Here is a 56503-nt window from a genome sequence, read left to right on the forward strand (position 1 = left end):
TTTGTATTTTATTTTTAATGTTAAATCAACTAAAAAGCGGACAGATGAGTCTAAAATTTTGGGATGGAAAGAGACTCATTTGTATATTTCAAAATCGCCATTCACATTAGTAAAACGGAAAAGCATGCTGAAACTATCCTGTTTAGTTAAAGATTAGGATTTGTAGGCCCAATGTTTATGAAACAAATTTAACTTTTCTATGCGTATCGTAAGCGGGCGGCAGCGGTCGTTATGGGTCCTCGGAACTACTGTGTGTAAATGCTAAACATGCATTTATAATTAATGCATTTATAATTAATGCATTTATAATTAACGAGCCGACCCGCGGCATATCATACGCCGCTATTTAGTTGTTGTTTTATTCTACTTTTCAGTAATTCATAATTTGTGAATTCGACACTACCAACGCTGCCACTGAAAATATTTCTTTAAAACACTATAAGTAGCTCGTTAAGGACGATAACCACCCCCCTCCTCCCCCCTCCGTTAAAGTAAACTCCGCTTAGTTCCCCCCCCCCCCACGTTTAAAATCGTTTCTAACTAAATTATCTGCCCCTAATAGTCGTCACTAAACCCGGCTCTGTTTGTAAACATTTAGAGTGAACCACAGCTCACCAGACCATGTAGGGGTGGGGGGTGGTAGGGAGCGCGTTTACAGCTTGTTTTCTAGCGTCTCCCAGAAGAGAATTATATATACGAGCCGACCCGCTGCGTATCATACGCCGCTATTTAGTTGTTTTTTTTCTACTTTTCAGTAATTTATAATTTGTGAATTCGACAGTACCATTGCTGCCATTGAAAATATTTGCTTAAAAACACTAACCCCCCCCCCCTCCCACGTGAAAGCAGCCTCCTCTTAGTTACCACCTCTAAGTTTAAAATCGTTTCAAACTAAATTATCTGCCCCTAATAGCCGTCACCAAACCCGTCTCTATGATTGTAAAATGTAAACAGAGTGAACACCGCTCACCAGATCATGTGGGGGTGGGGTGGGGGTGGTAGTGATAGAGAGGAAGAGAGGGGACTGCAAAGGCGCGCTTGCAGCTTGTTTTCTAACTGATCCCAGAAGAGAATTATATATATATATAGATGCATTTATAATTGACTAACACACTTCGCTTTATAACAATATTGAAAGAGATTCATTAAGTTATTGGTTTAAAATAAAAAGACTACTGATGACGATTTAATTAAAGTATAGGCGTTTGAAGGCTGATATATTCGTAATGCATGTGCAATTAATTAAATATCTTTTAGAGATGGCTTAACTAGTAATGTACATTGACAATGCCAACGACAACAGCAGTGAAAATAGTATTGCATATAATCTTAACTTATTTGAAATATTTTTAAAATAAGAAACTTTTAAGTATAATAACTATTGCCCTAATATATTTTGCATGAAATGTAAAGAATCTAAACAAGTTGGCTGAATCTATTTAATGATTTTTAGAGAGAAGTATTGAAATACACCAACAGTGAAAACAGACCTTCCTAACCTATTCAACATTCACCGCCCGAAATAGACTATGCGGCTTACATTGTACATATAATGTTTGTATGTGTTAATATGTCATGTCTCCGTATGAATTGACTCAGAAAAACTTAAGCAATAACTACAACAAATGAAACAATTAATTTCTTCTTTAGGTAGTTGCAAATAGACACGCGTTCTCGGATGAGTGCAGATTGTGATCGTTATAGTCTTATATTTTAAACATTATGTTTTGTGTTACTGGCTAATTTAATTTAGTTTATGTACAAGCAAAAGGGTAAAGTTTAAGTCGTGTTGTTTTATTACATGCAATATTTTATTAATTTTATGTGTTAACAATTTGAAATAGATTGTCCAATATATCAAAAGCTCGTTGTTTTCTGTTATTTTTTCGGAATTGAAGTAGCAAAAAAGGGAAAAAAATTGCTCTGTCTAATTTTAAAAAAAAAATTATATACGATACACTTTACTGTAGTTTACAGTAGTTTACAGTAGTTTACAGTAGTTTATAGTAGTTTACAGTAGTTTATAGTAGTTTAGATTACAGTAGTTTACAGTAGTTTACAATAGTTTACAATATTTTACAATAGTTTACAATAGTTTACAATAGTTTACAGTAGTTTACAATAGTTTACAATAGTTTACAATAGTTTACATTAGTTTACAATAGTTTACAATAGTTTGCAATAGTTTGCAATAGTTTACAATAGCTTACAATAGTTTACATTAGTTTACAATAGTTTACATTGAACTAACTTTTTCAAGCATTTTACAACAATTTACAATCTTTTTACAATATTTTTAAGCATTTGTGTCAATTTTTCTATTTTCTCCATGATGGGTGATAGACTTTAAGCATTAAGATTGTGTTCAAATGCCTTGCCAATATCATTGTAAAAACACCTGAATAACATTACAATTGAACAATAATTTTTTTTTTCAAAATTAAGTGTCCATTAATCAATCTTAAAGGTAATAGCTTTGAATTTTTTAACTTATTAATATTGGCTATTTAAGATGAATCATAATACAAATGAAATCAACGTGATCTTAGTGGAGCCAAAATTGACAGATTACAACGGCAAACTTAGCATGTTAAAAAAAATCAGTTTCAAATCGTGAATGGTGTTAACAAAACGTTTTGAATTGTGTTCAAAAGTCACGTTTTAGTAAGTAAAATAGCAATTTAAGCTAATGGTTAAGCAACTTTTAGGTGAATTTAATTTCTATTTTCAAATAAATTCATATTTACAATTTTTAAAATCGGATATTCCCAGAGTGATTTTAAGAATCAGGAAGTATCAGAGTATTAAGAAAGAGACGCCATTTTATACAAAAATAATCAATAAAGCCAATGACTGTGAAGGTATGTTTCGAAACAGATAAAAATAAATCAATATCTGCACTCAAATTATTGTTCTTGAAATTAAGGTTTACTGAATATATAACAAGCAATGATTCAACAAAATAATTATCACATTAATACCTTTTAAATATACTCCATTAAGATGCAAAATGAACTGGATGCATTTAAAACTGATTTAAACATTTTAACACTGTCGAAGAATATGTTTAAACAAACATCATAACACTTTACTTGAGTCAAAAAAATTGAAATTTTTTTAAGTAGTTGAATTTTAAATTCAGTTCCTTTTTACCTAAATTATGTTTCTACTTTGTTATTAATTAAAAATGGAAATATCTACTATAGATCGAAGTTATAAAATAGACCTGAATTACCGTTTTTAGTTTATTTTGTCAGTGAATGCGGGAATTTAAAAAAAAATGTCGGAGATGTTTGTGTCATTGTCTGTTTAAAAACATCGCTATTTATACTGCCACTTGATGGTGTATTCCATCTCATTGTATCACGAACAAAATGTACATAACCTGTTATATGTGTATTGACATATAAAAATATTCAAGATAAATATGCCAATCTAACCCTGCCCTATCACATGTTGATTATAATGTGAGCAGACGGGAGTTGGAATACAAGCTAACAAAACTATACATATAACACAATTTTAAGAGAGATATATATAGATAGTTGTATGGGTTGTGTGTTCATTTACTGATACAACGATACTAAATACAAAAATAGGGATTTTTAATGTAGGAAAATTGTAGTCTTTTTTTAATTGAACGAATGTATTGATTACAATAACAGTTACTTCCAGTAGGCCTATAGCAAAAACATTTTTTTTCTTGACAAATTCATAATTTGGATTTGCTTTTTTAATAAGATAAATATTGAATTTGTCTAGTAAATGTATTCAAGCCTTCATGTTTTAAATCGTTAATTTTATTTGTGTCAAAGTTCTAGATTTTAATTACATACTCAACAAGAACAATACGTTCATCTTTTCACAGAAAATGTAGGTATGCAAATCAAACAATACATTTTAATCATACATCTAGCGCTCACATACAGAAAAGATGATGATGGCATTGAATTAGATGTGTAATGATGACTAAACAAATAACATATAAACCATTATAGTTTATGTAAACATGTAATCTAAACATATAGTAAGTTGTTAGCGTGTGTTTAACATGGTGGTTACATATTTTATTGTTTTGAGAATTTACCATCTACCATGTTTTGTGTTGAACTTCTATAAACTAACGATTGTAAAACTACTCAAGTCGGATAACTTTGCGTCTAGATCTGCGTGAATCACTTCAAAGTAAAGTTCTTGACCTTTCTTCATGTCAACAACCACTGACCCAGCAGTGCTTGTAGAAGCAGAATTCACTACTATAGCCTCCCAACACGTACCTCCAGCCATCACACCAACTATATTCAGTTTATCTTCATATTCAATTAGAGTTACACAGACAAGGTATAAACCATCATGTGGTGATACAAATGTTCCTGTTGTTTGATCAAAATGTTGACCGTTATATTCACGTACTTCTTTAAACTTTGAAATAATTGATCCAGTACTGACAGGTGTGGGATCAGCAAACTGTACATGACAAGCATATCTGTTACATACACGTGAATCTGTTGATTAGAAAACATATGTATGATGTACATGTTGAATTTCATACATGCTCTGACTATTTGATTCATACAATGTATATTTACATTTTTCTTTGAAATTGTTTACATAATTTTCTCTAAGACAATTTCAACTGTTTAGTATAGCCTCAGTTTTAGTTTTTTAGTTAAACACCGAAGACAATTAGCAAACGATTCTACAGTGTAACAAGTCACGTAATAAGTCACCAAAGTAAAACAAACTCTATACTTGCATTCATATCCGGATGCGTTCACATTATAGTTTAGTTATAGAAGGTTAACATATCACAATAAAAATCACCTGAACTATAGTTATTCTGTTTTACATATCAAGGTCTGACAAAACCGATGACAAGATATGGTCTGGCTAACGAACATCACGTTATGGTCTGTCTTGCTAACGAACATCACGTTATGGTCTGTCTGGCTAACGAACATCACGTTATGGTCTGTCTGGCTAATGAACATCACGTTATGGTCTGTCTGGCTAACGAACATCACGTTATGGTCTGTCTGGCTAACGAACATCACGTTATGGTCTGTCTGGCTAACGAACATCACGTTATGGTCTGTCTGGCTAACGAACATCACGTTATGGTCTGTCTGTCTAACGAACATCACGTTATGGTCTGTCTGTCTAACGAACATCACGTTATGGTCTGTCTGGCTAACGAACATCAGGTTATGGTCTGTCTGGCTAACGAACATCACGTTATGGTCTGTCTGGCTAACGAACATCACGTTATGATCTGTCTAGCTAACGAACATCACGATATGGTCTGTCTGGCTAACGAACATCACATTATGGTCTGTCTGGCTAACGAACATCACGTTATATTCTGTCTGTCTAACGAACATCACGTTATGGTCTGTCTGGCTAACGAACATCACGTTATGGTCTGGCTAACGAACATCACGTTATGGTCTGGCTAACGAACATCACGTTATGGTCTGTCTGGCTAACGAACATCACGTTATGGTCTGGCTAACGAACATCACATTATGGTATGTCTGGCGTCTGGCTAACGAACATCACGTTATGGACTGTCTGGCTAACGAACATCACGTTATGGTCTGTCTGGCTAACAAACATCACGTTATGGTCTGTCTGGCTAACGAACATCACGTTATGGTCTGTCTGGCTAACGAACATCACTATATGGTCTGTCTGGCTAACGAACATCACGTTATGGTCTGGCTAACGAACATCACTTTATGGTCTGTCTGGCTAAAGAACATCATGTTATGGTCTGGCTGGCTAACGAACATCACATTATGGTCTGTCTGGCTAACGAACATCACGTTATGGTCTGTCGGGCTAACGAACATCACGTTATGGTCTGTCTGGCTAACGAACATCACGTTATGGTCTGTCTGGCTAACGAACATCACGTTATGGTCTGTCTGGTTAACGAACATCACGTTGTGGTCTGTCTGACTAACGAACATCACGTTATGGTCTGTCTGGCTAACGAGCATCACGTCATGGTCTGTCTGGATAACGAACATCACGTTATCGTCTGTGTGGCTAACAAACATCACGTTATGGTCTGTCTGGCTAACGAACATCACGTTATGGTCTGTCTGGCTAACGAACATCACGTTATGGTCTGTCTGGCTAACGAACATCACGTTATGGTCTTTCTTGTTAACGAACATCACGTTATGGTCTGTTTGGCTAACGGACATCACGTTATGGTCTGTCTGGCTAAAGAACATCACGTTATGGTATGTCTGGCTAACGAACATCACGTTATGGTCTGGCTAACGAACATCACGTTATGTTCTGTCTGGCTAAAGAACATCACGTTATGGTCTGTCTGGCTAAAGAACATCACGTTATGGTATGTCTGGCTAACGAACATCACGTTATCGTCTGGCTAACGAACATCATGTTATGGTCTGTCTGGCTAACGAACATCACGTTATGATCTAGCTAACGAACATCACGTTATGGTCTAGCTAAAGAACATCACGATATGGTCTGTCTGGCTAACGAACATCAGGTTATGATCTGGCTAACGTACATCGCGTTATGATCTGTCTGGCTAACCAACATCACGTTATGGTCTGTCTGGCTAACGAACATCACGTTATGGTCTGTCTGGTTAACGAACATCACGTTATGGTCTGTCTGGCTAACGAACATCAGGTTATGGTCTGTCTGGCTAACGAACATCACGTTATGGTCTGTCTGGCTAACGAACATCACGTTATGGTCTGTCTAGCTAACGAACATCACGTTATGGTCTGTCTGGCTAACGAATATCACGTTATGGTCTGTCTGGCTAACGAACATCACGTTATGGTCTGTCTGGCTTACGAACATCACTTTATGGTTTGTATGCTCGTACGTCCGTGTAATAGAAATGAAGAGAGTAAGATATTTAGAGAGCGTGAGAGTGGGCGGTAAACAAAGGTATAAAACATTTTACTGATTGGTTAGCATTGAGAATTATTTGATAGCTTTTACTATTGTTACATTTAAACAAAAAAATCAATAGATAGAATTGTCATTAAATCACTATTGTTATATAAATAAGTTTTAAAAACTTTTTTTACAAAGCAAACTTACCTATGAGATGAAAATCGTTAGACAACTTTGAAATAGTATGTTCAAGTTCACCCATCTAAATTAAAATAAAGGAAATAAATGAAACAATCGCATATCTACTGACCCACTAGCTTCAATAGATAATGGTTACTTTTAAGAAAAGGAAATGATTTATTGTATATTCTTATTTAATTATTAAAACTATTTATCAGTGCATTCCCAATAATTGTGTACATTACTAGAATAATTTAGAATTTATCAATGTTGCAAATGATTTTTTAAACAGTATTTCAAACATACCTTATTTAATTTTTCTTCTCTAGTTTCCAAGTTCTGGTTAAAGATTTGAATCAGTTTGTCAATGGGCATCAATCTTTGTTGTAGGAGTTTGTACATCACATTGTTCTAAATGACATACGATAATAATTAAAGATTTCTACAAATAACTATTTTTGTTGCATATTAAAACTAACATACAATTAGCATTTATATAAAAGTTATGATTATAGGTTAAATTAGTCAACTGCCCCTTTTAACAATTTGAAGTAAATTAAATTGCAAGTAATAATAGAACTGTGGACAAAAAGCACAGCAATTTTAAAATATACCTTTGATTGCAGCTTTTCAAATTGGGTTGATGTTTTGACAATGTTTTTTTTATTTTCATGTTGTAAGGAAACAATCAAATCAGAATGGCTTTTAATTTCTTTTTTCATACTGTCTCTTATATCTTGCATCTCTTTGTTTATTTTGCGCACTTTGTTTTCATATTCTTTCATATCTAGAGTCAGTTTCTCTAGTGTTTTGTTTGACATGGTTTCTTTTTCTTTTAAAATTTCAATTTCTTTGTTCAGCTCCTTTACTTTGTTATCTTGTTCACTCATTTGTTTTCTAAGATTTTTAAAATTCTGCTTTTGTTTTTTAGTCAGTTGTTCAATGTTTACCCCCAAGTCACTCTGTTCTGTTACAAAGTTGTCTCTCCATTGTTTTATTTCTGATATGTCATCTATAGACTTGTGTTGAGTGACCCGTAGTGAAGATAGTGTTGTTTCAATATAGGCGAGTCTACGCTCTAGGTCAGGATGTTCTTCAACTGAGAATAGTCACACATATTCAGTTTATGATTTTAAAGGAATGAAATGTTGGAAATTAGGTTCTTTAAAAAACAATACACAAAAAAATTAAAGTAGTTTTCTTTTTTTAAATTAAAAAGTATCAAACCGTACAAGCTTTAACATTGTATATGGCTTATGATGCAGCTACTTAACTCGTTATATTAAACAAAACTATGACATACCAGCTGTGTGTTGAACTTGTGTGATGAGTTGTCTTGGTGATTCTACTGTGAGAAATGTTGCTGTTGTCTGTGTGTCAGGCTGTGGTAAAGATGGCGTTGGTTTGTTGACATCCTTGTTGTCTTTATCTGGTGGATGGGGATTTAAATTTTATTTTTTATTGCAGTTGAAGTTAACAAAGATTTTGTTGTTGTATACAATATGTTTTACTAGTTAAGCTAGTTAAAACTATAATGTAATCTATTATCTAATGTAATACTCTGATGAAAATAAAAGTTGAACATGAGCCAAATGTATTGAAAAAAAGTCTTTTTAAATGTCTAAGATATATATATATATATATATATATATATATATATATATATATATATATATATATATATATATATATATATATATATATATATATATATATATATATATATATATATATATTACATATGCTGTTTTTTTTACACGGATGTTTAACTAATTTATGAGTAACATGTGTTCAATTATTACTTAACCAAAAGTGTTTTTAAAAACATACAACATTGTATATTCCCTTAAGGCTCTTCAGCACGGGCGGAACTACCATGCCGCCAGACCCAGCAATTCGGGGTTGGGGGTCAGTGCGTTTAGGGGACCCAACTCCGACCAAAAAAACAATACATTTTCTTTTCATTAATGTTTTTGTGCACCTTGATGTTGGATTTGTAAAAAAAAACAGGTCTACTATAGCAGTGATTGTTCTACAGTTACCAACACACACTGTTGCGTAGAAAAATATTTTATAATCTTCAAGAGCTGGTTTGAAAGATGGGCAAACGTTCACACCACTTCCATGACTTACTGTCGTTCTTTAAAATACGGGGTGCAAACAAAGCTCATTTAAATAGTTCTTTACTATGTAAATTAAAAAGCAATGGATTCTGTTGATTATAATTTAAATAAGACATGCTTAAGAATCGTATATCTATAAAAATGAATGCATTAAAAATTAATAAAATAAATACAAAAAGTTATAAAAATAAACATAACGCGAGAAACCATTGCACAAATCCATCTTACATGTTTTTATACTTTTCACAAGCTATTTTGCCTTTGCTATACTAAAAATGATAAAACATGTTTATTTCATGCCCGAAATTAATTTGGGCTTAGGCTTAATTGTGTCTGGTTTGTTGTCTCAGAATGGTTATGCATTGCAATGAAATAGATTAAATTACACTGGAAATAGATTACTTCAAATTTAGTGAAGCAGGCTACAAATATTTATAAATAAATAAATAAATAAATAAATAAATAAATAAATAAATATATATATATATATATATATATATATATATATATATATATATATATATATATATATATATATATATTAATTAGGGGGCCCCAAAATCTTTTTAGCGGCGGAGCCTTGTTTTTGCCTAGTTCCACTACTACTCTTCACCTTTTCTTAGGTTGAATAATGTTACGCAATTTGATAGAATAATTCTTCACTTTTTTAAATGGATTTACAAGATAGAATAGTGGGATATGATTTTTACATAAAGCAAAACTTATATGCTTATGAGTGGACAGTGAAATTATATCCTTTTTACATAGTTTTTGCTAGATCTGTAAACTAAACTAAAAATCAATTTTGTCGCATTTATTCAGCTGAAACGTGTGAATACGTAATATACAGGCTACATGATCATAGACTTTTAACGTTCTATAAAATCGTAATGATCTTGAAACTTGATATATGGCCAATAAGGCTACAAAGTGTTATTGTAAATTCTTCATTTTTTTAATATAAGGATTTACAAAATTCACTAATGTAATATAGAGTTTATATGAATTAAAAAGCGGAAACTGGTTTTGTAGTTCGTTCACAATGAAGTGCAGTTATATCCCTTTAACACAGTATTTGTAATATCTGTAAACTGTAAAATAATTTCGTTGCATTTTCTCAATAGAAACGAGTCAATACTAAAAACATAGGCGGCTACAAGACCATAGGCTTTTAAATTTTTAATTAGAAATTATAAAAACTATCAGAGTATTGACCTAAAATATGTGACGTCACATCCAACAAGGCCGTGGCTGCTGTGTCCAGTTCTTGTGATAGCTCGATGTAGCTGACAGATGATTGGTCAGTTTTTTCTTCTAGCCACGCCTTACTTTTTGCAACAACCTGTGAAAGCAAACAACAACAATATTTGAAAGTGGCCACGTGTTGTCGTGCAGTATTTATAAACAGTCTGTCTTGGGTTGCATTTCTTAGCAAATGCACTTCGTAAAACGCTTATCGTCACATGTCTACATTATCCTGTTCAAAATGCATTTACACTTTAAGTGTTACGATAATTTCTTAGTTGATATAAACTTACATTTTTCATATTTCCTATAACAGGTTCCAGAACTTGTATCTGTTGCTCCAAATATTTCATGTGCTCTGTTACAAGCCTGACCTGAATTCCTGAAGGCATCTGAGTAGTAAATGTTTAATATTTTATACATTTTAAACTATGTAACAGTCATACAATTTAAATAAAGATTTTTCATTTAAATCCAGCCTCAACATTGTTATTAATCAGTTGTTTGTTTCTATATTACCAATGGCTAAGAATAATTTCAACTGATTAATTTTCTTGAATTCCAGTTATTAGTTGCTAATTTATTCAGAAAAAAAAGGCCTCTGTTCAGGGCATATGTTACCGTTGTCCGCAACTATGTCTACGCTCATCAAGTTAAGTATATAAATACGTAAAGAGTTTGTTTTGAATTCGTTTTGCTTGTGAAATTTGCATTAGCTAAAAATACTGATCTATAACAGCGATATATGAGCTCTACTACATTATAATTTCCCGTTTCGCTAAAAATATACAGCTTGGTTTTCTCGATTTTCGGTTTCGATTGCCAAACAACAATTTGGTGACAAATTTTAACTGTGAATAGCGTAAACACTCTATGGCAAAGTACGTTTTTACGAAAACGACTTGCGTATTTGTCAAATAAACGATTATAAAACTAAGGTTAATAAAAAAAAATTAAATTTAGAGTACATTTTACACAATAGGGTTACTATAGGCATACTTAAATATTCATAGTAGATTTTATATTATTTAAATATAGTAGATTTATCCATCCGTTTTAAAACAAAATAGTTTGTTTGAAATGTACTTTTTATTCCATTTAAAACTTTGTATATTAGCTTTACCTTAAAATGATGTTTTTGACGAATCGAAGTAGGACTAAGTATCATGAGCAAGAACTCTTCCTGCTTTAAATAATATCGGGTGTTCCCGAAAAGCGCTGTCAGTTTGAGAGTTATCTCCCATTTATTAATGAATTAGCTACTGTAGATCAAGCACAACACAAAATCTATTTTATTAAAACAACATTCTATCGAAAAGTAAGTGAACAGTTGTAGATATAATTAACATCAACGTGGATGGGGTAAAATGCGAAAAATAAACGCGGTACGTCGATGCAGTAAAATGCAAGATTGAGTTTAAAGTTAAAGCCGTCGTTTACGTGACATTTTTGTCTCGTAGTTATAATATTTCACTCGGACTCTCGTATCTGCAGTCAGTTGTTGTTAAGTTTCGCATGCATTTATAATCACTTTATCTATTACTTACATGCAGATGTCTGAGTACAACCCCACCCATGAATCTTTGAACATTTTGTTGGAAACGTTAGAGAAGATGCGTGTTCATGTACAAAGTACTTTAAGTGATTTTATCAAACAGGTGAGTCTTATTTATACATAATGTTTATAAAAAGAAAATATATTTACTATATTCTAAATTGAACTCATGTGAATTACAAACCTGTATCTGTTTCTATAAAAGCAAAGAGGGGAATGTTTGTTACTCACACCTATTAGGTCGGGTACTTGCAGGTAAGTTGCAGGGAAATTGATCTTGCCAAAGTTTGCTGTTCGACCTTTTTTGTAGTCAACTCTATAACCGAGTTTAAAGTGATCCTTTCTTCTTCTTCTTCGTTCTTAATTATTAGTGTTGGAAGGGATCGAGCGTAATCTGCCAGAGGGTTTGAACTCGAGACTTTTTCGAATTTATCAACCATGAGCTTTTGCCAACTCGACCACTCCTCCATCACAATTAAGGATTCATGTCAACTGGTTATGCGCCATTGAGGCCATTGATTTCAGCCTGCTTTTCTTTTTGGATTTGTTTCCATAGCCTTTGTCCAACCAAGAACAATCTACAGGGCAGCAGTTGTTTGATTTTGGAGTTGTCTCTCCTAGAAGTGTGGCTGTCCCCAGCTAACGAGCCTCATCTGCCCGAGGGTTCGAACACGTGACTTTTCGGTTTAGGAACCATGAGCTTTACCGATTCGACCACGCCGATCCTTATAAAGTGATTCGAAACTGACCTAGAATGACCGCGGTCTTATATAAACTTAATAGTTTTTAAAGTGCTTGAATTAGATCCACCACTTACAGATACAACAAAATGTTGAAACTTGTTAAGGAGATAGCTCTTTATCGTAGGCACCTGGAAACATTCCAGATTATTATAAATGTCAAATTAAGGGGTTAATGATTAAACGCTTTTACTAATCAATTTTATTTGTTAAAGGGACGTAACAGCGTCAGTAATTTATAATTTAATTTTGCCCCTTTCTTTGACAACACACAAAAAGAAACTAAGAAAACACTCGGGTAAAACAAAAGTTTCTTTAAATATATTCTAAATGATTTTCAAATAAGTCCGACAATCAATAAAAACTATCAAGTTTAACCAATCAATGATACCTACATAAAGGGATATAACTGAGTTAGGAATTTAAACTTTTAATTTTTTTTGCAGTTCTTTGATTACGATAATAACATGTAGGCCTAGATAAAAATAAATCCTTTAAAATTTATTGTACCCAATTCTTAAGTAGGGTGAAACTTAAACCGTCTATAATAACTGATATTTAAAGAAGCCACTTGCAAGACCTACTAGGTTTACTCTTTGAAAAAAAAAGTTATCATATAAACTTATTTATTTAGGGTTAATTTAAGTAAGCTATTAATTTTGTTCAGAAAGTCAAATGTTAAACAGTTACACTTCATATCATGTAGATGTTCCGACATTAGGTTCAAAAATGTATACTTTAGAGAAACAGTCAATACGAGAATTGTATTAAGAGACGAACCAAATCAAGCAAAAGATACAAACTACAAAAACCAGAATTCCAGATCAAACTAAACGCCCCCCACCTAACTTCATCCCCCGTAATCATTTTTTAGACGGCCTTTGATTTCTCCACAATATATGAAGCGATCATGTATTGTTTTGTGATGGTATGTACTTTATTGGGAATTTAAAAACAAGAGATTAATAAGAATAGAACATTGTTGTGTTTTCTGTATGCAATACTATGTATTTCATGTATTTTAATGCATTAACATGCAACCGGTCCCCACTCCTAATATGTACACACACATAGGCGATTCTAAATCTTAAACGTGTACACAAACTACGATTTAGTGGCTATATAAAAGTACACAGAACTAACCCACAATAACCCGATGGAATGACTGGACTATCATACGCTGTTCTAGCCCACATTATATACATGTACACAAACATGTACACAAACAGGTACACAAACATGTACACAAACAGGTACACAAACATGTACACAAACAGGTACACAAACATGTACACAAACAGGTACACAAACATGTACACAAACAGGTACACAAACATGTACACAAACAGGTACACAAACATGTACACAAACAGGTACACAAACATGTACACAAACAGGTACAAACTACCTATGATTTCTCGAGTTAATCAAAGAGTTGCTGATGCCATATTTTTTTATTGGTTACGAAAATAAAAGGTGTTTTACAAACCCTTATAACAAAAATTGTTTTTATATCTCCGTCTAGAATACTACACTTAATCATATCCTTACATTATGACAACATATGTGTGTCACTGCATGAGTAAATACAAGTTTTCATGCGCACATATACACATATGTGCACATATACACATGTGTGCACGTATGTGCAAACAATTATGTGAACTCTAGTGTGGTTGTGTGAGTAAACATCAGACACAAGTTTGGTTTAGCTCACACACAAGATTTGGTTTAACTCACACACAAGATTTGGTTTAGCTCACACACACACACACGATTTGGTTTAGCACACACACAAAAGATTTGGTTTAGCCCACACTCACAAGATTTGGTTTAGCTCACACTCACAAGATTTGGTTTAGCTCACACACACAAGATTTGGTTTAGTTCACACACACACACACGATTTGGTTTAACTCACACACACAAGATTTGGTTTAGTTCACACACACACACAAGATTTGGTTTAGCTCACACACACAAGATTTGGTTTAGCTCACACACACAAGATTTGGTTTAGTTCACACAGACACACACACAATTTGGTTTAGCACACACACAAAAGATTTGGTTTAGCCCACACTCACAAGATTTGGTTTAGCTCACACACACAAGATTTGGTTTAGCTCACACACACAAGATTTGGTTTAGTTCACACACACACACACACACACGATTTGGTTTAGCACACACACACAAGATTTGGTTTAGCTCACACTCACAAGATTTGGTTTAGCTCACACACACATAATTTGGTTTAGTTCACACACACACACACACGATTTGGTTTAGCACACACACAAAAGATTTGGTTTAGCCCACACTCACAAGATTTGGTTTAGCTCATACACACACGATTTGCTGTAGTTTACACACACAAGATTTGGTTTAGCTCACACACACAAGATTTGGTTTAGCTCACACACACGAGATTTGGTTTAGCTCACACACACACAAAATTTGCTATAGCTCACACACACACAATGTGGGCAGACAACGCTAGTTCTAGACGTTGTTAAAGATATAAAACATATAGATATATACATAGAACAAAATAAAAGATGGTTCTTAACACTGGTAACGATATGGAACAAATAGAAATAATGATCACATCTAATTGTTAAAACAAAATACAACACCAACTGAAATATTGACAGAAGAACGTTGTGTTTGTTTGCAGTTAAATTTCTTCATCTCAGCCTATACTCATTGAATTTGTGAGTAGATCTAGGATGTTTATAATTAATTTGCATATTTCCACATAAGTGATACAGCGGCGATCTAAATTGTGATATTGGATGGTTTGTCTCACCGCAGAATTTTGTATTACCTATCAACATGATGTGCTCTCTATGGCACGCTAAAACTGTGTTTAAACTGCTTTTATTTCTGGATGTTCGTTCATAGCCTTTATACTTCCAATAACAAAGTACAGGGCAGTACTTTTTATTTATGTATGGTGTTTTCTCTGCTAAATGTCCCTGGTTAACGAGCATAATGTTTTATATGTGTTGCAAGGCTCAACAAGAACCATGGGTATCGTACACTAAAGAAAACAGGTCAGAGCTAATTGAAATGTTGTAAACATTTGGCTGTAGATTTGGTTTTCACATGGGGATTTGTCTTTATTGAGAGCTGTGGCGAACATATGTTAAATAACGTGAATTATGTTCTTAGCAGTCATGACAGATAATGTTTGTTTTGTAAAAACAAGTCAGTTATCGTCGTTTATTTTCGTATAGCAAATGTCCAAAAAAAAGACGAAATAAAATCATACTGACGACTACTCTATCCACTCTGAACCAACTGACTAAAAACTAAATATCCCTAATCAAAATCAGCCCCCCCCCCCCCCTTCAACATATATTACATCCCTAAGATAAATCTAGGCCTGTATTTTTATATTGTTCTAATATTTTACAAGGCGTATTATTTCTTCAATCCGATGTTAATGTTACACGAGATGTAACTTTCTACCTGCCTAATGTTTCTTACTTTTATTTAGGTTTGTAACACAGGAGATAATGTAGGTAACATTTAGATAAGTCAATGGACAGTGATACATACCAAGTATATTCTCATATATATATATACATATATATATATATATATATATATATATATATATATATATATATATATATATATATATATATATATATATATATATATATATATATATATATATATATATATTCGCAGAGAAGTAAAATGTATGTAAAATAAGAGGTATCCGATATGTTTATTTTAGTCAAGCAAAACATTAATTTGTGATCAGTGTTTCTTCCAGACTTTTCCTCGGGGGACGGGGAACGGAGGGGGACTTGAAATTTTCGTTGCGGTCCATGTGGTAGGTGAAGTAGAGTTCACCTGTTTTATTGACATTGGCATATGGAGAGAGAGAGAGAGCGATGCTGGAATAATGCGATCATATAACGAGTTTAGTTTTGAAATAGCATTGTAAAATATTAGGAGAACATAAAAAATAAACAACAGGAAGTGAGGTGGTGGACCACGTTCCTGGATACCACCAAAGAAAGGTCTTCACAGTGACCTTGACAATAATAACACTGAGCATAGACCTACACCTCGTAATAAATACAGTAAGGTTGAATACTGACAAAATACGCTTTACCGTGCTTTTGAATACCCACATTAATGGCATTATACTGGCATTTAGTACCAACAGCAGTGGTATTGAGTACCCACATCTTCAGCACTGAGTATCAACGTCAATGACACTGAGCACACACAGATTAAGCACTAAGCACTCACATCAGTGATACTGAGCACCCACAGCTGAGTACTTATAAGAATGTTATCGATTACCAACAGAAGCAGCGCTGAGTACCCACAACCGTGACACCAAGAACCGACAGCAGTAACACTGAGAACTCACAGCTTCAGTACTCAGTGCACATGACTTCAGCACTCAGTACCCACTGCTTCAGCATTGTGTACCCACAACATCGAGTATCACAGCAGGAGCACCTACCGAAAAAGCACACACTACCAAAAGAATAAATATTGGGTAACAAGAACAATGGCACTTAGTACCAACAGTACTGGCACTGAGTACCAACAGTAGCTTTATAAAGCACATGCTTTGTGTGTATAGCAAACATAGGTTAAATGAGAAATACTTGTCTATATTAGTTGACCTTCAAATGAGTTCACGAAATTGGAGTAACTAAAGGCAGTAGAATCATGACAATAATGCTTCAAAAAATTCATAAGAGTTATACAGTGAGCAGGTAGAGCAGAATTATGTAACTCTATGCCCGAACAACCAAAACTATAGTTTTCATGAATTTTACAAGTGAGTCTACATCTCCTTGCATGCCCATACGTTTTGTTTGTCCTTTTCGTCATAAAGGAAATCGTTTTTAATATAGATGAGTTTATAGCAGCGGAACATGGTTTCGATGGGAACCTTGTGGTTCTGTTGAGGTCAAGACACACATCAGACTCATATGATTTATCCTCGAGTTTGTCAGTGAAGACAAAAGAACAAGTTAAGAAGGTTTCGGATAATGTGCATATAAAACTGTAAGGGTTCTGTTCTACCGAAAAGGCAAAGAACCACTGGTTTAGAGGTAAGTGCAAGCTTATTCGGTCCACTTTTAGAAGAACTTTGAAACCAGAATATTACAGTTTTAAATTATCATTAAATTATCATTTAGGTTGAAAACAGTAACAAAACAGTAGCTAAGAAAATTATAGTATTAGCTTTACTATGAAACAAGCAAAGTCGCATCCATCCCATACAATACATTAACAAGTTTCTAGTACACTCGTTTATAAAATAATTTTAAATTTAGAAAGTCCTAATATAATTTTTATATACTTAGCTCTTAAAATTTCGGAAAACCGCCTCGACTGTATGTTATTTTACTGATCAGGTAGGCCTATTTCTCTTTAATTCCATGTTTCAATGCAAGATGTAATGCAATCAAGTAAAAGATGAAGTTGAGAGAACTGTAGCTTTTAACTACAATGAACTAGTTGCGTAAATGTTTAGCAAAACCGGCTAGTGAAATCGAAAACAACGCGTTAATACAATTGGTTTTTATACTAAGTGATAAAACTATTTATCTACTCACCTTTCCGGTGTAAATCGTCCCCATTTATCTTGGCAAAAAATCGACCCACCCCTACCACTTTTTTCTAATTTTACTGTTACACAATACATATGGTTTCTTTTTAAAATGTTATATCAATACAATGAACAGTTAACTAGCTCAAACGTCTGTCTGCTTAAAGAAAAAAAATGTGTTAAGTGTTAGAGACTGGTCCAATAGGACAGACATTTCAAATCTTTAAGAGAATGTTGTTAAGACGTTCTTTTGTTTATATTTTCTAAACTCTTAAACACCATTTACACGTTTAAGTGTGATCACTGTGACTATAACATGGGACAACAATTCAATACATTTAAATGTCTAAATATCTTTAAAAGTTTTCTTTACACTGTATTTTTTCTATAAATTCAGAGTACGCAGTTTGAAAGCGAAATATATAAGGCCAATAGTAATTATACTTTATAGTTTCATAGTTTTAAAATGTTGTTAAAATTGTTAAATTTATATGTAATTAATTAATATGTAATTAATATGTAATTACTTTAAATTGTATGCTTGTTTTTAGCTGTGTGTGAGTATATTGCTTCCAAATGTTTACCCGGATGAAAATTTGTATGAAGATGATAAATTAACGAATGTAGATGACATGTACCTCACTTGTTCAGACGCAGTAGGCCATGGAAACCTGAACATAGCGAAAGCGCAATATTATTTTTTTGCGAGATGTTTGTAAAAAAGATTTTAAGCTTTGGTAATTCCTATAGTTTCTCCAATGCGTCTGTAAACCAGCACACTATGATTTAAATATGTAAAAATAGGTAAAGTAAATAAAGGAGAGTTTTTGACCTCGACATATAAATGCTGTGTGTGGTCAACACTTTGCCCAGCCGCCATTACTTTCTCTAACGTGAGTTAGGTAGCCATCAGAGCTGGGTTGGATCATGTATCTTCTCTTTACTTGAACCAGAATTCGAACTCGAGATTTTCGGGTTAGCAGCCTAGCGCTCTACTTCTTTGGCCACGCCGTCCCAAAATGTTTCTTTGTGTCGCTCATACAGTTTGTTTTGCACTAGTGTTAATTTTTCGAAAGTCATCAACTATAAAAAAATAAAATGATTATCATGTCAAAGTTGTGTTGATTAAATTCATTAAACATATAGTTAATTACATTTTATTTGTATCCTTCATAACAAAAGTAGTTTTCAATTAAGCCTTATAACACTAGATCCCAAACAGTGGACCCTTCTTGGAGGCGCCAACGTTCAGAAAAAACTTTTTAAAAAAATCTTTTTTTTTAAAGTTTTTTTTTATAATGTCTTGACGTTTAGATAATTTCATATGTTTAAAAATAATCATTAAAGTTAGTATTATCCAGAAATACTATTTCGTTAAAATGTGTTGATATTTTATTTGAACGTCGAAAGCAAGTGCGCTTCTTTGAAATGATTTTTATTTACTTTTCTTTTTATATATATCTTTTTTCCTATAAAGCCCTTTAGATGGAAAAATCACATATTTCTGAAGAGCTTTCGTCTCCAGGCTGAGTTTTATGAACAACAGATTGAAGTCTTTAGAATATTATTTTTGTTAGTGAACACTTGGTACAGGAAGCACCGTACGTGCTAAAGGACATGTTTTTAATTAAATTAAACTTTTGCTGTTGTTCGCTTTTCTAGTTGATGCAATCAATAGACGTAAGATCATGTTCGCTGTTGCTTGACTCTGTAACATATATTCATTCAAATGGTATAAAAGAAGCTTTCCTATTTTGTAGTTAACATAAAGTACTACAAAAAGTGACGGTATCATGGAGAAAATAAATACGTTTTTGAAACTTTTGTACGTGTGTGAGTAAATATACATTACACAAGACTTGGTTTAGCTCACACTCACGTGTTGATAGACAACGATAGTTCTAAACACTGTTAAAGGTATGCAATCAACAGATATATCGTTAATATTTTATGGTTAAAACACAACTCAAAACAAGCTCAACTAATGTAAGAAATACGTTGTGCAAGTCAGTTTGTAGTTAATACTTTTGAAATTCCATTAACACAGCTGAGTTATTCGTTATTATTTTGAAGGGTGTGTCTTGCAACATCATTTAGTATTACTTGTAAAGATGTAATGCGCTCTATGTCACACTAAAACTTTGTTTATCCTGATATTATTTCTGGATTTGTTGTACACGATTCGAGCCTAATCTGAAAAAGGGACCGAACTCGGGACTTTAAACAAAAGTGAGCTCCCTTACCTGAACACTAGGATAATGACGTGGATTTGTGTCTTCATATACCCTTTAGACATTGTGTCGTATAATGATTGTGTTTGGTGTAGCATTAATTTTAAAATTAAAATTAAATTATACAAGTTAATACTAATAATTTAAATAATAGTTTAAGACCCATGTTTAAATAAAACAGACAAACATGATTTACATTTTCAGCTAGGCTCAGCTAGACACACGGGTAACTTACAATAAACAAGACAGGATTACTTTAATGATTGTAAACATGTGGACTTAGACTTGATTTCACTTCATTTATTTGTCTTTATTGACATTGGTGGCGAACAGATGCAAATGTTAACTTGAAAGATCTTGTTTCCGTAAAGAAAATGTCTCCATAAAAAAAAAGTTGTAAATTATAAAAACATACTCAAGTGTAGCCGTTCTTTTTATTTGGAACACAACTTAATAATCAACTAATCCCTATCCCAACCGCCTGAACAAATCATTACCTGTCTCCAGAGCCGGCGTTAGGAATACGCGGGGCCTAGGGCCAACCATCCGCGCGGGGCCTGCTTTTTTTCCATTATATCTATCTATCTATATATATATATATATATAGGCCTATATATATATATATATATATATATATATATATATATATATATATATATATATATATATATATATATATATATACATATACATATACATATATATATATACATATATATATATATATATATATATATATATATATATATATATATATATATATATATATATATATATATATATATATATATATATATATATATATATATATATATATATATATATATATATGCGTGTGTGTGTATATATAGTACTATATAATATGCATACACACATAATAAAACAAAAATGTTTAGGAGTCTATAAGACTTTAATAACAGATGTTTACCTCTCCCACGTTTTAACCCAATGTTCTTAGTGGTTTTTACTTTCTCGTATATACGAAGTATAGAGAAAGTATTGTAATCGTGCACTAAAAAAATCGAGATTTTTACAAATCTCGACGTTTTACACCTCAATGATACGGAAAAACATAATTTTGCAATCTTTTCCGTATGTCTGTGTGTCTGTCTGTCTGTCTGTGTGTGTGTGTGTGTCTGTGTGTAAACACGATTACTTGAGTACCGTTACAGCTAGGTTGATGAAGTTTCATTTATAAGTATTTTATCAAAATCGTAGATCCGTATCAACTTTTGAGCGATTTCCGATAACCGGAAGTGGTACTTTTCCTACTTTGAATTTTTCAAAAGCCTATAACTTGAGTACTATTTCAGATAGATAAATGAAATTTCACATGTAAGTTAAAGATCTAATTCTCTACCTTTTGTTAAATTTTGAGTAATTTCCGTTGACCGGAAGTAGCAATTTACGCTATTTCCAATTTCTCAAAAAACTAGTGTAAATTTTTAAAGTACTAATAATATTGCGCACTATTATGCACTTTTTTTTATTTGGCGTTCACTTGGTGTGCGATTCTTTTGTCTACGAGATTTTATTCTATTTTAAAAAACTTTAAGTATTTAAAATGGATTAAAAATCATCTCTATAGTCCGAGTTCCCATCCCCTGTTATTTTATATAAGAATATTCGAGAAAGTTTTGGGGAGATCACTCCCGGTTTATATTTCTTGCTAAGATATTTAATAACTTTTGACAGATATGTAATTCATACCAAATCACTTACGAAAATTCAATCACGTGCCAAATAATTAGGAAAATAAAGTTGTTTAAATTGTTTGTTGATGACTAATTGTTAATATAAAAGCATGGGCGTAGCGAGGGGGGTGCGGACCGCACCGGGTGACACCATTTAGGGGGGTGACACCAAGACAAAAAAATAGCAAAACATTTACAAAAAATGATAGCTCCACTTTAAAAAGTGGTTAATTAGAGTGTTAAATAGTATTTTAAGAGCAAATTTGATAAATTCCGACAAGGGGGAGGGGGCTGGTGGTGACACCATGACGTAAACCTGCTAATTATAGAGGAAACATGCTACATCAACATTTTTAACTTACTTCAAAAAAAAAATCACTCTGTCTAATGCCCCTTGATATAGATCCTAAGCCCCCCCCCCCTCATCGCCCTCTTCCCACCCCTCTGCACGCAACTGAATGTTAATTTTGTTATACCAAGACAAGTAGGGCTACATATACAACATCTACAACAAGAAAGTCAGGACTAGCGTTCATCAGGTCACTAACTGTACTACAGGCATCCAGTCTGCTCACTAATAAGACGTCTTCATCGGTATCACTTTACGTGTTTCCCAAATTTACATCCCATGTCTGGTCGGGGGCTAATTCGCATCCAACAATCTCCAGTCAATTCAGGTCAAATGCCAGGCGACCGTACCCAGCACACAGCGAGGTGTGACACTTTTTTGGTATCGAATTACGGCCTTTCCCAGTTTAGGTGGGTGATAACTCACCAACATCAACCGTGGCCTCAGTTATAACAATCAACAACTTCGGCATTCGACCGTTTAGTTTTTCCCCATTGAATTCAGTAACAATTTATCTAAGTTTACAAACTAATTCAGATAATAATGACAGCGCTGAAGCGCGGGGCCCCTTCAGGCGCGGGGCCTAGGGCGGCCGCCCCGTTTGCCACCCCCTAAAGCCGGCTCTGCCTGTCTCTAATCCAACCCAGATCACCCTTCGCCAAACACAAATCATCCCCCAAATTACTTTATGTCTATAGGTTTAAGTTGTTCTAACATTTTAATGGCGCACTTAATTTCTACGATGTTAAGGTTATACGCAATGTAACTTTTTACCTCCCTTTATTTAGGTTTGTGCGACACAGGCGGTGATTTATGTATATATCAGTCAATGGATGTGTTAAGATTTAAGTTGATTAACGGTTATGTTAGGGACAATGCAACGCAGCTTTACGTCTCTGCGTTAAAGGGCAGCACGTCTAACATACATAATATGTGTATACTCATATATATATATATATATATATATATATATATATATATATATATATATATATATATATATATATATATATATATATATATATATATATATATATCAGTTTCATATTTAACACACACAAACATATTTGATTTGTATCACATTAAATGTACAGAAATTATATATTACAAATAAAGCTCTGAAGCAGAGTAGTAAAATATATGTAAAAATACAGTTATGTTATATGTTAATTTAAGTCAAGTAGAATATTAATTGGTGATTACATTAAATTATTTGGAAGTGTATATTGGTAACGAAACAAATAACACACAAACATGTAATATATACACATAGTAGGTTGTTAACTTGTGTTTCACATGGTGGTTACATGTTTTAATGTTTGAGAATTTACCATCCACCATGTTTTGTGTTGTACTTCTATAAACTAACGATAGTAAAACTACTGAGCCAGTATAAAGCTGCGTCTTGATCTGCTTCCAACACTTGAAAGTAAAGTTCTTGACCTTTCTTCATGTCAACAACCACTGACCCAGCAGCGCTAGTGTCGGTACATTTCACTTCTATAGACTTACACCACTCTTCTCCAGCCACCACAGCGACTCTAATCAGTTTATCTTCCCATTCATGTAGAGTTACACAGACAAGATATAAACCATCATGTGGTGATACAAATTTTCCTGTTGTTTGATTAAAATGTTGACCGTTATATTCACGTACTTCACCAAAGGTTGAAATAATTGATTCAACACTGACAGGTGTGTAATAAGCAAGTTCCATATAACAAACATATCTGTTACATACACGTGACTCTGTTGATTAGAAAACATATTATGTATAATGTACATGTTTAATTTAACGAATGGTGTCATCCATTTATGACGTCCACAAAAATTTGGAATTTTAACTTTTTTTTTTTTTTTTTTTTTTTTTTGTGAAGATGCTGTAGACCGAACATTGTAATGTCATTTGTGTCTGTCTAGCTATTAACCAATAAATGGGTAGGGTAAATTCAGCTAATCAACGTGACGTCACTACAGTACTCTAACACAACTTAACGCTACACATGTTTCCATAACAAACCTCCCCCCCCCTTTAGTAGTAGTCGCGCTGACCGTGAGCCCTACACACCTGACCAAGCGAGCATATTATACACGTGCTGTTGTTTAAATATCTTACTGTAACGTGATCATTTGTAGTTTTTTTTTTTACTTGAAGAAAAAAACACTAGATCTACGTCGTCTTAGGTCTTGACACAAAATTGTTCTAATTGATTTTAAAAGTTAAGCTTTAATTGTTTGAAATGTTTAAAAATAAAATTGAAATAGCTTGAAATGTTTTAGATAATTGTTGCGGTCACTGCCCCTACCAAAATTTTTAAAAAATGCAGCTCATTTTCCAAGGCTGGCGGTATACAGTTACATTTTGGCAACATTTATTAACCCGTTGTGCTTGGGAAATTCAACACGAGAACTGCCGATTTAATGTATAACCTACATGTTATGTGTATTTTTAAAAAATATTTTGTTGTTAAATTCAACATGTGGACGTTGATAATGACCTGACCCCCCCACCCATATCAAGTCCACACGCATTTACAAAAGTATATTTTATTCGAACACCGCCACCCCCCCCCCCCCTTCCGTGTGGACGCCATAAATGGATGATCCCCATGCTCTGACTATTTGATCCATAGGACGTGCTTTATCGTATTATTAGTTTATGTTACTAACCCTAAACATAGAACTAATTATATGTGTTTTGAATGTTGCTCAAAATGTAAGTAATAAACCGGGAGTGATCTCCCCTAAACTTTCTCGAATATTCTTATATAAAACAACAGGGGATGGGAACTCGGGCTATAGACATGATTTTTAATCCATTTTAAATACTTAAAGTTTTAAAAATAGAATAAAATTCTGTAGTCAAAAGAATTGCACACCAAGTGAGCGCCAAATAAAAAAGTGCATACTAGTGCGCAATATTAATAGTACTTTAAAAATTTACAATCGTTTTTTGAGAAATCGGAAGTAGCGTAAATTACTACTTCCGGTCAACGGAAATTACTCAAAATTTAACAGAATGTAGAGAATTAGATCTTTTACTTATATGTGAAATTTCATTTATCTATCTGAAATAGTACTCAATGTATAGGCTTTTGATAAATTCAAAGTAGAAAAAGTACCACTTCCTGTTATCGGAAATCGCTTAAAAGTTGATACGGATCTAAGATTTTGATAAAATACCTATATATGAAATGTCATCAACCTAGCTGTAACGGTACTCAAGTTATCGTGTTTACACACGGACAGACACACACACAGACAGACACACAGACATACGGACAGAATTGCAAAGCCCAGATTTTTCAGACTGGATTACGCATAAACCTCTTAATTTTGATAAATCTGGATTGATAATTTTTGCCCGATTAAAATAAGTCCTCTATACTTCGGAAGTGATGAAGGACTGAGGTGTAATACGGTGAAAATTGTTATAATTTCTAGTGATTTTTGTGCACGATTACAATACTTTCTCTATACTTCGTATATACGAGAAAGTAAAAAATGGCAAACCCAAATCAAACATTTTAAAAAAAAATACATTGTGTATAATAATCAATAAAATTTACATAATTTTTGTCCCCCCCCCCCCCCCTCCGAGGAAAAAAATCTGAAAGAAACACTGTCGGGGGCCGACAACACACTCAAGTTATTTTTCACGTATTCTATTTCTATGGTTGAGCCCATGTGACCTTATTACATTCGTCATCTTCACAACATGATTCAATATACTGCTAATGTCAACATATTTAGCACTCAAAGCTTGCTGATGAATAATAGAGTGCAGGAACATTGGTTGCAGAATATTTTTCTTATTCGCTTGTCCAACCAACACCTTTGTTTATGCCACTAATGCACTTTTCCCCATCAACAGTCAGGTAACTGAGGTTAGTCCAGTCCAAGTTATAATCAGCAAATGTTTTCTTTAACTCATTGAATATATCCTCTCCGGTAACAGTGCCACACATATTATGTAGGGAAGCCAACTCTTGCGTTATGTTCATGTCTTCAACCACACCCCTAATGAACACAAGCCGTTGAGAGGTGAAACGGCTGTCCAGCGACTCATCCATTGCAATTAAAAAATAGTGAAACGTGCTTGCATTTTTCGCTATTTGAGTCACGATGTTTTTCACCAATGTCTGCAACACGGTGGGCAAAGGTATTTGAAACCAAAGCTACATTTCAAATTATTTTGAATTTTCTGGGCAAAGTTCCTCAGCCACTTCTAACAGACATTTTTTTCCGTGGACAAAAAGATCTCCGCGGGCCGGATGAGAAGACCTTGCGGGCCGGATGCGGCCCGCGGGCCGTAGTTTAGAGACCCCTGCACTAGACCACTAGTTTAGTACGGTCCTCAGTTTTAGTGGCGTTAGTTTATAGTGTCCTACGTATTGAAACTACAAGGGTAGTAATTCAATTAATACCTCACAAATGGTACAACAAAGGTTATATGCGTCATATTATAATCGTTCAGTCCGTATAGTTTAATTATATAAAGTTAATTTATCGTCGACCCCCGACATACCAGGTGGTGTAATGCACCAGGTGAGGAAACAAACACCTGACGGAAACCCACGGGTCTAGAGACTGGCACTATGGGTGAGTGAAATGTTCCATTCTTTATCACGTTATGGTCTGTCTGGCTAACGAACATCACGTTATGGTCTGTCTGGCTAACGAACATCACGTTATGGTCTGTCTAGCTAACGAACATCACGTTATGGTCTGTCTGGCTAACGAACATCACGTGATGGGCTGTCTGTCTGTACGATTAGGTTTTTAAAATTATTTTTTTAAGACAAACTTACCTATAAGATTCAAATCTTTGGACAATTTTGAAATAGCACCTTTAATATTTTCCAGCTAAAAAAAGTATTTTATAAAACAAATGAAAAATTTCCGTAGTTACGTACAGCATACAATTGATGCACAGATTTTAATTGGTTATGGCATATTGTAAGAATAGAAAATAATTTAACGCTTGTGTTTTTTTATACATGTTATTAACTTGTTTATTTACATAGTTTTGATAATTAATGCGTGATTTATCAACGTCGCAATTTTTTAAAATTACTTCTTATATACCTTCGTTATTCTATCTTCCCTTGTTTCCAAGTTCTGGTTAAAGATTTGAATTAGTTTGTCAATAGGCATCAACCTTTGTTGTAGAAGTTTGTACATTAGACTGTGCTAAAGAGCAGAACATTGAGTAAAAGCATCAACATTTTAAATATTTTTACTGCACATTATAACTAACAAAAAACATAAAATGTTTCTTAAAATACGTAATAATTTTAGAGTATAACTGTTAATAAAGCTACTAAGTGGTGTGTTGATTTAACCAGGTTAAAAAATGTGAAAGAAGTTATCTGGCCAGTAAGTGTAAAACTGGGTTAACCCATGATTAGAAATTTTACCTTTTCTAATTGTGTTGATGTATTATGCATGGTTTTATAATTCTCTTCTTGTAGGGTAGACATCTGATCTGAATGTCTTTTAATTTCATCTGTTATACTGTCTGATTTATCCGTGTGATCTTGCATCTCTTTATTTAATGTGTGTAAGTTGTTTTCATATGTTTTCATATCTAAAGTCATTTTCTCTAGTGATTTATTTGATTTGGATTCTTTTTCTTTTAAAATTTCAATTTCTTTGTTCAGCTCGTTTACTTTGTTATCTTGTTCACTCATTTGTTTTCTAAGATTTTTAAAATTCTGCTTTTGTTTTTTAGTCAGTAGTTCAATGTTTACCCACATGTCACTCTGTTCTGTTACAAAGTTGTCTCTCCATTGTTTTATTTCTGATATGTCATCTGTAGATTTGTCATTGGCATCTTGTAGAGAAGATATGGCTGCCTCTATCTGCTCAAGTCGACTGACGTCTTGTAGAGAAGATATGGCTGTCTCTATCTGCTCAAGTCGACTGACGTCTTGTAGAGAAGATATGGCTGTCTCTATCTGCTCAAGTCGACTGACGTCTTGTAGAGAAGATATGGCTGTCTCTATCTGCTCAAGTCGACTGACGTCTTGTAGAGAAGATATGGCTGTCTCTATCTGCTCAAGTCGACTGACGTCTTGTAGAGAAGATATAGCTGCCTCTATTTGCTCAAGTCGACTGACGTCTTGTAGAGAAGATATAGCTATCTCTATCTGCTCAAGTCGACTGACGTCTTGTAGAGAAGATATAGCTATCTCTATCTGCTCAAGTCGACTGACGTCTTGTAGAGAAGATATGGCTGTCTCTATCTGCTCAAGTCGACTCACTATTTCTAATACGATAAAACAAACAAAAAAGTTATTCGTATTAAGTAGAAGAAAATAAGACATACGTTTTTACATTTTAAGTTTTAGAAAAACGTTGTTTTAGTTTTAAAATGGTTTTACCTGCTGTTGATGAAACATGTTTAGTAACTTGATGTTTTGATTCACTATGGTCACGTTTTTCTGCTGCTGTAGTTTGTGGTGTTGACTGAGATAATGAAGGCGTATATCCCTCAACATCTGTGTAGTTTTTATTTTCATCTTGGTGATGTAAATGAACAAACTGATATTTTATTACATAACAAGATAATGGAATATTTAATTTCTTGTTTTATATTTGAGTCATTGTCTTTCATGTTTCATATCTTATTTTTGTTTGATATATTGTATATTTCTTACGTTTTCTTTGCTTTTCTTTTTCTAGTAGTAGATCGATTTAAGATAGATACACAACTCTTACATTTATTATAATTATAGAAAATTTACTTATGATTGATGATGCCGCATTTAATAAACTCAAAGTAGCCGAGTCTAGCTCTTGATGTATTTTTATGTAGTTGAAGGAGGGATGTTCATTTTTATCTTCTTCTATCCAAGTCTTACTTTTTTGTACAGCCTTGTAAAAAATATGATTTTGTAATGAAACATGTTAAGCGTTTAATATTCTTCTATGTATTTATTAATCAATAACAACATTAATGATCAATTACTTGTTTCATAACATCCAAGACAGGTTCCAAAACCTGTATCTGTTCTTCCAAATATTTTTTGTGCCGTGCAACGAGTTCAACTTGAATCCTGGGTCGCATCTAAGAAAATAATTAAAAGATTTGATCGCGGTATAGACTAATTAGCTTGATTAACCAGAAAAATTGAAAGACAATTTTAAAAATAACGTTAAGAAAACTTTTATAGTTTAAGTCTCAGTAGATTAAATTTGATAGCAGTATTATTCAGAAAACAGCTTTATTTTGTCAAAAGCTTTCTCACTGATTAAATATCTGTCACGACGTTTAAACGTCTTATTCTATCGTAAGTTTTTCTTTGATAATCATTTTTAACTTTCTACGTGAAATTTCACACTTTACTAAATAAATGTAGGCAAGTAGGCCTATTTAGTAAAATTTTAAGGGATCTAACGGGAAAACCCGATGTTATAAAAAAAATGTGTACAAGTGATAAAGATGGCGACAAGAGACGACACGAACTAGAGATAGTAGATTGCCTTCAACTTTAACACATTTAAATGATTTAAAAATCACACCTATTTATCCGTAGCACTTAGAATGTCATATTTATGTCTATCTCAAACGAAGTAAAATTTAATGTATATTTTAAATTAACTTAAACAAATTTTAGTTTTATATTTAATTGAAGAAAATGTCAAATAGTTTAAATAAAATGTGTAGCTTATTCAGCATACGTTTCATGTTTATTGTTGTCGTTACTGTGTAAAGATGAATGTGATTGTATGTAAATGGGATGTTTACACTTACTTTATAACTTTTGGAATATGTTTAGCTTACAGTAGAACCGGTCTTGTCTTTAGAGTGCTGAAGGCCTTCCACATCTGCCAAGTTCATCCGTTAAAGTGAAACTTCAAAAAGGGAAATCCCGATATTACCTTATACGTGACGTCAACTTACAAGGGACAAAACTGTTGTTTTTCTAGTTTCTTAACACATGTATTTAGGCAACTTAACATTTTTTTTCTTTGTGGTGCACAGAACATCTCCTGTTATATAGATCTACAGTCTTCACTTGTACGGATTGGGATTTGTGTTGGGTACAAAAAAAAAGTCCATCAAAATGTCAGACATAAAATCTATTGTAAGGCTGTTGTTTTATGGTAGTGCTGTCTTAAATAATATTATTTTTCCATGAGTGGTTGAGAAATGTGTTAAAATATCCTATAAAAACTCAAGATTCTTGTATATCAGGGCTTGCTTTGAAATATACTTTGACCATAGAAAATAGTTAACCTGCAAACTGACAGTAGGGACCATAGGTGTCATTTAGATCTTAGTAATAGATGTATTGGTGTACTCTGCATTGCTTATATCTATTTGCTAGTCAAATGATATACAATTATAATTACGACAATTAGGGGTTGAGTTCTATAGGTATAACCTATTAGAAGATGTTGATGGTGGTGTCAAGAAATGGCTGTTAAGTTCCAAAATACACTTACCACAGATATAGCTAATTTATTGGGACAATCCATAACTAAACCATTTAAAAATTGTTAATTTTAATCTTCTATGCGTGAGATGTTTTTAAACTTGAACAGCAGTTGTTTCATTTAAGAATTTTCTTTTCTAGATGGGTTGCTGTCTCTGGTTATCGGGCCTCATCTGGTAGAGTGATTAAACTCAGGACTGTAGTGTGAGCAATAATGAGCTCTCTTAACTGAACATGGGGATAATGACGTCGAAGTGTGACGTCATAAACCAGACAGATTTATATTTGCAGCAAAGCTTAACTAGACCCATGTGTAGAGTAAACTCAAGAGGGAAGGTCAGAGCTATTTCAAGGATTGTACACATTTGGCTGAACAATTTATTTTCAATTTAAGCTGGGGTATTTGTTTTTATTGTTTTTATTGAGATCTGTATCGAATAGAAGTAAAGGTTAACGTTAAAGATCTACGTAACCGTCATGAGAGATATTTGATAAGTAAAATGTCAGCGTTCGTGGTTTAGTTTTAGTATAAAAAATGTCTTGAAAAAAAGGTGAACTGTGTGTATGTGTGTGTGTGTGTGTGTGAGTGAGTGTGGCGAAAGTAGGGTTGGGAAAATGACGTAGGATAGGGTTGGGAAAATGACGTAGGTTTTAGTTGGCCGGAGGTTTTGTTTTAGTGAAGCCACAGACCAGAAAATTGCATTGAACACTAAAGGGAAATACACATTTTCATAAATATAGCTTGCTACAACTTTATTAGAAGCCCGGGAAGATCATGATACTGAAATGTGGAGCAGACAATGTTTGACTGTTTGGTCAACTAATTGCTCTAATTGTAAAGCTGTGTAGAATTATCGCACAGACAGTAACATGGGAAATTAATATACTTACACTCGCGTGATATACTAGATCTGTTGCTGTCAAACTCCATGAAATAAACGAAAAACAAACGTCCGCGATCAAATGTGTTATATGTAAAAGATCCCTTACATGTGGATGTACTCTATCTAAAAATCACCATTTGCGGCTAAATTTAAGTAATTCTGTTTTATTTTATTTTTAAATAATGATTTTGCAATAATTCAGTATGTTAAAAATTCATGGACAATTTATATAGTTTAGTCATACATGTTATACAGTTTTGAACAGAATAATACAAAATAGTGTTTGATAATTTGCCGAAGAAATTATTTACCAAGAAAATGTAACATATTGCATTTAATAAAATGACTTAAAGTGAACTGCGCCTTAGTGTGTTGTTGCTTGTAGACTGCTTGATTAGTGCAGAACATTAAAACACAATTGGGCGAAATGTTGAAAGTGTAAGGCCCTACCAATCATAATTGATACGAATCCTAACTAGCTGGTCTATGTTCATCTTATTCTATTTTATTGATTTGAAAAAAAAATATTGAAATACACCGACAGAAAAAACAGCCTTTCCTAACGTATGCTACACTCACTGCCCAAAATAGACTATGTAGTTTACATTGTACAGATAACGTTTGTATGCGCAGGTGTCAATATGTCACGTCTCCGTCACGACTCAGAAATAACTTATGTTAAGCAAGTTACTACAAAAAAATTAAACAATTATTTTCTTCTTTAAGTAGTTGCATATTGGCACGTGTTCTCGGATGAGTGCAGATTGTGACCGCTTTTGCCTTATATTTAATAAAAAATTATGTTTTGTGTTATTGGCTAATTCAATTTAGTACTAGCACAAAGTTATAGTTTAAATGTGTTGTTTTATTATCTGCAATATCTTCTTCATTTTATGTGAGTAAATTGATTAGGGGGTAATGTACTACTGAAACGGTTTGGGCGGGGATGTGTACATAGGGGGGGGGGGGGGTAATTGACTTGGCAATTAATAAATGGGGGGTAGGGAGCAGGGCCATTTCACTGTCTTCGTAGAGCCAGACATTTTTGGCATTCGTAAGCCCAATATTCAACAGCGGCTGTGACACCTACACCAGATTGTGTAATGTTTATATTGCAATAAAATGGTGATGCTTGCATTAATTTAAGAGTTAAAAGGTCTCAACAGCTCTTAAATCGATAATGTTTTTTTTAACCATTAGCTTTCAACAATATGATGCTTTAAGGATTAGGATTAGCATTAGGATTATGTTCAGGTTCAGGTTTAGGTTACGTTAAACATACACATACGCATGCACATAAATATACACACACATATACACACATACACACACATACATATACACATACATATATTTACATATACGTATAAATAGAAATGTTTGAATATCTATTATGTAGATACATGTGTGGCCTATTGTGTTTGTTAGAGTAGCTGCTAATTTACAAACACAATGTTACTCAATAGAGAGACAATACAGGTTGTTGTTTTTTTATATTGAATTACTATAAGATTTAATTGCAGTTTATTTCAATTTATTTACAATTGCATAGAATGGATTATTATTTTCAATATATATGATACACACTGATGTCCAGTGAACTTATTTAAACATTTGTCTTTTAAATAGTTCATTAAGTTTGTCTCAAAATTACGGATTTCAATTTAATATTTAGGAAAACAAACTATGTTATATTTTTTAACGCACTAAAGGTTACACTTAGTGCCCATGTACAAAGAAACAAGTTAATAAAAAGTCTAGTGACAATTTAAGCGCAATTTTCTTTATTAATTTTTTGTGACCGAACGAATAACCCGTAGATGTTTGCACCCCGTTTCGTTTCTCTCTACACGAGCAGAGCTAGTCCCTGCCCCCTCGCGAGATCTGCGCGAGTCTGGCCAATGGCAGCGTGACGTTACCCCTCGCTAGCGCCTGCCTCAGCCGGTGTGCTTGTGGTAGAAATATTTGTATATTCTTAGTAATCTTAGCCAATACAAATTAGAAGAAATTAATTTTTTGTGACTGAACGAAAGTATGTTGTTGAAAACTTTCTTCGGCAATATTGTTTTAAATTATGGCAGGAATCGATTGGTAAATGTTTCAAGTCGCTAAGTGGTTTTGTTTCCGCGATATGGGCCAAAAACTGCATTTTTTCGAGGTTTTATTGGCTTTTCCGGGAAATCCAGGAAGGAATTCCGGGAATTTTTTTAGCCTATGTCCATCCTCGGAACTTGCTTAACATATTTGCTTTGGAACTAGTCCTCGATATTGCTTCGTTGAGGAGGAGATACGACTTAAAGACGACTTAAAGCTGCGGACACGCATCCATCCATACATCCATCCATCCATCCATCCATTCCCAGAAATGACGAGTTAATAATCGCAATTCTCCAGAATGGAAATTGCGCTAAAAAATATATGTAAAAATATAATTGTTTAATGTTTATTGTAGTCAAGAAGAACATATTAATTGGTGATCACATTAAATTAGATAGAACAGTGTAATGACGACTAAACAAATAGCATATAAACCATTCACATTTTTGTTGTCTACACACATAGTAGGTTGTTAGCGTGCGTTTAACATAGTGGTTACATATTTTAATGTTTTAAAGATGTATTGTCCATCCTGTTTTGTGTTGTACGGCTATAAACTAACGATAGTGAAACTACTAAACCAGAATAACACTGCGTCTTGATCTGCTCCGATTACTTCAAAGTAAAGTTTTTCCCCCTCCTTCATGTCAACAACCACTGACCCAGCAGCGCTAGTGTCAGCGGAGCTTACTCGTATAGTAGTCTTACACAGCCTATCTCCAACCCGTACACCAACTACAATAATTTTATCTTTACTTTCATATAGAGTTAAACTGACAAGATATAAACCATCATGTGGTGATACAAATGTTCCTGTTGTTTGATTAAAATGTTGACCGTTATATTCACGTACTTCTTTAAAGGTTGAAATGTTTGATCTAGTACTGACACGTGTAGATTCGTTGATTTCCAAACAACAAACATATCTTTTATTTACACGTGACTCTGTTGATTAGAAAACATATGTATGATTTACATGTTCTATAAATTGTACATCTTTGTGACATTAAAGCTTCATTTCATGAATTTATTTTGTGAAAGCTTTTTGAGAAAAAAATCTTACAGGTTGGGCTGTGGTGTGTAGAGAGCATAAATTATTAAATAATGAGGAAATTGAATTATTTTATCAAACAATGTTTTTTTTACAAAATAACACTATGTAGCAAATTCGATACAGTACGCAACGGTAAGTAAAAATTATGTTAAAATTAAAAAAAAAGATTAATCATTTATCAGATTCCAAATCTGGAGCATCAGAAATTCATTTACAAGATAGCAACTTACATTTTTTCACTATATTACTATTATCAGTTATGTTATATTTCTTAGTAATCATGCATCTTTTTATTGTGTCAGTCAATAAGCAGCATCACTTTGCTCAGCGGGACCTCTATCTAGTATAATTTGAAATTGTTTTAAAAGCAAAGTTGTTTTCAATGACTCAAACGTGTTGATAGGAAAGAAATTAGAATGTTAGAATATATCTGCAATGCTCATATTTGGCGATTATTAGAACTTTTGCCTGTGCAATGAAACCAGAGACATGACTATTAAAAGCCAATGAAGTGATTTATGTCTGCTATATCAAAGACTTCAAGCTTTATCTAGATTCCTCTGTGCGATGTAGATCTAGAAAATCTGTGTGCCGATTATACTAGCGTAGTCTTATCCATGGTGTGAAATAAAATAATCTTGAACAGTCGAAAGGCCTTGCACTAAAAACTAAGTTCCATTCCTCACAAATGCTAGAGAACATTCATGCGTTTTAGTTAACAACTGGCTGGACTAGCATCTGCTTACATTTTATGAATGTACATCTTATAAATGTAGGTCTATAGCTTAAGAATGTATATCAGAATAAAGTCTACCGCTTTACTTGCGCTGAACCAATCCCTTTATTCTCTCTACATCACTTTCTAAGTGTTCAATTTCAATTACAGTAACACCTTCAATATCAGGTAAATAAATAGATGAATATTAAGACATTAGTGACAAAAGAAATATGTAGTCTCTATTTCAGACATAATTCTTTTGTGAGAATCTTTACTCATCCTCTAAAAACAAGTTAATAAAAAGTCTAGTGACAATTTAAGCGCAATTTCCTTAATTATATTTTTGTGCCCGAACGAAAGGATATTTTTGAAAACTTTCTTCGGCAATATTGTTCTAAATTATGGCAGGAATCGATTGTTAAATGTTTCAAGTCGCTAAGTGGTCGGGTTGCCGAGATATGGGCAAAAAACTGCATTTTTAAAAGATTTTTTGGCTTTTCCAGGAAATCCAGGAAGGAATTCCGGGACTTTTTTTGGCCCACAATCATCCTCGAACTTGTTTAACATATTTGCTTTAGGAACTAGTCCTAGATATTGCTTCGTTGAGGAGGAGATACGACTTAAAGCTGCGGACAAGCTGCGGACACACATCCATCCGTCTAGAAATAACGAATTAATAATCGCAATTGTCCAGTATGGAAATTGCGCTAAAAATCACTACTAAACCCAACTATATATTATTTCTAGATTTATTTACTTTATCTTCATGCAGGCACAAATTAAATTATAATTCAAATAAAAATGATGCATCACTGCTACTTTTTATATACTAGAGGATTATTATTGTATTTGCAAGTATAAGTACTATATGTAAGAATGTCAATCAAATATTAGTATGCCATTTTTTGTAATAATATTTACCACTACATCCATAGATCCATAGATCCAAGAAAAACAGACAATTCAAACCATTACAAAAATTTAAGAGGATTATCATCCAAAATATTTACATACTTTTGTCAAAGACGACTAAATTTAGCTACTAGTTTATTACCGTGCTCAGTTTTAGTGGTGATTGTCAGAGGCGTAGCGACCCTTCGCGGCGACAGGGGACAAACTTTCAATTTGGCGCTCCGATCGGGAACAACCTTTTAATTTTTAATTTGCATCTCCCTTCACCTCAAACTTTCCATTTGCACACCCCCCCCCCTCAAGCTTTCCATTTGCACCCCACCCCCATATATATTTTATATTTATCATGCAAAACTGCAGCTAAAATAATATTTTAATTTGTTTTACCAACCCATTTTTGCGCCCCTAAGGTCGGCGCCCATGGACAAATGTACCCCCCCCCTCGCTACGCCTCTGGTGTTAGTTTATGGTTTCTTAAGTAAAAAAACCACGAGTGTGGTAGTTCAATTAATACGTCAAATAATGTATAACAAAAGTTACATCATGTGTTATTTTAGAAGTATTCCACTCGAATGTGATCACATTATAGTCACATTATATGAGATTACTATATCCAAACAAGCATCACTAGCACTTTAGTTATTCTGTTGTACTTACTTATAAGTGGGGTGGGGTGGGGGGAGGTAGAGAGATATTGAACAAAGTTAAGTAAAAGTAATAATATAAAAGTAATAAACTTTGTACCGATTTCAAAGTGTTTCCTTTTGTTTAAAATTTCAACAGAAATAAAAGTAGAATTGTCATTACATCGCCATTGTTATACGTTTTTTTTTAAAGATAATTCTTTACTAAGATTATTCAATTTTTATTCAAAGCATACTTACCGATTAGATCAAAATCTTTGGACAACTTAGAAATTGTATTTTCAATATTGTCAAGCTAAATATAAAATAAAGATTAACATTAGTTATGGCAACTTATAAGAGCATAAAAAATATATTAAAACCTATATTATGATAATAAACGTCTTGACAAAAACAAATATTATCGACTAAATCTAATAACTGATTGTTAAAATTTAATGCGTGATTGATTATTGTTGCAGTTTTTAAAAAAAATAAAATTGTAACAAACGTAGGTGTACCTTCTGTGTTCTTTCTTCTTTAGTTTCCAAGTTCTGGTTAAAGATTTGAATTAGTTTTTCAATAGGCATCAATCTTTGTTGTAGGAGTTTGTACATCACACTGTGCTAATTATCCGATAATTAAAAGGGATTATTTCAACTTTGGCTAGTTCTAATGTATATGGAATTAAAGAAATTACAATTAGCCTTAACAATAGTTTTAAATTAAAAGGTATTACTGTTGGAAAAATTAATCAGCTGACTTTTAAAAGTTGTCACTACTTGATCTTACAATTTGGAGTAATTAAACTGGCAAGTATGTGTAAACTTGTGTACCCAATTAATTAGCCATTTGAATGATTTCCTTTGATTGCATCTCCTCAAGTTTGGTAGATGTATTAACCATGATTTTTTTGGTATCTTCTTGTAAAAAATTAATCTGATCATAAGGTATTTTCATTTCTTTTTTCATATTGTCTGTTTAATCTGTTTGATCTTGCATCTCCTTATCTATTTTGAGTAAATAGTTTTCATATTTTTTCATATCTAGCGATGTCTTTGACTCTAATTCTTTCAAACTTTCAATTTCTTTGTTTAGCTCCTTTATTTTGGAATATTGTTCACTAATTTGCTTTCTAAAGCTTTTAAAAATCTGCTTTTGTTTTTTACTTAGTTGTTCAATGTTTACCCCCATTTTACTCAGTTCTCTTACTAAGCTGTCTCTCCATTGTTTTATTTCTGATATGTCATCTGTAGACTTGATATTGGTGACTTGTATGGAAAACATGGTTGTCTCTATACGATCAAGTCGACTGACGTCTTGTAGAGAAGATATGGCTGTCTCTATCTGCTCAAGTCGACTGACGTCTTGTAGAGAAGATATGGCTGTCTCTATCTGCTCAAGTCGACTGACGTCTTGTAGAGAAGATATGGCTGTCTCTATCTGCTCAAGTCGACTGACGTCTTGTAGAGAAGATATGGCTGTCTCTATCTGCTCAAGTCGACTGACGTCTTGTAGAGAAGATATGGCTGTCTCTATCTGCTCAAGTCGACTGACGTCTTGTAGAGAAGATATGGCTGTCTCTATCTGCTCAAGTCGACTGACGTCTTGTAGAGAAGATATGGCTGTCTCTATCTGCTCAAGTTGACTGACGTTTTGTAGAGAAGATATGGCTGTCTCTATCTGCTCAAGTCGACTGACGTCTTGTAGAGAAGATATGGCTGTCTCTATCTGCTCAAGTCGACTTAATATTTCTATGGCATTATAAACTTAAATAAATCGCAGTAGTAATAATGTCTGTATGGCATATGCTACCTTTTGACCAAGAAAAATACATTGTAATTATTCAACGTTTATTATTGTATTGTTTTATAACTTTTTGTCTAATCGGATAGGCGCTGGTAAAAAAAATAATACTTTTTAGAAAACAATAATGTTTTTGTTTGTTTAAGGTACATCAAATTATGCATGTCCAAAAACATTTGCGAAAAATCATGATGACTATGACAACGGCGGCCATCTTGAAAATTAACCCCTTCGTAGGTTTTCCACCATTCATAAATATTATATTTTTAGTCCAATAAACAATGAATTTATTTTTTCTACCATATCTTGGGGTACTCAGCTAAAAGTTTTTAGTGCATATCTTCAAACAAATTTTTATGAATTTTCAAATTGTGGGTCCGTTAAAAACATTAGTTTAATGCCCCCCCCCCCCCCCCCCCGCACAAAAAAAAAAATCACCACAATCAAAATTTGTCGCACTACTGGGTTTCTTGCATTTTTTAAATTGTATGTTCGTTTTTGTATTAAGAAAATAATAAATTTAATGGGAGAATTTTTAAATGTGTTTCAAATAAACTTTCTATGACTCATTCTATAAGCATTTTTCCCGAATTTACAAGCTCTCTACTGAAACTTTAATATTCATCATTATATTGTGTTAGGCATCATTCGAGAGCTGGCTTTCTCATGCATTTAATAATATTATCTCCATCTGACAATCAGCTTTACAAAGTACAAAGAAATGGTATTCTCGTGTCTTGCTTTTCGTTTCTCTTTGCTTTTTTTCTTAGTTCGCATTTTTTACACTGACAAGACTACTACTTTTTTTATTTTTTAAACAATGCCCACCATATGTTTCAGTAATTGATCTTCATGCAAAAATTAAACTTTTGCCACTAGGCAATCGTAATGGCTAATTTAGAAAAAATGTTTAAATAATATGCAAATTGTGAAACTTTTACATACTAAAAAAAAAGCTATTTTCAAACCTTTTAGAATACTGACCAGTAGCTCTATCAAAACGTTTGTCGTGGCAAAAAATTTAATATATACTGAAATGAAAGTCGTTTAAATCTGATTTTTATAAGTGCATACATAAAAATGCCATAGCGTTTTTAAAAGTACCGGAAAACTCTAAATGACGTAGGATATATCGTGTTTCCTGACAACCGAAATTGTTTCCAGCCTTTTTAATGTTTAATAGTTACTTTCAACTGCCAAACATAGTAAAAGTATTTAAACGGCATTTGTCTTAAATTAGAAAAATACAGAAATAACGGGCATATTCCATTAGTTATTTATGTATACCTGATGGGTCAAAATGTTCTTTAAGAATTTCACTTGTTGACTGACTTTGGTCAAGTTTTTCTGTTGCTGTTTGTTGCCTTGACTGAGATGAAAATGACGTTTCTTCTTTAGTATCAACATTGTCGTTATTTTCGTCTTGTAATTTTAAATGAATGATATTTATTTTAAAAATATATATAGGAATCCATGCCTTTTTCTCAACAATTAATAATTTCTAGTTTTGACTTTTGTTTTGATTTTTTTTTTTTTTTTTTTTTGCAAAGTATAATTTGTTTTTTCTGCAACATTGTTTAAGGTATTTGATATATTAAAATATAATATCTTAGAATATCAAAAACAAAAATCTATAATTTTCCAGGCTTACCTGTAATTATTTTGTATTACATGACTGCTATTTAATTGATACTCCAGAATATAAATTAAAATAAAATAGACTTATTTTAAAATATTTACCTAAGATATGAGCCGCTACATCCAACATTGTCAAGGTAGCTGATTCAAGTTCTTGACAAAGATCGCTATATGTCAAAGATTTGTTGTCACTTTTATCTTCTAACCAAGTCTTACTTTTTTCTACAGCCTGACGACATAAAGCATTTTGTCTTAGCGTTAAAATGTGTGTCAGCATGTTATTTGAGAACATTGGTTGTTTTTAGTGTTTGTAGTTTTTTTAAATAATATAGGACCTACTGTATATTTATCTTCAACAAGCTCAATATAAAAAGGAAACATAAAAAAACGTTTTAATAACCACTTTTTACTTTCTCGTATATACGTAGTATAGAGAAAGTATTGTAATCGTGCAAAAAAAAAATCGAGATTTTTACAAATCTCGACGTTTTACACCTCACTGATACGGAAAAACATAATTTTGCAATCTTGTCCGTATGTCTGTGTGTGTGTGGGTCTGTGTGTCTGTGTGTCTGTGTGTAAACACGATAACTTGAGTACCGTTACAGCTAGGTTGATGAAATTTCATATATAAATATTATATCAAAATCGTAGATCCGTATCAACTTTTGAGCGATTTCCGACAACCGGAAGTGGTACTTTTTCTACTTTGAATTTTCAAAAGCCTATAACTTGAGTACTATTTCAGATAGATAAATTAAATTTCACATGTAAGTAAAAGATCTAATTCTCTACCTTCTGTTAAACTTTGAGTAATTTCCGTTGACCGGAAGTAGTAATTTACGCTACTTCCGATTTCTCAAAAAACTAATGTAAATTTTTAAAGTACTAATAATATTGCGCACTATTATGCACATTTTGTTTCGGCGTTTGTTTGGTGCGCAATGTTTTTTTCTATGAGATTCTATTCTATTTTTAAAAGTTTAAGTAATTAAAAGTCATGTCTACATTCCAAGTTATATAAGAATATTCGAGAAAGTTTAGGGGAGATCACTCCCGGTTTATTATATATTATGCAATAAAAATTTGAAAATAATTGATTTTCTTTAAATATATAATAATACACTACTATTTAAAGAACTATATAGAAAAGCGTGGGTCACTTTATTATCTATTGAATAGCTTTACTAATATTTCAGATGAGACCTACGCTTTTCTTTATAGTTATTTAAATAGTGTGGGTATTATTATATACTTCAAAACATCATTTATGTTATAGTTTTTAGTGCATTATTATATAAAAGCTTGTGATTAAAACGTTTTTTGTTTATTTTTAAGTACTTTACGTTTTTTTTAATTTACTAATTTGGACACAATTATAATTAATTCATAGAAACATTAATTAGGCATTGAATTAAGTCAAATTTAATGTCGGATTGTCTTGTCTTCATTTCTTGACCCAAGTGCCAAATTTAAAACGAATGTGTCAGTTAGAAGTGCCCGAAATTTTGCTTGAGAGTATCGATCTATCACGACAGACTGTTGACAGACTGACGACAGACTGGACGAGGAAGCAGTTAAATAACAGCTAGTAAAAAGCACCAATTCTATGATGAATGCAGGCAGTGAAAACTTACAATTCGCAAAGCTTCAACCACAGGTTTAATGACTTTCATGTTTTCTTCTAAATACTTCATGTGCTTTGTAACATATTTGACCTGAATTCTAGGACGCATCTGAGTAAAACAGAAATAGTTAGAATAAACACACTGGAACGCACATTGCGATTTAGGAAGACGTTATAAAATATTTAATTTTTTTTCACGTCACAGTACATCATGCGAATCAAACAATTATTATACACTATACATATATATAAATATATATAAATATATATATATATATATATATATATATATATATAAAATCAAATATTTTTTTTATTGAAACTAGTTATAAACGATTACTTTCGGGTCATTTAACTCAACTTTCTATTCTTGTCGTATAAAATATTAAATTTTTTTCACGTCACAGTACATCATGCGAATCAAACAATTATTATACACAATATATATATATATATATATATATATATATATATATATATATATATATATATATATATATATATATATATATATATATATATATATATATATATATATATATATATATATATATATATATATACAGAGGCGTAGCAAGTGGGGGGGGTGCGGACCACACCGGGTTACACCATTTAGGGGGGTGACAACAAGGCAAAAAATAGTAAAATATATAGAGAAAAACTTGAAAATTTGAGGGGGGGATTGCAAATCTCGAAAATTTGAAAGTTTGTCCCCGGGAAGGGTCGCTACGCCTCTGGGGAGGGGGTGACACCATTAAGTGCCGCACCGGGTACCACCCGACCTCGCCACTGTATATACATACATATATATATATATATATATATATATATATATATATATATATATATATATATATATATATATATATATATATATATATATATATATATATATATATATATATATATATGTATATTTATTTATATATATATAATCAAATATTTTTTTATTGAAAATAGTTATAAACGATTAATTTCGGGTCATTTAACTCAACTTTCTATTCTTGTCGTATATATTTTGTGTTAAACACGGTTTAAGCTTAACATTACGTTTTTAAAAAGTAACTCACTTTTGACAGAAGAATAAAACAAAGTGTTCAGTTGTTTTTGTCCTTTGTTTTAGACACCGTAGTTCAACACAATAACAAAATGCCGCTGCGCTTCAATGATCGAAATGTAAAGGCAATAACACAAGTTACCTCTACCGTGTAGGAACGTTTGTGAGTGTACTTTGTACTGGCCCGTTCTTTAGCTTAATTTCCTGTCATTTATCTTCTCGATAAATATAGAAAACATTTTACTAGCGTTATCATCCATTTTACACATGCTATGACTTTATCAGCTATATCTATTGTGTGAAAGTGAGATCAATACATGGCGAGTATATGCCAGCTGATCGTGTATGTTTAGGTGCCTGTACCCTACTAAAGGTACTACATCAGCCATTTACTAAATTATATAAACAATTTCGTCGGCGTAGAGTGAAGAGTTGCATTAAACATTGTAAAGTTTTACAAGTTAAAATGACATAATACAAGTTAGGATATTAAAATCCTGGTTTTCTCATCACATATATTTTTTAAATGTTTATATGCAGGTCCTTAAATGTATTAATTTGCTATTTCAATATACTACTTAATTTATTACATCTAAATAGTAGTCTACACTTAGGTTGGCAGGTCAATACTACTTCAATGATTGTAAACATTTGGCTATTGACTGTATTTCACTTCAGCTGAGTTATATGTCTTTATTGAGCTCTGTGGCGAACAGATGTAAATGTTAAGGGTGAATCATCTACTTAACCGCCATGAGAGATTTTTTTTTGGTGTGAATCCATGTAAGCTACAGTGTTTTGCTTTTTATTTTAAAAAGACAAAATGAAATCGGGTAGGTTTGTTTAATTTACCGTAACAATTATTTCTCTACCCTAAACCAACAGACTTAACTAAACATTTTTTTAAAATCCCTTTCTGCCCGCCTGTTTCTTAATTTTATTTTAAGCTTGTGTAACACAGGCGGTGCTAAATTTAGATAAATTAATGGACAGAGTTCAGATATTAGTTTAACGGTTGTGTTTTGGTCAACGCAGCACAGCTATATGTCTCTTTATAAAAGGATAGCATGTCCAAAATGCATACTATATGTATATATATATATATATATATATATATATATATATATATATATATATATATATATATATATATATATATATATATATATATATATATATATATATGTATATATATGTATATATATGTATATATATGTATATAGACTTATGTATGGTCTTTTATGTGTGTGTGTGCTCGTATAGGTGTTGATTAATAATGTTACTGACTAAAATCACAGTAGTGGTTTTTGTATCGAGAATAACTGATTTATTAGTTTTTTACATTCAAACACAAAAAAAGTTACTGGCAATATCTTTCCAAATATTTACAAATAAGTAACATGGATTAATTTTTTAAAATATATCCGACACATATTTAAGCTCCTAAAGTAAACTTATTCCGGCATTTTTTATTTTTTTTAAATAGTTCATTTGGTGTGTCTGAAAATGCGGTTTCAATTTCATATTTTATACACACAAAAAATAGGTTTTATTTTTAGAAAATAAAATGGTACACATACAATTCTTATACATCGAAATAAAAGAAATTTAAAAATAGATTTATCTTATTTGTTTCTTGTGGTCACGTTCATCATCATCATTCCTTTGTGGCCCCTGGGGAGCAAAGGGCTGCAACCACACATCTCCATCGGAATCGGTTTTGGGCTGCTCCCTTTATCTGTGCCCATGTGAGCCCAGCTGTTTTCGCCTCTTCTTCAACCGTTCTTCTCCATGTCTTCCTTGGGCGGCCCACCATTCTTTTTCCCTGGAGATTCCATTCCAAAGCATGTTTTCCGATGTTTTATTTTTCTTTTCTTAATGTGTGTCCGATCCATCCCCATTTACGGGCCTCGATATCTGTCTCTATTGGCTGTTGCTTTAAAGTTAGCCACAGGTCTTTGTTTGATATTTTGTCTGGCCATCTTATTTTAAGTATATGTCGTAAGCATTTGTCTACGAACGCCTGTAGCGTATCAGTATTTGTCTTCGTTACCCTCCAGGTCTCCGAGCCATAGAGTAGCACTGCCTTGACATTTGTGTTGAAAATCCCAATTTTGCTCCGGAGTGACAGGGCCGTGGACCTCAACATCGGGCGCAGTGAGTTGAAGGCACATCTAGCCTTGTTGATACGACTTTTTATGTTCTCGTCTGCTCCCCCGTCCTTATTGATCACGTTCAATATATTAATTGGTGATCACATGGAATTAGTTGAAACTGTATAATGATGACTAAAAAAACAACATACAAACCATTACATTTTTATAGATATGTAGTAAGTTGTTAGCGCATGTTTAAAATTGTGGTTACATGTTTTATTTTTTTGAGAATTTCCCATCCACCACGGTTTGTGTTGTACTTCTATAAACTAACGATAGTAAAACTACTGAAGCCGGATAACTTTGCGCCATGATCTGCGTGTAACACTTTAAAGTAAAGATCTTGACCTTTCTTCATGTCAACAACCACTGACCCAGCAGTGCTAGTGTTGGCACATTTCACTTCTATAAACTTACACCACACGTCTCCAGCCATCACAGCGACTCTAATCAGTTTACCTTCCCATTCATTTAGAGTTACACAGACAAGATATAAACCATCATGTGGTGATACAAATTTTCCTGTTGTTTGATTAAAATGTTGACCGTTATATTCACGTACTTCACCAAATGTTGAAATGATTGATCCATCACTGACAGATGTGGGACGAACAAGCCTTACATTACAAGCATATCTGTTACATACACGTGACTCTGTTGATTAGAAAACATATGTATGATTTATATGTTTATTTTCACATATGTTTTGACTATTTAATTCATAATATTTGCGACTTGTCATTTCGTTAGTTTGTGTTATTAACTCTAAACATAACATCTTTATATGTGTTTTGTATGCAGTTCAGAATGTAAGTAAAAATGCCAAACACAAATGAAACAATTTAAAAAAATAAATAAATTATGTATAATAATCCATAAAATTAAACATAATTTTGTCTAAGACCACAAATTGAAACACTAGACCACTAGTTTAGTACGGTCCTCAGTTTTAGTGGTGTTAGTTTATCGTGTCCTACGTATTGAAACTACGAGGGTAGTAGGTGAAGTAATACCACACTAAATGTACAACAAATGTTATATTGATCATGTTAGAAGCATTCAGTCCATATATGATCACAATATAGTTTAGGTATATAAGGTTTATCTATCGAAACAAGAATTACTAGAACTAAAGTTATTCTCTTAAAGTTATGAAAATGTAATTTAAAAAAAAACTGATGACAAGATTGGCACAATCAACCTTTTGTGTTGCTCAATTCATGTTACAGTAAAATAATTAGTTATTACGATGCTATTCGATGTAACAATTATTAATGTTTTCTAGTTATTATTTTATATTTAACCCCTGGCTCTCATTAGACTCCGTCTTAATATTAGAAACATAAATGGATGATGTGACGTTAATTGAAATTAATTAATTAGATAATTTTAGACGACAGCTCTGTAAATGTCTTACTTTACTAGGATAGACCGCTGTAGGTCGCCCCCGACATACCAGGTGGTGTAATGTACCAGGTGGTGTAATGTACCAGGTGGTGTAATGTAACAGGTGGTGTAATGTACCAGGTGGTGTAATGTACCAGGTGGTGTAATGTACCAGGTGGTGTAATGTACCAGGTGGTGTAATGTACCAGGTGGTGTAATGTACCAGGTGGTGTAATGTACCAGGTGGTGTGATGTACCAGGTGGTGTAATGTACCAGGTGGTGTAATGTACCAGGTGGTGTAATGTACCAGGTGGTGTAATGTACCAGGTGGTGTAATGTACCATGTGGTGTAATGTACCAGGTGGTGTAATGTACCGGGTGGTGTAATGTACCAGGTGGTGTAATGTACCGGGTGGTGTAATGTACCAGGTGGTGTAATGTATCAGGTGGTGTAATGTACCAGGTGGTGTAATGTACCAGGTGGTGTAATGTACCAGGTGGTGTAATGTACCAGGTGGTGTAATGTACCAGGTGGTGTAATGTACCAGGTGGTGTAATGTACCAGGTGGTCTAATGTACCAGGTGGTGTAATGTACCAGGTGGTGTAATGTACCAGGTGGTGTAATGTACCAGGTGGTGTAATGTACCAGGTGGTGTAATGTACCAGGTGGTGTAATGTACCAGGTGGTGTAATGTACCAGGTGGTGTAATGTACCAGGTGGTGTAATGTACCAGGTGCTGTAATGTACCAGGTGGTGTAATGTACCAGGTGGTGTAATGTACCATGTGGTGTAATGTACCAGGTGGTGTAATGTCCCAGGTGGTGTAATGTACCAGGTGGTGTAATGTACCAGGTGGTGTAATGTACCAGGTGGTGTAATGTACCAGGTGGTGTAATGTACCAGGTGGTGTAATGTACCAGGTGGTGTAATGTACCAGGTGGTGTAATGTACCAGGTGGTGTAATGTACCAGGTGGTGTAATGTACCAGGTGAGGAAACAAACACCTGACGGAAACCCACGGGTCTAGAGACTGGCACTATGTGTGAGTGAAATGTTCATTCTTTATCACGTTATGGTCTGTCTGGCTAACGAACATCACGTTATGGTCTGTCTGGCTAAAGAACATCACGTTATGGTCTGTCTTTCTAACGAACATCACTTTATGGTTTGTATGCTCGTACGTCCGTGTAATAGAAATGCAGAGAGTAAGAGATTTAGAGAGAGCGTATAAAACATTTTACCGATTGGTTATCATTGAGAATTTTTTGATATCTTTTACTATTGTTACATTTAAACGAGAAAATCAATAGATAGAATTTTCATAAAATCACTATTGTTATATAAATAAGTTTTAAAAACTTTTTTACAAAGCAAACTTACCTATGAGATGAAAATCGTTAGACAACTTTGAAATAGTATGTTCAAGTTCACCCAGCTAAATTAAAATAAAGTGTAAAGGAAATAAATGAAACAATCACATATCTACTGACCCACTAGCTTCAATAGATAATGGTTACTTTTAAGAAAAGGAAATGATTTATTGTATATTCTTATTTAATTATCAAAACTATTTTTCAGTGCATTCCCAATAATTGTGTACATTACTGGAATAATTTAGAATTTATCAATGTTGCAAATGATTTTTAAACAGTATTTCAAAAATACCTTATTTAATTTTTCTTCTCTAGTTTCCAAGTTCTGGTTAAAGATTTGAATCAGTTTTTCAATGGGCATCAATCTTTGTTGTAGGAGTTTGTACATCACATTGTTCTAAATGACATACGATCATAATTAAAGATTTCTACAAATAATTATTTTTGTTGCATATTAAAACTAACATACAATTAGCATTTATATAAAAGTTATGATTATAGGTTAAATTAGTCAACTGCCCCTTTTAACAATTTGTAGTAAATTAAATTGCAAGTAATAATAGAACTGTGGACAAAAAGCACAGCAATTTTAAAATATACCTTTGATTGCAGCTTTTCAAATTGGGTTGATGTTTTGACAATGGTTTTTTTATTTTCTTGTTGTAAGGAAACAATCAAATCAGAATGGCTTTTAATTTCTTTTTTCATACTGTCTCTTATATCTTGCATCTCTTTGTTTATTTTGCGCACTTTGTTTTCATATTCTTTCATATCTAGAGTCAGTTTCTCTAGTGTTTGGTTAGACATGGTTTCTTTTTCTTTTAAAATTTCAATTTCTTTGTTCAGCTCCTTTACTTTGTTATCCTGTTCACTCATTTGTTTTCTAAGATTTTTAAAATTCTGCTTTTGTTTTTTAGTCAGTTGTTCAATGTTTACCCACATGTCACTTCGTTCTGAAACAAAGTTGTCTCTCCATTGATTTATTTCTGTTATGTCATCTGTAGACTTGTGTTGTGTGTCCTGTAGTGAAGATAGTGTTGTTTCAATATAGGAGAGTCTACGCTCTAGGTCAGGATGTTCTTTAACTGAAAATAGTCACACATATTCAGTTTATGATTTTAAAGGAATGAAATGTTGGAAATTAGGTTCTTTAAAAAACAATACACAAAATTAAAGTTATTTTCTTTTTTAAAAATTAAACAGTATCAAACCGCACAAGCTTTAACATTGTATACGGCTTACAATCCAGCTACTTAACTAGTTATACCAAACAAAAGTAAGACGTACCCGCTGTATGTTGAACTTGTGTCTTGATTTGTGTTGGTGATTCTACTGTTAGAAATGTTGCTGTTGTCTGTGTGTCAGGCTGTGCTAAAGATGGCGTTGGTTTGTTAACAAACTTGTTGTCTTCATCTGGTGGATGGGGATTTAAATTTTATTTTTTATTGCAGTTGAAGTTAACAATGATTTTGTTGTTGTATACAATATGTTTTACTAGTTAAGCTAGTTAAAACTATAATGTAATCTATTATCTAATGTAATACTCTGATGAAAAAAAAAAGTTGAACATGAGCCAAATGTTTTGAAAAAAAGTCTTTTTAAACGTCTAAGATATATATATATATATATATATATATATATATATATATATATATATATATATATATATATATATATATATATATATATATATATATATATATATATATATATATATATATATATATATATATATTACATATGCTGTTTTTTTACACGGATGTTTAACTAATTTATGAGTAACATGTGTTCAATTATTACTTAATTAACCAAAAGTGTTTTTAAAAACATACAACATTGTATAACGGCTCTTCAGCACGGGCGGAACTACCATGCCGCCAGACCCAGCAATTCGGGGTTGGGGGTCAGTGCGTTTAAGGGACCCTACTCCGACCAAAAAAACAATACATTTTGTTTTCATAAATGTTTTTGTGCACCTTGATGGTGGATTTGTAAAAAAAAATCTAATGTAGCAGTAATTGTTCTACAGTTACCAACACACACTGTTGCGTAGAAAAATATTTTATAATCTTCAAGAGCTGGTTTGAAAGATGGGCAAACGTTCACACCACTTCCATGACATACTGTCCTTCTTTAAAATAGGGGTGCAAACAAAGCTCATTTAAATAGTTCTTTACTATGTAAATTAAAAAGCAATGGATTCTGTTGATTATAATTTAAATAAGACATGCTTAAGAATCGTATATCTATAAAATTGAATGCATTTAAAATTAATAAAATAAATACAAAAAGTTATAAAAATAAACATAAAGCGAGAAACCATTGCACAAATCCATCTTACATGTTTATATACTTTTCACAAGCTATTTTGCCTTTGCTATACTAAAAATGATAAAACATGTTTATTTCATACCCGAAATTAATTTGGGCTTAGGCCTAATTGTGTCTGGTTTGTTGTCTCAGAATGGTTATACATTGCAATGAAATAGATTAAATTACACTGGAAATAGATTACTTCAAATTTAGTGAAGCAGGCTACAAATATTTATAAATAAATAAATAAATATATATATATATATATATATATATATATATAGATATAGATATATATATATAGATATATATATATAATCTTTTTAGCGGCGGAGCCTTTTTTTTTGCCTAGTTCCACCATTACTCTTCACCTTTTCTTAGGATGAATAATGTTACGCGATGTGATAGAATAATTCTTCACTTTTTTAAATGGATTTACAAGATAGAATAGTGGGATATGATTTATACATAAAGCAAAACTTATATGCTTATGAGTGGACAGTGAAATTATATCCTTTTTACATAGTTTTTGCAAGATCTGTAAACTAAACTAAAAATCAATTTTGTCGCATTTATTCAGCTGAAACGTGTGAATACGTAATAAACAGGCTACATGATCATAGACTTTTAACGTTCTATAACATCGTAATGATCTTGAAACTTGTTATATGGCCAATAAGGCTACAAAGTGTTTTTGTTAATTCTTCATTTTTTGTTAAATATAAGGATTTACAAAAATCACTAATGTAATATAGAGTTTATATAAATTAAAAAGCGGAAACTGGTTTTGTAGTTCGTTCACAATAAAGTGCAGTTATATCCCTTTAACACAGTATTCGTAATATCTGTAAACTGTAAAACAATTTCGTTGCATTTTCTAAATAGAAACGAGTCAATACTAAAGACATAGGCGGCTACAAGACCATAGGCTTTGAGATTTGTAATTAGAAATTATAAAAACTATTAGAGTACTGACTTAAAATATGTGACGTCACATCCAACAAGGCCGTGGCTGCTGTGTCCAGTTCTTGTGATAAATCGATGTAGCTGACAGATGATTGGTCAGTTTTTTCTTCTAGCCACGCCTTACTTTTTGTAACAACCTGGTTAAAGCAAACAACAACAATATTTTTAAGTGGCCCCGTGTTGTCGTGCTGTATTTATAAACAGTCTGTCTTGGGTTGTAATTCTTAGCAAATGCACTTTGTAAAACGCTAATCGTCACATGTCTACATTATCCTGTTCAAAATGCATTTACACTTTAAGTGTTACGGTACTTTCTTAGTTGATATAAACTTACATTTTTCATATTTCCTATAACAGGTTCCAGAACTTGTATCTGTTCTTCCAAATATTTCACGTGTTCTGTTACAAGCTTGACCTGAATTCCTGAGGGCATCTACGAAACAAATGTTTAATATTTTAAACATTTTAAACTATGTAACAGTCATAACACTTAAATACTGATTTTTCATTTAAATCCAGCCTAAAAAGTGTTATTAATCAGTTGTTTGTGTCCATAGTATCAATGGGTAAGAATACTAGCATCTGGTTAATTTACTTGAATTCCAGATTATTAGTTGCTAATATATACCAAAAAAAAGGCATCTGTTCAGGGCATATGTTACCGTTGTCAGCAACTATGTCTACGCTCATCAAGTTAAGTATAGAAATACGTAAAATATTTTGTTTCAAATTTGTTTTGTTTGTGAAATTTGCTAATATTAGCTAAAAATACTGATCTATAACAGCGATATATGAACTCTACTACAATATAAATTCCCGTTTCGCTAAAAATATACAGCTTGGTTTTCTCGATCTTCGGTTTCGATTGCTAACCAACAATTTGGTGACAAAATTTAACTGTGAATAGTGTAAATACTATATGGCAAAGTAAGTTTTTACAAAAAAAAACGAATTGCGTATTTGTCAAATAAACGATTATAAAATAGAGGTTAATAAAAAAATATAATTTTTTAAAAATTTACAGCAGGCCTACATTTTACACAATTTGGTTACTATAGGCATACATAAATATTTATAGAATTTGTTATGTTATTTAAATCGTTCTGACTTTATCCTTCCGTTTTAAAACCCAATAGATTTTTACTTTCTCGTATATACGTAGTATAGAGAAAGTATTGTAATCGTGCAAAAAAAAAAAATCGAGATTTTTAAAAAATCTCGACGTTTTACACCTCACTGATACGGAAAAACATAATTTTGCAATCTTGTCCGTATGTCTGTGTGTCTGTGTGTGTGTGTGTGTGTGTGTGTGTGTAAACACGATTACTTGAGTACCGTTACAGCTAGGTTGATGAAATTTCATATATAAGTATTTTATCAAAATCGTAGATCCGTATCAACTTTTGAGCGATTTCCGATAACCGGAAGTGGTACTTTTTCTACTTTGAATTTTTCAAAAGCCTATAACTTGAGTACTATTTCAGATAGATAAATGAAATTTAACATGTAAGTAAAAGATCTAATTCTCTACCTTCTGTTAAATTTTGAGTAATTTCCGTTGACGGGAAGTACTAATTTACGCTATTTACGAATTCTCAAAAACACATCTAAATGTATAAAGTACTAATAATATTGCGCACCATTATGAACATCTTTATTCGGCGTTCGCTTGGTGTGCAACACTTTTTTCTATGGGATTCTATTTTATTTTAAAAAGTTTATGTATTTAAAATGGATTAAAAAAAATTCATAAAAAACGTTTTAATAACAAGCTTTTATGTACTAATGCACTAAAAAGTAGAAAATAAATTATACACTACTATTTAAATTACTAGATCGAAAAGCGTGGGTCACTTTAGTATCTATTGGATACTTTTACTAATGTTAAGGAAGACACCCACGCTTTTCTTTATAGTAATTTAAATAGTAGTGTATAATTTATTTTCTACTTTTTAGTGCATTAGTACATAAAAGCTTGTTATTAAAACGTTTTTTATGAATTTTTTTTCAGTACTTTACATGTTTTATTTACAATAGTGTTACATGACTAAAAACCATTGCACGTCTATTGAACGTGATGGCGCGCCTACTGAAGGTGATGGAGCAGCTATTGAACGTGATGACGCGTGTAGTGTGGTTGGATAGACATGCCTATTGATTCGGTCCAAATTTTAATTAATTCATAAAAAATTAATTAGGCATCCAATTAAGTCACATTTAATTTCAGATTGCATTGTCCTGATGTCTTGACCCACGTGCCAAGTGTGAATCGTATCGGTCAAGTAGAACTGTCCGAATTTTCACTCCTGCATTTCGGTCTAGACTGACGACTGACGACTGGCGACTGACGACTGGCGACTGACGAGGAAGTGAGTTAAATAAAAGCTTGTAAAAATCATAACTATATCCCGAGTTCCCATCCCCTGTTGTTTTATATAAGAATATTCGAGAAAGTTTAGAGGAGATCACTCCCGGTTTATTTAAAATGTACTTCTAATTCCATTTAAAACTATGATGAACATGCAGATTAGCTTTACCTTAAAATGATGTTTTTTGACGAATCGATTTAGGGCTAAGGATCATGAGCAAGAACTCTTCCTGCTTTAAATAATATAGGGTGTTCCCGAAAAGCGTTGTCAGTTTGAGAGTTATCTACCATTTATTAATGAATAAGATTCCTGTAGATCAGGGGTCTCCAAACTTTTCAGACCGAGGGCCACATTAACTATCAAATTTCGGTTTGGGGGCCAGTTTCTTCCAGGCATGTCTTTGATTTCTCTGGGCAAAGTTCCTCAACCATCACCAACAAACGTTTTTCCGTGGACAAAAAGATCTCCGCGGGCCGGATGAGAAGACTTCGCGGGCCGCATCCGGCCCGCGGGCCGTAGTTTGGAGACCCCTGCTGTAGATAAGCCACAACACAACATCTATTTTATTGAAACAATATTATATCGAAAGGTAAGGAAACATTTGTAGATAGATTTCAGATCATTTAATTATTTAAATTTTTAGTCGATGTGACTAACGATGAGGGTAAAATGCGAATACTAACCGCGATATATCGATTCGGTAAAATGCAATATTGAGTTTAAAGTTAAAAACTTCGTTTACGTGACATATTTGTCTCGCAGTTATAATATTTCATTAAGACTATAGCATCTGCAGTCATATGGTGTTAAGTTTCACATGCATTCATAACCACTTTATCTATTACTTACATGCCGATGGCTGAGTACAACCCCACCCATGAATCGTTGAACATTTTGTTGTTACCATTAGAGAAGATGCATGTTCATGTACAAAGTAATTTAAGTCATTTTGTCAATCAGGTTAGTATAATTTACACATTATGATATAAAAAAAAAAGAAAATATACTTACTATATTCTAAATTGAACTCATGTGAATTAGAAATCTGTTCACTCTCTTTTTACCGGGAAAATTATAGTCATCTCAACTATCGAGTTTAAAGTGACCCGAAACTGACCTAGAATGACAGCGGCCTTATATAAACATAACATTTTTTAAAGTGCTTAAATTAGATCGACCACTTACAGATGCGACAAAATATTGGTACTTGTTAAGGAGATAGCTCTTTACCGTAGGCACCTGGAAAAAATTTAAGGGGTTAATAATTAAAAGCTTTTGCTAATTAATTTTAATTGTTAAAGGGACGTAACAGCGTCAGCAATTTGAAATTTAATTTCCCGCTTTCTTTGACAACACGCACAAATTCAATTAAGAGAACATTCGGGTAAAACAAACATGTCTTTAAATTTTTACTAAACGATTTTCAAATACGTCTGACAATTAATAAAAACTATCAAGTTTAACGCGTCAATTAAACCTACATTAAAATATATAACTGAGTCAGGAGTTTCAAGTTTAAATTTTTCGGAGTTCTTTGATTGCTTAAAAAAACAAGAATAATATACATGTAGGCCTAGATTTTAAAAAAATCCTTTAAAATTTATACTACCCAATTTTTAAGTAGGGTGAAAATTAAACCGTCTATAATAACTGATATTTGAATCATACTTTAGACGGCCTTTGATTTCTCCCCAACATATGAAGCGATCATGTATTGTTTTGTAATGGTATGTACTTTATTTGGAATTTAAAAACAAGAGATTATTAAGAATTGAACATTGTTGTGTTTTCTGTATGCAATACTATGTATTTCATGTATTTTAATATAATATGTACACAAACACAGGCGATTCTAAATCTTAAACGTGTACACAAACTACGATTTAGTGACTATATAAAAGTACACAGAACTAACCCACAATAACCCGACTGGACTATCATATGCGGTTTTAGCACCCATTATATACATGTACACAAACATGTACACAAACATGTACACAAACATGTACACAAACATGTACACAAACATGTACACAAACATGTACACAAACATGGACACAAACATGTACACAAACATGTACACAAACATGTACACAAACATGTACACAAACATGTACACAAACATGTACACACACATGTACACAAACATGTACACAAACATGTACACAAACATGTACACAAACATGTACACAAACATGTACACAAACATGTACACAAACATGTACACAAACATGTACACAAACCGGTACACAAATATGTGCACAAACATGGACACAAACATGTACACAAACAGGTACAAAAAGACGTACTCAAACAGGTACAAACTACCTATGATTACACCAGTTACTCAAAGAGACGCTGATGCCATAGTTTTTTATTGGTTACGAAAATAAAAGGCGTTTTACAAACCCTTATAACAAAAATTGTTTTTATATCTCCGTCTAGAATACTACACTTAATCATATCCTTACAT

At 32.8% G+C, this 56503-nt stretch overlaps 4 protein-coding genes and 2 long non-coding RNA genes across 6 annotated transcripts; all 6 read right to left on the reverse strand.

Moving 5' to 3' along the window:
* Positions 1 to 3662: 3662 nt before the first annotated feature.
* LOC131946145 (repetitive organellar protein-like) lies at positions 3663 to 11641 on the reverse strand. The gene is made up of 8 exons (XM_059306798.1): positions 11563 to 11641; positions 10733 to 10831; positions 10410 to 10536; positions 8375 to 8500; positions 7686 to 8170; positions 7378 to 7482; positions 7099 to 7153; positions 3663 to 4505 (listed from the first exon to the last, which is right to left on the reverse strand). The coding sequence occupies exons 1-8, from the start codon at positions 11605 to 11607 to the stop codon at positions 4114 to 4116; spliced, it is 1434 nt and encodes a 477-aa protein (XP_059162781.1). The 5' UTR covers positions 11608 to 11641; the 3' UTR covers positions 3663 to 4113.
* A 1195-nt stretch (positions 11642 to 12836) lies between these two features.
* LOC131946089 (A-kinase anchor protein 9) lies at positions 12837 to 38300 on the reverse strand. Its single transcript, XM_059306731.1, has 10 exons — positions 37858 to 38300; positions 37598 to 37652; positions 34592 to 34974; positions 29578 to 29676; positions 28991 to 29150; positions 28025 to 28728; positions 27693 to 27797; positions 27416 to 27470; positions 24117 to 24353; positions 12837 to 12865 (listed from the first exon to the last, which is right to left on the reverse strand). The coding sequence occupies exons 1-10, from the start codon at positions 37951 to 37953 to the stop codon at positions 12837 to 12839; spliced, it is 1923 nt and encodes a 640-aa protein (XP_059162714.1). The 5' UTR covers positions 37954 to 38300.
* Positions 38301 to 38317: 17 nt separating this feature from the next.
* On the reverse strand, positions 38318 to 40716 carry LOC131946090 (uncharacterized). Its single transcript, XM_059306732.1, has 4 exons — positions 40689 to 40716; positions 40430 to 40564; positions 38525 to 39090; positions 38318 to 38437 (listed from the first exon to the last, which is right to left on the reverse strand). Exons 1-4 carry the CDS (start codon positions 40714 to 40716, stop codon positions 38318 to 38320), a joined length of 849 nt encoding a protein of 282 aa, XP_059162715.1.
* A 172-nt stretch (positions 40717 to 40888) lies between these two features.
* Positions 40889 to 43594, reverse strand: LOC131946149 (uncharacterized). The gene is made up of 3 exons (XR_009387665.1): positions 43478 to 43594; positions 42418 to 42516; positions 40889 to 41009 (listed from the first exon to the last, which is right to left on the reverse strand). It is a non-coding gene; the product is annotated as an uncharacterized LOC131946149 (long non-coding RNA).
* Positions 43595 to 45882: 2288 nt separating this feature from the next.
* LOC131946091 (structural maintenance of chromosomes protein 3 homolog) lies at positions 45883 to 51056 on the reverse strand. Its single transcript, XM_059306733.1, has 6 exons — positions 51044 to 51056; positions 49670 to 49795; positions 48983 to 49467; positions 48675 to 48779; positions 48390 to 48444; positions 45883 to 46274 (listed from the first exon to the last, which is right to left on the reverse strand). The coding sequence occupies exons 1-6, from the start codon at positions 51054 to 51056 to the stop codon at positions 45883 to 45885; spliced, it is 1176 nt and encodes a 391-aa protein (XP_059162716.1).
* Positions 51057 to 51678: 622 nt separating this feature from the next.
* Positions 51679 to 54258, reverse strand: LOC131946055 (uncharacterized). Its single transcript, XR_009387653.1, has 3 exons — positions 54199 to 54258; positions 51996 to 52094; positions 51679 to 51798 (listed from the first exon to the last, which is right to left on the reverse strand). It is a non-coding gene; the product is annotated as an uncharacterized LOC131946055 (long non-coding RNA).
* Between the last annotated feature and the right edge of the window lie 2245 nt (positions 54259 to 56503).

The sequence above is a fragment of the Physella acuta genome, unplaced genomic scaffold (genome assembly GCF_028476545.2).
Source record: "Physella acuta isolate Inbredline_101_S28 unplaced genomic scaffold, ASM2847654v3 ptg000544l, whole genome shotgun sequence".
NCBI lineage: Eukaryota > Metazoa > Mollusca > Gastropoda > Physidae > Physella > Physella acuta.

What these genes read in the sequence shown, in the direction of transcription:
- LOC131946090 (XM_059306732.1), bottom strand. Translation starts at nt 40,716, where the DNA reads ATGTTGCAGAAAAAACAAATTATACTTT. An exon ending in GAAAAAACAAATTATACTTT is followed by an intron (nt 40,565 to 40,688) that starts GCAAAAAAAAAA and finishes TAAAATTACAAG; the next exon opens with ACGAAAATAACGACAATGTT. An exon ending in AGAACATTTTGACCCATCAG is followed by an intron (nt 39,091 to 40,429) that starts GTATACATAAAT and finishes ATAATGCCATAG; the next exon opens with AAATATTAAGTCGACTTGAG.
- LOC131946091 (XM_059306733.1), bottom strand. An exon ending in ACAAGTTCAACATACAGCGG is followed by an intron (nt 49,468 to 49,669) that starts GTACGTCTTACT and finishes GACTATTTTCAG; the next exon opens with TTAAAGAACATCCTGACCTA. An exon ending in TTGAAAAGCTGCAATCAAAG is followed by an intron (nt 48,780 to 48,982) that starts GTATATTTTAAA and finishes TATGTCATTTAG; the next exon opens with AACAATGTGATGTACAAACT.
- LOC131946089 (XM_059306731.1), bottom strand. Translation starts at nt 37,953, where the DNA reads ATGTACAAACTCCTACAACAAAGATTGATGCCTATTGAAAAACTAATT. An exon ending in ACATGTTTCATCAACAGCAG is followed by an intron (nt 28,729 to 28,990) that starts GTAAAACCATTT and finishes CTTCTCTACAAG; the next exon opens with ACGTCAGTCGACTTGAGCAA. An exon ending in GGTGGCTGGAGAAGAGTGGT is followed by an intron (nt 12,866 to 24,116) that starts GTAAGTCTATAG and finishes GAATGTTTCCAG; the next exon opens with GTGCCTACGATAAAGAGCTA.
- LOC131946145 (XM_059306798.1), bottom strand. Translation starts at nt 11,607, where the DNA reads ATGATACTTAGTCCTACTTCGATTCGTCAAAAACATCATTTTAAG. An exon ending in TGTGACGTCACATATTTTAG is followed by an intron (nt 8,501 to 10,409) that starts GTCAATACTCTG and finishes CCCATCCACCAG; the next exon opens with ATAAAGACAACAAGGATGTC. An exon ending in ACAAGTTCAACACACAGCTG is followed by an intron (nt 8,171 to 8,374) that starts GTATGTCATAGT and finishes GACTATTCTCAG; the next exon opens with TTGAAGAACATCCTGACCTA.